The sequence below is a fragment of the Morus notabilis genome, unplaced genomic scaffold (assembly GCF_000414095.1).
Source record: "Morus notabilis unplaced genomic scaffold, ASM41409v2 Scaffold732, whole genome shotgun sequence".
NCBI lineage: Eukaryota > Viridiplantae > Streptophyta > Magnoliopsida > Rosales > Moraceae > Morus > Morus notabilis.
This window is the reverse complement of record NW_010362186.1, coordinates 202,479-273,587: the sequence shown is the minus strand read 5'-3', so window position 1 is coordinate 273,587 and position 71,109 is coordinate 202,479. Positions and strand designations below refer to the sequence as shown.

General features: G+C 35.4%; 6 protein-coding genes and 1 non-coding gene across 7 annotated transcripts; 2 read left to right on the top strand and 5 right to left on the bottom strand.

Annotated features, from left to right (window-relative positions):
- Positions 1–357: 357 nt before the first annotated feature.
- On the bottom strand, positions 358–5,157 carry LOC112092192 (expansin-B3-like). The gene is made up of 4 exons (XM_024167650.1): positions 4,747–5,157; positions 3,953–4,259; positions 2,250–2,379; positions 358–1,030 (listed from the first exon to the last, which is right to left on the bottom strand). The coding sequence occupies exons 1-4, from the start codon at positions 4,949–4,951 to the stop codon at positions 833–835; spliced, it is 840 nt and encodes a 279-aa protein (XP_024023418.1). The 5' UTR covers positions 4,952–5,157; the 3' UTR covers positions 358–832.
- An 11,645-nt stretch (positions 5,158–16,802) lies between these two features.
- Positions 16,803–31,492, bottom strand: LOC112092193 (tetraspanin-19). The gene is made up of 6 exons (XM_024167651.1): positions 31,283–31,492; positions 30,355–30,454; positions 29,593–29,673; positions 29,386–29,490; positions 18,666–18,854; positions 16,803–17,029 (listed from the first exon to the last, which is right to left on the bottom strand). Exons 1-6 carry the CDS (start codon positions 31,447–31,449, stop codon positions 17,018–17,020), a joined length of 654 nt encoding a protein of 217 aa, XP_024023419.1. The 5' UTR covers positions 31,450–31,492; the 3' UTR covers positions 16,803–17,017.
- Positions 31,493–32,094: 602 nt separating this feature from the next.
- On the top strand, positions 32,095–32,167 carry TRNAV-UAC. The gene has a single exon. It is a non-coding gene; the product is annotated as a tRNA-Val (tRNA).
- A 4,096-nt stretch (positions 32,168–36,263) lies between these two features.
- On the bottom strand, positions 36,264–36,995 carry LOC112092195 (putative ribosomal-protein-alanine acetyltransferase). The gene is made up of 2 exons (XM_024167660.1): positions 36,698–36,995; positions 36,264–36,493 (listed from the first exon to the last, which is right to left on the bottom strand). Exons 1-2 carry the CDS (start codon positions 36,939–36,941, stop codon positions 36,264–36,266), a joined length of 474 nt encoding a protein of 157 aa, XP_024023428.1. The 5' UTR covers positions 36,942–36,995.
- Positions 36,996–41,146: 4,151 nt separating this feature from the next.
- LOC21394830 lies at positions 41,147–44,286 on the top strand. Its single transcript, XM_024167659.1, has 4 exons — positions 41,147–41,427; positions 41,518–41,679; positions 42,043–42,261; positions 43,849–44,286. Exons 1-4 carry the CDS (start codon positions 41,221–41,223, stop codon positions 44,188–44,190), a joined length of 930 nt encoding a protein of 309 aa, XP_024023427.1. The 5' UTR covers positions 41,147–41,220; the 3' UTR covers positions 44,191–44,286.
- An 18,414-nt stretch (positions 44,287–62,700) lies between these two features.
- Positions 62,701–63,872, bottom strand: LOC112092198. Its single transcript, XM_024167663.1, has 2 exons — positions 63,334–63,872; positions 62,701–63,103 (listed from the first exon to the last, which is right to left on the bottom strand). Exons 1-2 carry the CDS (start codon positions 63,870–63,872, stop codon positions 62,701–62,703), a joined length of 942 nt encoding a protein of 313 aa, XP_024023431.1.
- Positions 63,873–66,396: 2,524 nt separating this feature from the next.
- LOC112092197 lies at positions 66,397–67,407 on the bottom strand. The gene is made up of 2 exons (XM_024167662.1): positions 66,809–67,407; positions 66,397–66,718 (listed from the first exon to the last, which is right to left on the bottom strand). Exons 1-2 carry the CDS (start codon positions 67,405–67,407, stop codon positions 66,397–66,399), a joined length of 921 nt encoding a protein of 306 aa, XP_024023430.1.
- Positions 67,408–71,109: the final 3,702 nt, after the last annotated feature.

The following is a 71,109-nucleotide window of genomic DNA, read 5'->3' as shown; positions in this document are numbered from 1 at the left end:
ATTATAATTATTAAATTATAATTAATTATAATCTCAATTAATTACAAATTATAATCCCATAAAGTATGACTTTAATCTCATAAAAATACTGTAGAATGTGGTTAATGAACATCCACATTAAATCTTAAATTTATTAAGATCCTTTCTTTTAGCTAAAATTATTTGTTTTAATAGCTTAAAAGGGGGAAAAAAAAATGATTCCTTGTCTTCAAAGTGCAACTTTTGATTCGTTGTGGTAACTGGTAAGTATAAATATATAAATATATATTTTTTAGAAATTATGTTGAAGTGCGACTTTTTAAAGCGAACTGAGTATAGAGCAGAAAACGGACCCAATTATCCAGTTCTTGTCTCCGAGTTAATTAAAATACTTGGGATCAACGGTCCACATTCATTAAAGACAGGGCCCACAAACTTACAAGTTACAAAGCAAACAAAAAGTCAACAACATACGCTCTCTCTCCTTTGGAGAGGGGCTACATATCTACTAACCAGTTTCCACACTGAATTATCAAAAAAAAAACCAGTTTCCACACTCTAACCCACAAGAAAAGATTAACAACAAACAAAAAAAAAAGAAAAAAAAAAAGAAAAGAAAAAGGGAAGAGCATCGGATGCTATGCTATTATTTGTTGTGCATTCCAACGGCTACTTTTCCCTAAAAAAAAAAAAAAAAAAAAAAAAAAAAAAAAAAAAAAAGAAAAGAAGAACAACCCGACAACGGCTACTTTTGGTGTCGTGGGAAACCAAACCAGGGAGAGCCTTTCAGGGCATACAAATGGGGGGAAAAAAGGAGTTGGCTTTCTTTTTTGTGAAAGTCGGGAATTTTAATTCAAGAGAAGAAGTTGAAGCGAGAAGTGTAAGTTCCTTTTGGAGACCAATTGCTGGGAATAACGTCTCTGGCAGAGAGAGTCCTTCCTGTTGAAAGTGTCTTTAACTTCACTGAAAATGGTCCTTTCAAGGGCCCCCCATTAAAGCACCAATTTGCTCCCCATAAATGGCTCATTTCTAGCCACTGGTTAGAACTTCCCTGCCAATATAAAATAAAACAGAAGTTATTTTAGTGCGCGTTTAGTTTGTGAATTTGTATCATGATTCGGATCATGATTCGTAGTTCGTTACAGTATTTTTTCTCATAAAAAAAATATACGTAAATTGAAAATAATTTTTAATTATGATTCTAAATTTATAAACTGAACGTTTACTTACTGATTTTTATTATTAAAAAAAACATTGGTGAATCACAAAGTATGGGTGAAAAAGAAAATCTATGGTTAGAACTTCCCTGCCAATATAAAATAAAACAGAAGTTATTTTAGTGTGCGTTTAGTTAATGAATTTGTGTCATGATTCGGATCATAATTCGTATTTTATTATAGTATTTTTTCTCATAAAAAAAATATACGTAAATTAAAAATAATTTTTAATTATAATTCTAAATCTATGAACTAAACGTCGACTTACTGATTTTTATTATTAAAAAAACATTGGTGAATCACAAAGTATGGGTGAAAAAGAAAATCTGGGAAAGGAAAAGAATAATATAAAAGTTTTGGACATGCTTGGAGTGAGACCTTTTAAGAGTGTGGGGCTGTGTGTCACATGCACCAAGTGAAGGGAATATAGGTGAATGGAAGAGGAAAAAGTGCAAGCAAAATAATAATAAATAAATAAATAAGTGTCATTGATGCACTTTGGCTCCATTAAGATTTGCACATGTTGATAAAATAAGTAGGAAAACAATGTATCAGAAACTGGGCCAAATAAAAGATATTTTTTCTACATAAAGACAGAAAAATCGTAATTGTCCGGGATATTAGGAAGTGACGAGAGTTCACAAAGGGTTAAAAATCGTAATTGATTACTGTACTTTCTCTCTAAGAACTTGTGTGGAATGGCCATAGCCTTTTGGTCACGTTTAGGGAATACTTTTTAAAAGAAAGAGAAACCCACCAACAACTCTAATGCGTAGCTTTTATTGATTCGGCATGACTACACACTATCATGATTTTAATGGAGCTTTACTTTCAAAAAACAAAAAAAAAAACAAAAAAGAGAAACAAAGTTAATCAAAAGAAACGCTAGTATCACTGTTTTGATTCATGAATTCTATTATTTTATTTTTTATTTATGTAATAATATATTATGTTAATTAAGTTTACGTGTCAGTAAATACCGAGAATAAATAAAAAAAATGATGATAGCATTGATAAAGTAAATTCACGCGGAAAAATTTTATAGGTACGTACTTCTCTTATATGCATTGCCCCAACGTCTCCATCTCCATCCTCAAACTCCACCAGAAGAGAAAGCCAATAATTTGTTGAGCCTTCATTGACATGGAAGGCAACGTTCTTTCCAGGATATTTACATGGTGTCCTGCAGACAAAGAGGATAAGAGAAATAAACATCTTTTGTGTCAAAATGGACCCACTAATTTTGGCCTGTCTTTTCTTAATTTATATCCATACATAATAACCATAGCAAGAAGAACCAAATCCCTTGCTTTCATTACTATAACTGGCATACGGATATACAAAATCTAGTATGATGTAAGTATGATGCAAGTATGATGTAAAACACACTAATTTGAGAAAGGAACATAAAATTGAATACTAGAATATTGTGATCTATGCAAGTACTCTAAGTAACATCAATACTATCAAGAATCAAAAGTTAAATTATGACCATTTATGTAACCTCAAGTACGTGATAGGGGCTTTGGCTCTTAATAACTTGACTCCAAAAACAAATGTGTATTGTCTGTTTTTTAAAAATAAATTCACATCATAATCAAAATAGTATATAGACCAACTAAAATCAAGTTATTTAAAGTTTAGCGGCAAAGGATTCGTTCAGTTCACTGATTCGAGTTTTTAATTTGAGTTGAGATGTGATTTTATGTGAGAGCTTTTTACTGTAGTAAAAAAGTTAGATGTGACTGTCTCTGAGAGCTTTTTACTGTAACAAAACTCAAATTCTAAACTTAAATCGGTGAAATGAATTGGGTCATATTAAAAATAGCTTAAAACCATAAAAATCACTGTTTCAACTTATTTATTAAATTGATCATCAGCAAAAAACACTCTAAGTAATATTTTTTAAATTTTGTTCTCAAATAAGAACTCTCAAGTACGTGAAAGAAAAAGGGTGATTTAGTCATTTCAACTATTATAAATTCGTCTATTGATGAACTAAAAAAACATATGCGAACGAAGACAAGGGAAACAAAGAAAAAGAAAAGAAATTTGGATATTATGTGACCAAAAAAAAAAAAAAGCGACAGTTAAAGCAAACAAAACAGATCGACTTCCTCAAATTAAAAAAAATTAAAAAAATAAAAAATTAGTGGATGGATCAGCTAAAGGAGATTAGAGAGAAATTAGGGAGCACATGACACAACCATATGTTATACCCATAGAAACTGAACTTTCTAAGTCTCCTTACTTTGGTTGGTTCGATTTATAACTCAAATTCATTTTTTTTAACTTAAATTTTTAATTGAAAAAGCTGAGGAGGTGTAAAAATTTAGGGTGTGTTTAGAATTTATTTTAAAATAATTTTATTTTTTATATAAAAATAGAAATGAAAACATTTTCAATTTTAGATAGAAATTATTTTAAAAAATACGTTTGGTAGTTTTATCAAGAGATTGTTTTCAGTATAAAAAAAATATATTAATGTCTCTTTCACTCTCTCTACTCAAAAGAAAAAAAAAACGGAAATAAAAAATAAAAAATGACTAAAAATTATTTTTTATTTCTCTCTTATTTTATACTAAATTAAAATTTTATTTTTATTTCTATTTTTTATTTTTTATCTTTAATTATGTTAAAAGTTATTTTTTTTTGTTTTTATTTTTTCTTTCTCAAAAATGTAAAAAACAGAAACAAAACCGACTACAAACACAACCTTGGGCTTTCACACAACATATATATCTACACATACATACCGGCGGTAAATAACGGGAAGCTCTCCTCGGTTCCTGAGCTGTCCTCCCTCCCCGGCCAGAGCCATGCGCCCGAATGCTGCACCACTGAGGTCGAAGTGGGTGCGGCCGTTTGCGCAGTAGCCGCCGGGGCACTCGTCCGTCACAACGATGGTCACCGCCCTCCGCGAGCAGATGTTGTTGTCCAGACACTTCACCTTGTAGCACGCCCCACAACCTTCCCCGTTCTTGAACAGCACTGGACTCACCGCCCCCACTCTCGCCCTCAGTGGCCTCACGTCCACCAACGACCCGTATCCGCACGCCCCACCTGTAGTAAACCACACTATTAGTAGTTAATTTTTTTCACCTTTTTGAACAAAAATTTGGTCAAAATTTAGTTGAGAAATATGTTTGCAAGTGTAAAAAAGAGGCTACTTTTTGAGAATGTGGTAAAAATAAAATAATTCCCATGGTCTTTCTATGGTTAACTGACGGATTAGGTGACAGGCACGAAGTGGCAGAAAATTGTAATGCTGAGATGGGTTTGAACATTTCGAGTCGTTTTCGTTAAAACTACAAGGGGAAGGTAAAATAAGGTAGGTAACGAAAAAAACAAAACAAAAAAACCAACTCAACCAAATAAGCGGCAAAAAATGGTAACAAAATACACAAAAAATGACTTTGTTTGCCATATTTAGACAATAATGGACCAAGAGATGAATGGAATTAAAATTGGTCAAAACAGAGTTGACCAAATGCAGTTGCCATGATTCTCGTTATTATGAGTAAATAGGTCAATTTGGGAGAGGCCGCACCGTCACTGCCGTCGCCTTCGGGGCTTCCGTACCAGGTGGCGGTGGCGGGTTTCCAATGCAGGTCCGTCAGGGTGTGCTGCGGCTGGGGTTGAGCGCCTTTAGCAGACACATCAACCACCAAACGACAGTGTACAACCAGCAAAACGGCATAACGAAACCAAGCTGGCCGTACAAACCCAGAAGAATCACTGCGGCGGTGCTGCATTGTTGCGTGTGTCTCCGGTGATCTGGCGGCGGAGCCACCACCAACAACAAGGAGGCTTTAGAATGTACAAGAGAAAAAACGACCTAAAGAAAGTTTTTTTTTTTTTTTTTTGTGTGTGGGTTTTTGTGTCTAAACAGAGGTTTGCCGACAGTTATTTAGCTCGGTAGGTAAGGCAACAGTGGTCTAAATTATACTCTTTTTTTCTTGTGGTGTTTTCTTGGTCTAAGGGGGCGTATGTAGTATATTATATATAGTGTATAATAAGGGAGGGGAAATTGATTATTAAATCATTTTGTACTTGAATTGACGGTTTGACCCTCGGTTGATGGTTTAATTACCCGAAACGTCACACCAGACTCGGTCCCACCGGCGGTTAAGGCGTTAAATCCGCGTGACCCTACTCGTCTGTTGAGGCATTGAAGGAGGAGGTTGTTTTGGTCATTTCCGCATGTTGGACCTTTCAACCGTTAAACTTGTTTCTTATAGGCCACGTGCAAGCCACAGAGAGTGTCGTCGTTTGCAACGGAAAATTGTTATTATTTTTTTTTTTAAGAAAGCAATGGAAAATGTAGAATTATTATTATTAGGGTTTTTGGCATAATTGTCTTCTGAATTTATTGTGATTTAATAAATTATTCTTTATATTTTTAGTTTTTACAAGTTGTCTTCTAAATTTATAAATTTATTATAATGTGTCTCATTTAATTAAATTTGTTTAAAATTTTTATTAAATTTAAAAGATTAAAAATTGAGATATTGAAAATTTGTGTTACATTTGAATTAGAATGTTAAAATTTATGACTGAACGTATTTTTTTGACACTAATTTAACACAATCATCTTTAAAATGAGATATATTGTAATAACTTTATAAATTAAAAAAATAACTTATTAAAATTAAAAAATTATAGGATAATTTATTAAATCACGGTAAATTTTGAGAAAAAATGCAATAAAAATCCTTATTATTATTGCCAAATAGGATATTAGTAGTTTCATTGTATAGTTCGACACAGACGACGCCGTTTAATTGTATAATCTGCGTTGTTTTTTATCGTAGCTGTTTAGCGGACTTTATTAATCAAAGGGAGTTATGTGAGTTAAGGATTATTATTTGCTTATTTATATTTTTTTTTCTCTACTTTTCTCGTTAAGCGTGTTTATTTCTTTCTTCATTTTTTTTAAAAAAATGCTTTATTTCTTTTCCTCTTACTTCTAATGAAACAAAAAGTTTTTTCTTAATTGGCGGAAGACATATTGGATAAAAGTCGTATAGAGGTGCTCATTTTCCGTTAAGTTTGACAAAAATAAAGGAAGTCGTGATAGTAAATAGAGAGGATGATTAATAAATCTCTAATGTGTTGATAGATTCATATTATGATTTGAATCATGATTCGTGATTTGTTACAGTATTTTTTTTTACAAAAAATACATGTAAATCGAGAATATTTTGAATAATGATTATGAATCTATGAACCAAATATCTACTAAAACTATTATAGGAGAGTATTCTAATTTTATTGTTCTAGCTAGGGATATTTTTCATTGGTTCATATTAATAGTTCCTTTTTCTTATCACCAAACTTGCACCCAAGAAAACAAAGTGTGGAAGTTTTAACTTTTGAAGACTACATAGTCAGAATTCTTTGAGAGAGTATTAGATATTGGTTTGACACTGATGAGCTTTTAGATTTTTTAAGATTTTGTTAGTTTTATTTTATTTTTTATTTTCATATGATTTTAATCCGAACAAATGTTATTAAACACGCTAAGAATACTCTACCATGAAAAAGCTTTATATACGTCTTGTAAAGAAAAGAAAGTTTATATATATATATATATATATATATTTGCTGGTAAATAGATTCGCTAGGGTTTGCATTTTATAACATGTCAATTCAATAAGGTGTAAGTTTTCAGAGAAAAAAAGGAGTAAGTTTGTGAATTTCCAATATAACAACAACAACAATGATAGCTAGTTTGAACAAACGTGCCCAATGTGAAACGCAGATATCACTTCGCTTAGAAATTCCCATCCTTCATCACATGGGAGCCTATCTTTTTTTCTCAAAAGAATTATAACACGCATCACGTAAATATACGTGCGCGTTTAAAACTCGTTTTAAAATAATTTTATTTTTTGTATTAAAATAAAAATGAAAATGTTTTCAATCTCAGACAAAAATCATTTTTAAAAATGCGTTTGGTAGTTTTATCACGAGATTATTTTCAGTATAAAAAAATTTATTAATGTATGTCTCTCTCTGCTCGAGAGAAGAGAAAATATAAATAAAAAATGAAAAACGAATAAAAGTCGTTTTTCATTTCTCTCATTTTATACTAAATTAAAAAATCATTTTCATTTCTATTTTTTATCTTTAATTGTGTCAAACGCTATTTTTCTCCCGTTTTTATTTTTTTTTTCTCAAAAAACGTGAAAAATAAAAATAAATCTAACTTTAAACACGACCTATAATTCCCAAAAACAAACATTTTTGGTCTTATATATATTTTCAGCAATAATGGAAGACTACATAGTCAGAATTCTTTGAGAGAGTATTAGATATTGGTTTGACACTGATGAGCTTTTAGATTTTTTAAGATTTTGTTAGTTTTATTTTATTTTTTATTTTCATATGATTTTAATCCGAACAAATGTTATTAAACACGCTAAGAATACTCTACCATGAAAAAGCTTTATATACGTCTTGTAAAGAAAAGAAAGTTTATATATATATATATATATATATATTTGCTGGTAAATAGATTCGCTAGGGTTTGCATTTTATAACATGTCAATTCAATAAGGTGTAAGTTTTCAGAGAAAAAAAGGAGTAAGTTTGTGAATTTCCAATATAACAACAACAACAATGATAGCTAGTTTGAACAAACGTGCCCAATGTGAAACGCAGATATCACTTCGCTTAGAAATTCCCATCCTTCATCACATGGGAGCCTATCTTTTTTTCTCAAAAGAATTATAACACGCATCACGTAAATATACGTGCGCGTTTAAAACTCGTTTTAAAATAATTTTATTTTTTGTATTAAAATAAAAATGAAAATGTTTTCAATCTCAGACAAAAATCATTTTTAAAAATGCGTTTGGTAGTTTTATCACGAGATTATTTTCAGTATAAAAAAATTTATTAATGTATGTCTCTCTCTGCTCGAGAGAAGAGAAAATATAAATAAAAAATGAAAAACGAATAAAAGTCGTTTTTCATTTCTCTCATTTTATACTAAATTAAAAAATCATTTTCATTTCTATTTTTTATCTTTAATTGTGTCAAACGCTATTTTTCTCCCGTTTTTATTTTTTTTTTCTCAAAAAACGTGAAAAATAAAAATAAATCTAACTTTAAACACGACCTATAATTCCCAAAAACAAACATTTTTGGTCTTATATATATTTTCAGCAATAATGAAGTTTAATTCAACGGCATATACACGAGGAGATTGCGGGTGGCAAAAGTTGTGAATTATTGGCAAGTGCGTGGTGGCCCAAATGGGGCCAGAAATTGTCTAAGGTCTGTATCTATCTTAGTCTTATCCATCCAAGGAAGCGGACCAACCAGATGATAGACCAAACGACAACAATATCATACAAATAAAACTACAAACAAGCTACATATGTAACACTCAAATATTGAAAACGGAAATAACTTAGAGGACGTTTTGTTTATGTATTTGTAATCATGATTCAGAATCATTCCTGTTTTACGTGCATTTTTTGTAAGAGAAAAACACTGTAGAGAATCATGATTCAGAATCATGAATCATGATTCAGAATCAAGGACGAATATAAGAAATAAACGTCCATTAATTATTGGTGTTACACATTAGAAAATCACGAAGTAACTTTTCCTTTATATTCCCACTGATGAATTTTGTTGCTTTGCCACTCAATCCCACCAATTTGGTTAATTAGTTGAAAGATACCAACATTTCAATTCTTAATCGATCACAAGATATCAATATTTTCTTAATATAATAAGATTTTGACGTGATTTTGACGTGATTTAATAATCACAAACTGATATTATCGTTAAGACTGGCGTATTGAAGAAACGCTCATTTTTAATACATGAACTCAGACAAGAAGTTTCTTGTTTGTTTATTTGTTTGTTCACACGGAATTAGTCGTGGATTCTACCGATGTGTCCATCAAACAAAGGTGCTGCTAATTACCTCATTAGAAGGAAAATGTGTACTAATTTCGGCCAAAGTGTCTTCAGCTCGTCATAAAACATGTGGAATGTGAAATACTTGCCAACAGGCACGTCATCTTTTTTGTTTTTTGTTTTTCTGTTTTTTTGTTTTTTTTATAAGTGTGGCAGGGGACATATTTATCTGCTGGTAAAAAAGAGTATATTTTACTTCGACCTTAATTAAATTCAGTTACTGAAACTTAATTTAGATTTGTTAATGTATACTCCATGCCTTAAGAAATTTAAGGAAAAACCTGATTGTTATATGCTACAAATTAGTAAAAAAAATATGTTGTAATCTACAATTCTGATCCTGATTTTCTTTGAAAAAAAAAAAGAGAAAATCATATTTTGAGGGGTTTTTTTTGTCACCTGAAAAATTGTAAATTCATTTGTGTATCTATTTAGGTCTCGTTCGTTTCGTTGATTCGAGTTTAGAATTCGAGTTGAGATATGATTTTATGTGAGAGTTTTTTACTGTAGTAAAAAAGTTAGATGTAACTGTTTGTGAGAGCTTTTTACTGTAGTAAAACTCGAATCAGCGAAACGAACAAATAATTTGGAGAAATATTATTGAATTGAGTAGAAACGTCGTCCTGTAAAAAACATCGAAATGACGTAAGCAAACAAAAAAAAACAAAAACAAAATAAACAATTCAAAAAACAACTAAAAATAATAAATAAAAAACAAAAGCTGAGTTAAATTGCATTCGCCAATTGATCAGACTCCATAGCAAATAATGGTGCAGTAAGATATAACCACGAGCACAACAATCGGTATATAAAAGAAAAAAAAAAAGAACTCGATGAGTAAGCAAATATAAACACAAAACGAAAAACAAAAAGTAAAAGAATAATCTTTATACAATAAATAGTAAAGAAAATTTAACTATACCTCTATGTAATTTTTTGAAATAGTGATTGAAAAATAGAAATTAAGGTTTTGCTATGTATTTTTAATATAGAAATAATTTATAATTAAACAATATGACATGTGGGGTGTGTGAAGAGAAAAAAAAAAATCTCTGTTATTAGTTTCCCTTTTATAATAAAATTTAATTATATTATTAGTCTATTGTCCTTTTTTGTTATTTTACTTAAGGTCTTTTTGTAATTAGAAATTTTTTAATTGAAAGAGGGTGTGGAGAGTACAAAGAGGTGTGTATAAAACCACTCTCACTAAAATTTTGTCCATCCTTGTTCCTACCACTACTACAAAGTGGAATTATATGTCAATTTGACGTTTTTTTTAAGTGACATTAAATCCATCCGGATTTGGCGCCCATTAATTTCCCTCCAAATTGGTTTTTTTAAATAATAATAATAAGAAAAAAAAAACAACAACAACAAGAACGGCAACACTCTGAAATCTTATATACCTTTTTTCAACTTCTGCCAAAATTTGAAAATCTCCCCAATGTTGGATGAAATACCTAAATTGTTAAAGTATAAAGTTATAAATTATTATTGATCCACCTCCTAGTAACTTAAGTTTTTAAAATAAATTGATAAATTAACATATTATCATAGCAGAAAGTCTTAGATTCAAAATTTAAATCCCCGTATAATCATCTTTTTCATCGGGTACCTGCCAAAAGTAAATAAATAAATAAATATGAAGAGGTTGATCACAAGAAATAAAAAATTTAGCATATGTACTTTTATTTTTTTATTTTTTCCTGTTTGTAACAGTTTGCCCACGTAAATTCAAATTGAATATTAATTCCATTAAAATGAGAATATAAAAACAAGCTAAGTAGCGAGAGCTGATATGAAAAACCTATGTACATGTGAGATGCACATGTACCCAAAAAAAAAGTCAATAAAAATGTGCCACGTGGCACAATAATGTTAATATGTTATTGATATATACATTTTGTTGTCCCATTCAAATTCTCTCTGCTATATATTATAGTCTTTGTTCTAGAAATGAATCGATGATCTTAATAGCCCAATCTCATTGACTCAATGAAATAATAATGCACATTCCATAATATTTAAATCAAGATATATATGCCACGAATTTGTTGCTAAAAAAAAAAAAAACTATGGATCAAATAATTAAACAGATTAATCTATCCGACTACAAAATTTTCCATCTGATGCTACTCTTTTACGTCAATAGCTAGGAATTAAAAACCAAATATTAAATATTTTCCCATTTTTTAGTTTGTTTTGCCCCACCTCTCCTCCAATATATTTAGAAAGGAAAGAGAATAAAGAAAAGGAACTATAAATTTTGAAATTGGAATAAAAAACGAAAGGGTTGTTCTTTTACAAAGAAATTCAGAAAAAATTTGAATTCGAATTACAACTTTATTCAAGTTCATGTTCTTTTATAAAATTTGAGTTTGAACTCGAATTTGGGGCTAAACTCGAGCTCAAGTTTCCCCTTCAACTCGAACTCAAGTTAATAAATATTATTTTTTATATTCTTAAAATTGCAATAACTTTTTCGTTTTAATTATGATTGAGATGATTTTTTTTCTATGCATTCACAACGAAAAGACGAATAAAACCCCACTCATATACCCTATTAAAATTATTCATCACCATTGAGTTTTTATTAAAATACTATATAAATATAAATTTAAGTTTTAACCCACTCAAACACAAATTCAAAAAGATTCTTAATTCAAATCATAACTCAAATGTGCACATCCAAACACAAACTCATGTTACAATTTCAACTCAAGTTATAACTCAAACTTAACTCAAAATCATCACTCAAGTCACCATAATTCATAAATATAAAAGAACAACCTCGAAGTAATTGTTTGTTTTTCAAACTAAAAGAAAAAGATTATTTCTTTCTAGTCCATTTCACAATAAATAAGTGGACGTTTGATTCATTAATTTAAAATCATGATTCAGAACTATTCTCGATTTACATGTATTTTTTATGAGAGAAAATATTATAAAAAATTACGAACCATGATTCAAATCATGATATGAATACACCAACAAAACGCTAAGATTGGCCCATAAATATTGTTAAGAATCACATGTACTACCAAAGTACGACATCATGTAAATTGTTGTTTTAGCTGTTTAATCATATAACACTTGACAGAGCACGTCATATAAAAACTGTTTATAAAAATAATTATGTTATATATTCTTGCTTTTCTAAAGTTCAAATATATATTAATAATAATTGCATGCAAACCAAAAAGATAACATATTATATTTTATATCTCTAAGCCCACGATTACCGGTTAATAACGATATTGGAAGTTATATGTAAACCTAATAAAATACGATTAATTACACATGCATTGAACAGACAAATAAAGGACAGTACTTAAGTGCTCTTAAAAGAAGAGTTGTTGTTTAACTTTATCTAAAAGTATTCTTTGACTATATCTTAAAAACATATGCCTCAAATCGTTTAAACAAATCACAAAAAATACTGTCACACCATTTAGATTATGGTATCTTCATGCTTTTGCCTTCATGATGGAGACGGACCAAATCGTAATTTTCTCACTTTCAAATGCGGAGGACATATATATATATATATATATTTATTAAGGGTCCGTTTAGTTCGTTGATTCGACTTTTTAATTCGAGTTGAGATGTGACTTTATGTAAGAGCTTTTTACTGTAGTAAAATAGTTAAATGTGACTATTTCTGAGAGCTTTTTACTGTGACAAAACTCGAATTCTAAACTCGAATCGGTAAAATTAACGGAACTTAAAAATTTTAGCATCAAATTGTTTGTATAATATTTAATGTATGGATGATAATGCGCACGATATAAGGCTTTTCCAAAAGACTTAATGCCTAGATATAAAGTAGACATTCTTGATTATGCTTGCCTATACTTGCGTGATTATTTGGTAGTTAAAGCAGTTGGCTAGGCCTCAAGCATATACTAGCCAGCTAGGTGAATCTGTACAGAAAATAATACAGATTGTCATTATTAATAAGAGATATATATCAACTTCTTGCACCAAATACTCTCAAGAATTAAGTCATGTTAAAAGAATTTTTTATGACAATTTGATGGATTCAATTAATGCAGTTGAGGCCAAAATTATTCTTATTTTTACCTCCAAAAAAAATTCTTATTATTTGAGCTAAAATTATATTAGGGTCAGTAACTTACACCAACTCTTATGCACCAAGTATATATATTCCTTACTAATATTATCATTTGACGGTGAGCAATTTGTGTTGTCGTTTTGTATTAACTACTTCAACTGACATGATAAGTCTTAATATAAATACGATTCATTTATTATTTATATCAAAATACAAAATTCTAATACGGCTTGTTTATTAGCAGGTTGACAGTTGACGACATAACATGAAAAACAAATTATAAACGATTAGATTGCCACGCATGACATTGTGCATAACTGTTAATGCAAGAATTTTTGTCATGGAACATAATACTAAAGGTTAAACATCAGCTATTGGCCAAGAGAAACCGGAAAAAAAAAAAAAAAAAAAAAGAAGTTAAAAGTAGCTGATATCGAGATTATTATAGATCAGGCAATGTATCAATGAACATGACATAGGTGTCGACAGAACTATGAGCATCCAACTGAACAAGAGCTTTTGGAAAGGCAAATCCCTGGAAGGAATCGAAGGATAAAAAAGCTAGCTCCACAGCTGGCTATCTTTACTTTCTTTCCAAACAAAACACGGAGAAAAAAAGAGTCATTACAGTGGAGCAAGCTATTTCGCTTTTATCGTTGGATTAATTTTAGAGTCATTACAGTGGAGCAAGCTATTTCGCTTTTATCGTTGGATTAATTTTTTAATGATTGGATCAGCAGTAAAAGTAATTATGTGCGACATACTGTAAATTTTTAATATAGAGCTATAGAGATCTGACTGTTAAAAAACTAACCAACAATTAAACTATTTGTTCCTATTGGTGGAGTAAAATAGCATGCTCTACCGTAAAAATTCCCGAGAAAGAAAGAGCGAAAGAATTTCCTCTGGTTTTGCTCTTTTACTCGTGTTAAGCAGATGTTGGAGTCATTTTACGGGTTGTGATGACCAAGCTATATAGTGCAGTGTTAATTAAGGTTAATTTCAGCACTGGATTAGTTGTTAGGCATGTGCAGCGTTGCGAGAGCGTATCTCCTTAAGGGTGAAGCAAATGGAGGCTAGTTTTTTTAAGCAAAAGCTAGCATATGCAATATTGAAGTTCATAATATGTGTCCAGACTCCACTTTATGTTTTTTATTTTTTTTGTTATTTATTTATTTATTTATTTATTTTGCGCTGAGATCTCAATAAAGTAGGGAAATAGGAAAAAGTGGAACACTGGGGCCCGTTCGGTTTGCTAATTCAAGTTTTTAATTCGAGTTGAGATGTGATGTTTTGTGAGAGCTTTTTACTGTAACAAAAAAGTTAGATGTGACTGTTTCTGAGAGCTTTTTACTGTAGCAAAACTCGAATCAGCGAAAAGAACGGGGCCTGAATATTCTCATTTATACATTTGGTTACAATCATAAGAGATAATGAATGGCACTTCCTTAATAACATTTGAAGGACATTTGCAGAATTAATCCATAGGTTTGAAACATTAACTGTAAAAATTTAAGTTACTATCCGATTGAGACATGATTATATATGTGAAATTTCTTAAGTTATTAGTAAGAAACTATATCAAGAAAAAAAGTTCATGAAGTAAAATGATAATGCTAATAGTTAATGAGTTAATTGCCTTTTATATTAAAGAAAAATTACATTAACTCCAAAGAATAATAACAATTCAAAGGAGCAATAAAATTTAACGAAATTAAAAAAACAAAAAAAAACCATGAGGATCTATTCCTTGGAAAGGAAGCTTCCTAACATCTTGTTTTTAAAACCCATAGAGAACTCCCAAACGAAGAAAAAGAGTGATCTGAGGAAGGGAACTGTCTCAAATCTCCATTAATTGCAAAACATGTAAAAAAAAAAAAGCACAAACACAATCCACTCTCTTCTTAGCATTTGAGCAGTTGATTCAAACCACCAACTAAGCTCATCCACCGCAATCCAATCGACCCGATCGACTGTGCTGATGAGGTCGTTGGCGGATATGCCAAGACTCCTAGTTTGAGCCTAAACCTTCGCCTCCGAAGCATTGCTGTTGCCTTGAAGAGGACGGAAGTGAGAAGAAAAGAAGAGAAGTTTTGTTTCGGGTTAATTTGGGAGTGACTGCTGTGTTTTTCTACTTTCAAGAGTGGTTATTTTCAAAAGGAAAAACAAAGATATGTAAGTTCAAAATGGAAGAAGATATGGTTGTGTTCAAATAGAGATGGAAGAAAGCACTACTTGTGTAACTCGTGAGTACCTGTTGAACTATGCAAATTTGAAGCCCAATTGTACACACCCGTCATTTCTAAAAGGGCTTTAAAATGTAGGTTGTGTTTGAAATTGAACTCGTTTTTATTTTGAGGGAAGGAGAAAAATATGCTAAGACTTGAGATGAATTAAAATTAATAGGCTAATAGTTTACATAAGTTAATAAATAGGCCAAATTACTGTTTTCGTCCATAACTTGTCTGATTATGAACCATAACTTAACAAGTTATTGTTCATAATTGTCCATAACTTGTCTGGCTATAAACCATAACTTGACAAGTTTGTTTATAACTTATCTGGTTATGAACCATAACTTGACAAGTTATGGCCTATTAATTTCTATAACTAAAAATTGACCTATATACTTTCTTAAGCTTTTCATATTGGTCTATTTTTTACTATTTCCCTTTTATTTTTCACGTCTTTTGAGAAAAAAAATAAAAATATTTTTAAAATAATGTTTGACATAATAAAGATAAAAAAACGGAAATGAAAACATTTTTAAAACGGTGTTTGGCACAATAAAGATAAAAAAACAGAAATGAAAATAATTTTTTAGTTTAGTATAAAATGACAGATAAATAAAAAATGACTTTTAGTCCGAGCTTGAGAGATATTAATGGGTTTTTTACACTGAAAAAAATTTCTTAATAAAACTACTAAACACATTTTCAAAAATGATTTATGTCTGAGATTGAAAATGTTTTCATTTTCATTTTCATACAAAAAATAAAATTATTTTGGAACGAGTTCCAAACGCGACCTAGTAACTTAATATTTGCAACTGTGTTCGGAGTTAATTTTGTTTTTGTTTCACATTTTTCGAAGAAAAAATGAAAACGGAAAAAATAACATTTGACACAATTAAAGATAAAAACAAAAATAAAAATAATTTTTTAATTTAGTGTAAAATATGAGAGAAATGAAAAACGACAGTCATTTTTTATTTTTTATTTCCGTTTTCTCCTCTCTCAAACACCAGAGAGACATTAATGGATTTTTTTAATACTAAAAATAATCTCTTAATAAAACTACCAAACGTATTTTCAAAAATGATTTCTATCTAAAATTGAAAACATTTTCATTTTTATTTTCATACAAAAAACAAGATCATTTTGAAACGAGTTCTAAATACACTCAAAATGTCTATTGTTCTCATTTCTAATAGGGCTTTAAAATGTAGTATTTTAATATTTGCAACTTCATGATTGATTCTGAAAAACAATATGTCCATTGTTCTCATTCCTTTTTTTTTTCTTTTTTTCTTTTTTAAACACATTAGAAGATAGATCCACCGAATTATTTCCAAAGCAAAATACGCCAACAAATGAAACAAAATAATTACATGATATGAAAGAATGGTTTTAACATTTGATGGGGTGACAGTATGTACGCGTTTTCATCATTCATCCAACCCTCCTTTGTGGTCTTCCCAGTCAACTTCTGACATCCAACTCTTGATTTGAAGACATTTCTAGCAACTTTGTCCCTAAGCTTCCTGTCCTTGCATTCACATGTTGGCTCCTGAGTAGTTCAAATCCATTTACCTGTTTGTCTGATTTGAAACAGTTGGAATATTAGAAGTCAAACTAAAGGGATAATATAAAGGCCGTTTAGTTTGTTGATTTGAGTTTTAATTCGAGTTGAGATGTGATTTTATGTGAGTTTTTTACTGCAGTAAAAAAGTTAGATGTGACTGTTTCTAAGAGCTTTTTATCGTAGCAAAACTCGAATCGGTGAAATGAACAGAGCTTATATTGCATGAGAATCCAGCAAAGATAGGTTTAAAATTGAACTTGGCAAGAAAAAGAGGTATATCCGGAATACGATTCTGCAACTTGTGATATTATAAATGATCCCATCGATATTATGGAGAATACTAGAGGTGTTGAGAAAGACTGACTGACTAAACTAAGAATGAGATTATACTGTTACGCTCACTACGATTGAACTGGGTAACAAAAAAAGCAGTCATAGGGGCCAAGAGAAGACTAGACAAATCAATGAAGTTATGGTTTTGGTAAGATTGAACTGGGTAACAAAATAAGAGGTCATGAAGTAACAGGGAAAGACTATAAGGCTATGTTTGGTACGAGGAAAGGAATATAAGGAAGGTATTTACCTAGGTGAGGAAAATTGAGAAAACTAGGAAAACCTTTCTCTTATTGTGTTTGATTTGGATTCCCTCTAATCCTTCCTTACTGGGAGAGACTAAAACTGGGATTCTTGAAGTATTTGAAATACCTCACCCAATTGATTCCCTCCTCTTTCTCTCATACCTAACAACTATGAATCGCAAAATCCTTCCACGAATCCCATCACCCCTCATTCCTCCCATTTGTACCTCCTAACTCTAAAGAGAACGATAACAAGTCTATGCTACATAGAATGGGATAAAAAATAGGAAGGGTGAAAGGGTAAAATAAAAGCCCAGGTGTGGAAAATAGAGAGGATGAGAACCTTTTATAGTATCATATTTGGTACAAGAGAACAAAAGGAGAAAGACATAATATTTATTTACAATTATACCCAAGCATAATACGATACTACGCAAGAATAGTCATTAGTTTTATGTAAAAAGCTCGAGATTTGTTTTTATCCATCCTTCAATCTCTCCAAATTGGACAAAGAATTTCGGCAGTTTCTTTCCCTCTTCAATTTTGCCCAACAACCCAACATTCCGTCCTTACCACAAATTCTCTAATTTTAGACCATCTCTAATGCAAATACTTATGCCAATGCTACATTAAACATTTAGCACAAAAAGTATAACAATGTCATGTTTGATATATTATTCTAATTTGTGCTCCAATGCACAATGCTCTTTTAAATGCAACATCTACTTTTTATCATAAATTTTTAAGCTTTAAAACTTGTAGAAAGAAAAATCAATTTTGAATAATTGAAAAATGAGAATGTTTGTGACTATTAAATGAAAAAACCAACACTTCAACCAATAAACATCAAATGCCAAAATTTGGCACTAAGTGTAGCATAAGCCAAATTTGACATTAAGTGTTGCATTGAATTGGAGAATGATTTTTTCTTACTCATATGCCAATTCTGGAATTGTCACAGAAATTTGTCATTGCATAGTAGACGCTCTTACCCTGTGTTCTAAGTAGTAAATGAATGATATTAAAGGGATAATATTCGTGGCCTTGAGATGTAACTGAATTATATATTTATACCTTGTCATTGATCCTGATATTCCATGCATCAGGCTTGGACCCATAAACATGATCTTCAGCAAGATATGGAGGTGGCTGAACAGCGTTTTGCAAAAGTGGAGCCCTTTCAGGAGGGTAATCATCGTCACTGTCGTAATATTGATGCGGCCCAAGAGCCTTCAGTATCATTGCTAACAAGAAGGCTAGTCCCTGCAAATTATAGGCAAGTGAACGCAGGTTAATTGAACTGCCTTACTTTATTAATTGAATGAAAGTACACTTAAATAGACTAGGGTTTGAATACCGAGTCTATTATCTTCTCCTAGGTTAAAGGTAGAAAGATTTCTACCAACTAATCTACTTCATTTGAATTTCTAACTAATAACTCCTAATCTATATAATCGAAAAATAACAAACTAAATAAAAAGCTATTTGACTTATTCAAACTCTCTCTAAAAAGATCTTATCTGCTAACACTCCCCCTCAAGCTTGGCTGTAGATATCAATGAGCCTAAGCTTGCCTACAAAGTACTCGAACGTTGGTCTAGGAAGTCCTTTGGTGAGTATATCCGCAACCTGTTGGCCTGTAGGAATGTACTCAATGCCGATAATTCCCTTCTCTAGTTTTTCAGTAATAAAGTGTCTATCCACCTCCACATGTTTAGTTCTATCATGATGGACTCGATTGTGTGCTATGCTGATTGTAGCCTTGTTGTCACAGTAGAGCTGCATAGGAAACTCACAATTGATCTTCAACTCTTCTAGCAACTGTTTCAACCAAATTACTTCGCAGATACCATGAGCCATGGCTCTGTATTCAGCTTCAGCACTGCTTCTTGCTACTACGGACTGCTTTTTACTGCGCCAAGTCACCAAATTCCCCCAGAGGCGTGTGCAATATCCAGATGTTGATTTCCTATCTTTGACAGATCCGGCCCAATCTGCATCAGTGAAGATTTCCACCCTTATGTTTTCTTCTTTTCCAAAAAATAATCCTCTTCCCAGAGTCTTTTTGAGGTATCTCAATATTCGATAAATAGCTTCAAAGTGTCCTTGGCACAGTGAATGCATTTGTTGGCTTACCAAGCTAACTGCAAAGGCGATGTCTGGTCGTGTATGCGAGAGGTATATTAGTTTTCCCACTAGTTGTTGATATCTTTCTCTATCAGCCATCTCTCCATCAATCGTTTTTGCCTTGCCTCCTTGTTCAATTGGGGTCTCTATTAGTTTGCACCCCAACATACCCGTTTCTTGCAATAGGTCTAGTGTATACTTTCTTTGTGATATGGAGATTCCACTCTTGCTTCTTGCGACTTCCATTCCTAAGAAATATCTCAGTGTCCCGAGATCTTTAACTTCAAACTCAATAGCCATCAATCTTTTAATTTTCTCCATTTCTTCAAAGTTGTCCCCAGTAAGTATTATATCATCTATGATTCTATGTATACTATTAGGACTAATTTTTCCATCTGATGAGTCAAACAACGTGTGATCAGTTTGTCCCTGTGAATATCTGTGGCTTTTTATCACCTTTGAAAATCTGTCGAACCATGCGCTCAGAGACTCTTTTAGTCCATATAGAGATTTTTTCAACTTGCACACCATCTTGTTTCTCTTACCCTCTTCAAACCCCGGTGGTAGGCTCATATACTCTTCTTCCTCCAATTCACCATTTAAGAAAGCATTCTTCACGTTGAGTTGAAACAAAGGCCAATCCAGATTTGCCGCTAGTGATAAGAGGACCCTTATTGTGTTAAACTTTGCAATAGGAGCAAATGTCTCAGTGTAATCGACTCCATAGGTTTGTGTGAAACCTTTTGCAACGAGCCGTGATTTGTATCTTTCGATTGATCCATCCGGCTTGAATTTGACAGTGAATACCCATTTGCATCCGACCACACTCTTGCCTTGTGGTAGTTCAACCACACTCCACGTGTTATTCTTCTTGAGCGCTTGCATTTTTCAAGTACTACATTTTTCCATTTAGGAACAGCTAGAGCTTCTTCTATTGACCTGGGAATATTGACACTAGATAGCTTTGTGGTGAAGGCACAGAAAAATGGAGACAGATTATCATACGACACAAATTTGGAAATGGGATGTTGTGTACATGATCTAACACCTTTCCTATGGGCAATTGGTATATCTAGTGTTTCGAAAGTGGCTTCGAAATTACCCGGAGCTAAGGAAGTAGTTCCTGGCACTGGTTTGGATTCTGGGCAGTGCATGGTGTTCATGAGGGGCCTGTTTCCTTGAGAATGGTTTTTTCGAGAGTAAACACGTAGCACTTGTTGATTTGGCACACTGAGGTCTCTTCCTATTCCTGTTTCACGAACCGGTACTTCTTGTGTTTGCTGTGGCATATTTTCAAGTGGTGGTATGATGTCGGAAAAGGTGAGCTCAGATGTGGTGGGTGTAGTTGCAACTGTTTCAGTCTCAGGCAATGAGGTCACAGACATAGGTAGAGTTTCGGATATAGGTAGGGCAATGGTGTCCCAATCCCACACATGAGCTTCTTAACCATGATTCTCCCCCTGAAGCGAAGTGGGGGAATAATATGGCATGTCTTCAAAGAATGTGACATCACGGGAGATAAACATTTTCTTTCCAAAAGGGCAGTAACACCGGTACCCTTTTTGGGTTGGAGAATAGCCGAGAAAGATAGTCTTTATGGCTCGAGGGTCAAGTTTGGTTCGGTGTTGAGGATGAATATGGACAAAGGTAGTGCAGCCAAACGTCTTGAGCGGAAGGTTATTTATGGTTTTAAGGTGTGGATAGGTTTTTGTGAGCTGGGACAATGGGGAATGAAATTTTAAGGTGCGGCTAGGTAGGCGATTTATGAGAAACGCAACAATTAAAATGGCATCTCCCCATAGGTATTTGGGGACGTTCACTGTAAACATGAGCGCACGAGCCACTTCCAATAAGTGCCTATTTTTCCTTTCCGAGACTCCGTTTTGCTGCGGGGTATCAACACGTGAACTTTGATGAATGATCCCTTGTTGTAGCAAGTACTCCCCCAAGATAGATTGAAAGTATTCTCTCCCGTTGTCTGTTCTCAAGACACATACCTTTTTCAGAAACTGAGTTTGGATCATGTTATTAAAATTTTGGAACACTTGGCAGGTTTCTGACTTTTCTCAAAGAAGGTATACCCAAGTTGTTCGTGTGTGATCATCAATAAATGTCACAAACCATTTTTTTCCATTTGTTGTGGTAACTCTTGATGGTCCCCAGATATCACTATGAATTAAAACAAATGGGCTAGAGGGTATATAAGGTTTAAGAGAAAACGGTACCCGAGTGTGTTTTGCATATTGGCAAATGTCACAATGAAAAGAAACAATACTTTTATTCTTGAATAAGGGTGGTAACAAATGTTTCAGATATAAAAAATTTGGGTGGCCAAGTCTATGATGCCACAACATTATTTCCCTATTACTAGAAACATAAACGGATGAAACTCCAGATGCAAATGCTTGTTGACTCTCATTCTCTATGTCCTCGAGGTAGTAAAGCCCTTTATGAACTCTAGCACTGCCAATCGTCATCTCCGATAATAGGTCCTAAAAATAACATGTAGAAGGGTGAAAAATAGCAGCACAGTTATTACCACGAGTGAGTTTACTTATGGACAACAAATTGCATCTTAAGGTAGGAACATGAAGAACCGACCCAAGTGTTAAGTCTTTGGATACTTTGATTGAACCTATTCCAGCAACAGAAGACAAGGATCCATCTGCAATTTTCACTTTAGCAGAACTATGACTAGGGGTATAAGAGAGAAAAAAATTCAGAGACACCTGTCATGTGGTCGGAGGCACCAGAATCAATGATCCATGGCTCCTTAGAGTGAAGGGTAGACTTTAAGGATGAGTGAAAGTTACCAATTTGGGCTACAGAACAGGATCCGAGAGTTGGAGTTGACGAGGATGAGGCTGGTAACTAGTTGAAGAGGCGATAGAGTTGCTCAATCTGTTCTTTGCTAAACGGAAGCGGTTTCTGGTTTTCTGTTGCTGCTTCTTTGTCTTGGTTTGAGTGAGTTTGAAGCGCTCATCCTTCATTCTGTCTTCGGGGAACCCAATTTGCGGGTTTACCATGAATTTTCCAGCATATGTCACGAGTATGTCCTTGTTGGTTACAATGGTCACACCACATTCGTTCTCCTCGCCGTGGGGTTCTAGACTCACTGTTGTTCCTTGCTAGTTGTGAAGTATTTCTGGTTGCCAGAGCCGAGCCTTCTGTTGATGCTACACCGGATGATTCTTCTTCTGACAACATGACTTTCCGGCGATTTTCTTCTCTACGAACCTCGGCAAAGGCTTCTTCGGTTGTTGGGAATGGCACTCTGCTTAAAACATGGCCCCTGACTTCGTCAAGATCCTGATTCAATCCAGCCAAGAAATCGAATGCCCGTTCTTTTTCAAGGGTCTGTCTCTGCTTTACATTGCACGTTGGACACACTGAATCTTCTTCAAGGAAAAGGTCTAGTTCCTGCTAGGGGTGTAAGAATTGAACCCGAACAACCCGTCTGACCCAACCCGATCCGACCCGAAAATGTTGGGTTAAATTTTTTTTTTTTAAATTTCGGATTTAAATAGGCCCAACCCGCAATTTGTGGGTTAGGCCGCAGGCCGGGCAATTGTTCACCCGAGTTGCCCCGACCCGCCCGTGTAAGTAAAGTAAGTAACCCTAGATCCCTAACCCAATCTTCTAGTTTTCTGTTTTCCTTCCTCCCACCCACCCAGTCGCCACTCGCCGCCAGTCCCAACCTTCGCACGCACCGCTGACCGCACGCAGCATCCCCTGCCGTGAGTCCACTCCGGTTTCACTTCAAGCCTCCCTCGCTCGCCTCCCAAGCCTGAGTCGCCTCGATCTCGCCTCCGCCTGAGTCTCAAATCCTTCCTCACTTCAAGCCTCCCTCGCCTCTCCCAAGCGCCTTGATCTCGATTCTCGCCTCCGTCGATCTCGCCTCCCTCACCCCCTCAGTGTTTTTTTTCACCGTAAGTGTTTTTTTTTCTTGATTGATGTGTGTTATCACCGGATTATCACCGATTTTCCCCTTTTTGGTAACTTTGATTTTGTAGTGGTGGCAATGTCGCATATTTGTTTGCCCTGTGGTGTGGGTTTTGGGTTTGATCAAATTTGGGTTAATGTCCTTCTGTTTGGTTTGGACGACTCAAATGTGGTTGAGAAGGTTTAGTTTTGTTGTCGTTTTTAGCATGAGAAAGAAATAAAAGCAAAAAAACTTTGAATGTTCTGGATGGAAAATACACAGAGTGTAATTTCATATTGAAATAGCTTGAAGCAAATCTTACTCTCTATTACCCTCTATTACCCAGTTGCTTTGCTGCTTCTGTATCTTACCAAATATTAAATTTCGGATTGAAATAGCTTGAAGCACTGCCCTGAATTGATGGCTGCATTTTGAATTTTGACGCAGGAGGAGCTGCTGCCTCTTGTTCAATCTAGCAATCTTACTCTCTCGTTTTCTTCTGAAAGTTCAATTGAGGAGGAACTGCTGCCTCTTGGTAAGTTCGTAGCCTTGATGTTTCAATGCAGATGTTAAAATTTTTATTTCTACAACTGTGTTTTAATGGTAGATTCCGACTCTGTTTATAAACTTTGAATGTTATACCAAGGTCAGATGCTTGGCTATTATATCCATTTGAATGTTTAAACTTTGAATGTTCTTCTGAAACTTTGAATGTTATAATGCTTGGCTATTATATCCATTTAAATCAACTCCGGTGTCAATAAATTCATAACTCTGTTGATGATCAGATTGATAACTTGGTATTTGGTAGGGAAATTGTAGTCATTTTAATCAACTCCATTTTCAATAATTACTCTTAGACATTGTAATTGATAATTGTAATATTTTTCTCCATGTCATTGATAATTAATGTATTTATAGGCAAAAACTGGGGTTGTTTTGAATTTTTCTGCAGCAGAGCCTTATAGTGGCAGGGCTTCCACGTTATTGCTCTACACGCTACAACTATAAAAGGTACAATTTCAACCAAATAGTCTTGAAGAGTGAGTTTTTGTTTTTGTTTTTTTAAATAAGAAAACAAAATTAGAATGCTATTTTACGTAGGATATGTAAAATATATTTCAACAGGTAGGATTCTGTTTTGAACTATAAGATTTATTAGCTATGAATACTCTTTTTTTTTTTTTTTTATATGGGATAGTCTAAACCCAATATTTAAAAACATGCGAATAAAAAACTCCAACTAGTGAAGATGGACTAATTAAGAAGATAAAAGGATGGTAGACCAAGCACATTATGAGACTAAAACATGCTACTATCAAATTCTTGGGCGATAGGCAACTACTAAATCATTAAAGCATAAAAATCAAATCAAACAGTTTCATCATTAACCTGTTTTATCTATTTATAACAGTTTGTCTCGTAGTAATTTCTACGCTTAGTCTCAATCATATGTTATTTGTTTTTTAAGTTAATTTGCGTGCTAGATGGAAAAATTTATCATCCACCCGACAAAAACTTCTGAAAGCACTTGCAAGTCCTCTGCTGAAACAGAAAGTGTCTCTATGCCTAAAGAGCCCATTACCTTGCCCACTCCCACACCCAGCCCTACCCCTACACCTAATTTGGGCACTAGAATTGAAAACGAAAAAGAGGAGGGAGACAGTAAAAAGAGGAAGAAGTCACAAAAAAAGTCTCCTATTTGGGATCATTTCAAAATCATAGAGGGTGGGGATCCAAATGAGCCTAGGTGTAAGTGTATTTATTGTGGGGCAACATATGCGTGTGATAGTAGGAGACATGGCACTAGTAGTATGAAAGTTCACATAGAAAAGCAATGCAAGAAATACCCATATAAGAACCAAGACAAAAGGTAAAAAACTATGAGTTTCCAAACAAACACTAAAACTGACAGTAGTCTTGTTGCTATAGGCTTTAACAAGGAGCATTGTAGAAAAGCGTTAGCAAAAATGGTGATTGTAGATGAGCTTTCATTTAGGTTTGTTGAAGGTGAAGGATTTAAGAATTTTTGTCAAGTGACGCAGCCTAGGTTCTCTATCCCCTCCCGTGTTACGATTACTAAGGACATTTACCAACTTTTTTTAGAAGAGAGGAAGAAACTAAGGGCTGAATTTAGTAAGGGCAGTCAAAGGATTTGCCTAACAACTGATTGTTTGACATCCTTGCAAAATATTAATTATTTGTGTCTAACTGCACACTACGTTGATAGTGAGTGGACTTTGCAAAAAATGATTATAAACTTTTGTCAAATTTCAAGTCACAAGGGAGAGAGTGTTGGTAAAATCATTGAGTCATGTTTGCATGCTTGGGGTATTGAGAGAATCTTCACCATGACTGTTGATAATGCCTCCTCAAATGACTCCATGATTACCTACTTGAGAAGGAAGATTAAGGGGTGGAAAGGGGTTATTTTAGGTGGGGAATTTCTACATGTTAGGTGTTGTGCCCATATAGTGAACTTGATTGTCAATGAAGGTTTAAAAGACCTACATAATTCCATAGCTGCCATTCGTAACGCTGTGAGGTATGTGAGGTCTTCTCCGGCTAGGTTGCTGAAATTCAAGTCATGTGTGGAGCGAGAGAAAATTGAATACAAAGGTCTCGTATGCTTAGATGTCCCTACTAGATGGAACTCCACCTATATGATGTTAGATGCAGCCATTAAGTTTCAAAAAGCTTTTGAAAGATATGAAGAGGATGATGGCAAGTTTGTGTCTTATTTTCAGGAAGATGAGGGGGGAAACAGAAGATTGGCCCGCCACTTGATGATGATTGGGAGAATATTAAGGTGTTTGTGAAATTTTTGAAGACTTTTTATGATATAACTTTGATATTTAGTGACACTTTGAATGTCACTTCAAATTCTTACTTTCGTGAGCTTTGTCAGATCCAAAACCAGCTATCTGAATTAAGCAAACAAGAGGATTCAATGCTTTCATCCATGGCTGTGAGTATGAAAAAGAAGTATAACAAGTATTGGGAGAATGTTGAGAATATAAATTGTCTTCTCTTTGTGGCTGTTGTACTTGATCCTAGGTACAAAATGGATTATTTGACATATTGTTTCTCTATAGTGTATGATTCTTGCACTTATGAAACATTAGCAAAGAATGTGAATGATACTATGTACCGGCTGCATGAGGTTTAAAGTGGGGACAAAGGTGAATCTGTGGCTAATGAAAGTAGTGGGGAGGCGGCAACAACAAGTACAACGGAGGTAAAAACAAAAGTAGAAAAAAAATGGTGTTTGTAGAGCTCCTTTGTTAGGAAAATGAAGGAGAAGAATGTGAATGAGTACAAAAATGATGTGGACAGATACTTGACAGACCCTATGGAGGATCCAACTCGGTCAAATTTTGATGTTTTAGATTGGTGGAAGAATAATGCAACTAATTACAAGGTTCTCTCACTAGTTGTAAGAGACATTCTTGCCATTCATGTTTCAACGGTAGCCTCAGAATTTGCTTTTAGTACTGGAGGCCGCATCCTCGATCCCTTTAGGAGTTCATTGAGCCCCAAGATGGTGGAGGCATTGATTTGTACACAAAATTAGTTGCGTAGTCGTGAGCACATTAACCTTATTGACGTGGAAGAATTTAATGAATATGAAGATATTGAGTCAGGTAATCTTTTTACGTTTTACTTTTTTTTTTTTTAATTTTATTTCATCTCCTTGTTGTTTATTTTGCTGTTCTAAACTTGAGTCTGATGATTTTTTTTTGTTATGTTTTCTTCTCAAGATTTGTCAAATTTTGTTGCAACACATGAGAGGCAAGTTGGGGATGACGATGCTATTATTTTGGATTAAACAGTTTGGAGTGGACTAACTTTTATTTCATATCCTATTTTGTGACTATCTTTATATGGACTGTTTATCTTTATATGGATTGTTTATTCTGGATTAAACTGTTTATTTTATATGGACTATTTTGCTTCTCAAGATTTTATTTCATCTCCTTGTTGTTTATGCTTTTGGACTGTTAAAAGAGGTATGAAGTCATATATTAAAATTGATTTTCACCAACCCGAGTATAACCCAAGTAACCCAACCCTATCCGAGGCCACCCGAAAGGTTGCAGGTTTGTACACTTAAGAGAGTGTCGCGGCCCAAAATTTTCTCAACCCGCACTGATCGGGTCAGCTCAATTTTTCGGCTCAACCCGACCCTACCCGGTCGATTTACACCCCTAGTTCCTGACAATTGTCTTGCAGATCAGTGAAATACTGGGTAACCGATTTGGTTCCATGTTTCATCTCCTTCAGTTTCGGGCGAATTTCAAAAACTTGTGAGGCATTGCCGAGATCAGAATATGTTCTTTTTGCAGTATCTCATACATCTTTAGCAGTCGGAAGGAAGAGATATCGGCGGCTGATCATGGGCTCCATGGAGTTAAATAAGTCATGCGTGTACAATCGAGTTTTCGGCAAACCACTTTTTGTATGTAGAATCGGTCGGTGCTGGAGCTTTAGCTTCACCAGTTATGTATTCGAATTTTCTCCCGCCACAGATCACAATCTTTACTGACTGAGACCATTGAAGATAATTTTTTCCATTGAGTTTGTGAGCCGTAATCTGGAGCGAGTTATTGTCTCCACCATGAAAACGCCGTGACGGACTGATCGGCGTGAGTTTTGTCGGGGTTTTCTGATTTGGAATCATCTCCACGTGAAGATCCCATCATGGCTGTTTTTGCCATTGAAATATTCAGAGTTCAAGGCTCTGATACCATGAACGCAGGTTAATTGAACTGCCTTATTTTATTAATTGAATGAAAGTACACTTAAATAGACTAGGGTTTGAATACCGAGTCTATTATCTTCTCCTAGGTTTACGGTAGAAAGATTTCTACCAACTAATCTACTTCATTTGAATTTAAACTCTAACTGATAACTCCTAATCTATATAATCGGAAAATAAAAAACTAAATAAAAAGTTATTTGACTTATTCAAACTCCCTCTAAAAAGATCTTATTTGCTAACAGCAAGGAATGACCAAAACTATGCGAAAAGAAGAGTAGGAAAAGAGAAGGTTCACTTATAAAATCCCCCAAAAAAAAAAACAGAGAAAAAGTGAGGAAATCCTACGCTATTTATATATAACATATATAAAACGCATCCATGAAAGTACTTGGCATTGTATAATAGTTTGAGGGCACGCTTAGCAAACCATAAGGTAATGGGTTCGGAAAGGTACTGGATTTGGAAAGGACAGTTAAGGAATAAGAATGTGGGTCATTATTCATATCTCTGAGAAGGCAGAAGAAGATGTTATCCAATTCTCTTTCTATTGTTTACTACACTTAGGGATACAATCTTAGTAGTACAATTACTGAAGTATCCTTTTATATAATTAAATGATAATTGGGTATAATTTTTTATTTGCAAAACTTATGTAACTGTATATAAGTGAATTTAGCATTCATTCCCATTAACCGGGAATCAATATCAATTATAGTAAGTGTTAGGATTGATATTTTCTTTCCTCGTTCCCTGTTTATTTGGGAGGGAGGAGCCACCGCACTCTTCCTTTTTCCCTTTCCCTTTCATGTGAAGTAAACATATCCTATACATTGACGTCTACTGTTACAAACTGCAAGTTACTCCATATGTAATCATAGATTGAAGTTACTTATTTGATCAAACATACAACATATAAATTAGCAAAATGCCCACCACTGTTTTCTCATATGCCATATGACATCCAAAAAGTAGAAAGAAGATACCTGTACAGTTACAATTGACAAGCCTATCAATTTGCAGATGTGGAAGTTTGACCTAAAAAAATCTTTGAACTGATCAAAACTCCCCGATGGATCTTCTGGAAAGTCCTGGTTCACGTTGAATTGAATCAGCATAACCAAATGAATGGTTTGCATATTTAGTAAGTCATTAACTCAATAAATGAATGAATAAATATATTTAAACGTTACCTCCTCCCAGTCACGGTTTAGAAATACATCTGCAGTCACTGCAGCTTCCAGCATGAGGAGCAAAAAAACGAAAAACATATACTGAACCAAGTTAAGGTCAACGATTAACTCACCGCCTTTCACCGTCTACTCTCACAGGAGACTTATTCAGACTATTATAATCAAAAAACAAAAATGCAAACACAATTCTCTAAGAATCTCAGTGATATAAAGAAAACAAAAGAGATCTGGAACCAGAAATCCACAAAAGCTCAATTGCCTAAAGAAGAAAACCATAGCTTTGCCAAAATTTAGCGAGTACCCATAACATAACTTGATGATCACAATGCTTCTGGAGGATATGTATTACCTCGTAAACGTCTAAAAAAATGTTAAAACTGACAACATATAAGATTCTTCTCAAATACTTCCACAGAGACATCAAACCTACAATTCCGATATTGAACTATTATGGACCAGCACAGAAAATACTATAATTGTGAGTATACATCTATAATAACCATATGCAGCAAGAGATGTACATAAGACAGAAGATCTTTGGTAAAAAAAGCAACTGAAAGGAACAGTTAAATAGAATAAGAAGGATTCCACTTCAAATTGAATGAAGAAATAAATAAACTAGAATCTTATATATAATATTCCTTCAAAATATATCAATTGCTCAAGGGGGGAAAAAATAAGCTTAGGGGAAAACAGTAATCCATCTCTTTGAACCTGGTTTTACCCGAAAGGGAACAGAATAACTGTAAAAGCAATGGATACCAAATAAAGGCAACAGCCATTTATGGTGTCTGCGGCAATATGGCCTGAGCATGTTATCACACACAGAGTGATCCCAAGACCAAGAAAGGTGTAAATGAACCTGCAATTTACGATCAAAAATAATAAATTCAATCGGCATATAAATGAATGTTGCAAGCAAACAAAATTAAAGCCAAAAGAACCATAAAAGGGTTTTGAATGCAAGAACATGTTAACAAACTATAACAATAAGCATTCATAATACCTTTCAAAAAAAGAAATAAATAAATAAGCATTCATAATACTAAGGTAAGCTTCATAGCTCTAACCTAGGGAAGGAGTTATTTTAAAGAAACTTAATCAATCTTTTGTTAAAATTTTGTATATTTCTAACATTGATTTGGACCTATTTAAAAGGCACAAATCTTTCTCAATTGCATAGAAAAAGAAAGTGTACATAGCTGGTGGTATTTCTTTATTCCTATTTAAATATTGCCACATGAAGAGAATATTTGAGTTTATAATTTCTTTTTGTTGCTCTATAATTTGTGTCTCATTTTGAAGATCAATTTAGCAATGGTACCAACATTTTTACCTTTCCTCCGCTCATTCATACTATATGATTATTTTAGATTTATTTTTTTCTCCACCTTCTGAATTAGTTCAAATTTCATATTAATTTATGCCCCTAAACTAAATTTCTGACTCCCTGACTAGAACCTATCCTTAAAACATATACTAAAACATCCATTTTAATTCCCAGGAAACATCTTTGCTTGAACTCTTCACGTCTTAAAGCCAAATATATTTATTACTACAAATACCCACAATTCGAAATTCAACGCTCACTGTTATCCGTAATTCATTTGAAATTAAAAATAATTATGAACAAAAAGAGGAAGAAGAAGATAATTGCGAAAAATAGAATATAAATTAAGGGGGGCGTTACCATGGAGGTGGATAATCAGAATCCCCAAAGGGAAACTCGTCCATCTGCCTCTGCCAAACCCTAATCAGCCACACGGCGTACAAAACCATGGCTAATCCCACCATCCCAATTACAGAATTTACCAACTTCAGTATCGATTGTACGCAGCTCCTTACCATCCTCCCCATTTTTTTTTTTTTTTTGGTTTCCAGAAACACAAACACAATCCACCAAGAAATTTTTTTTTTTTTTTTAAAAGAAGCAAAGAAAATAATTTTTGAAAAAATAATAGTAAAACACCCTCTTCACTGATATTACAAAGAGACTCGGCTCAAATTAAATAATAAAACCTTTTTTTTTTTTTTTGTTCTAGAAGCAAAGAAGTTCGGTTTTGATTCTTTTTTTTTTTCCAAGCCAACAAAGTCTTGCCGGAAGGAATTGAAAATGTTTTTTTGTTAAAAATAAAAGGATGTGTTTGAAATTTATTTTAAAATAATTATATTTTTTATATAAAAATAAATTTAATAATTTTATTAAAAAATTATTTTTAGTATAAAAAAATTTATTAACATCTTTTTTTATATTTAAAAGAGGAAAAAACAGAAATAATAAATAATAAATAATTAAAAATTATTTTTTATTTCTCTTTTATTTTATACTAAATTAAAAAATTATTTTTATTTTATTTTTTATCTTTAATTGTGTCAAACGTCGTTTTTATTCCGTATTTATTTTTTTTCTCGATAATCGTAAAAAACAAATACAAAATTAACTCCGAACAGGACCAAAGTGCTTTCTAGTAATTAGACTATGGTCCAAAAGCTGTCACGTAAGATGCTGTGGTGTAGTGGTTATCACGTCAGTCTTACACACTGAAGGTCCCCAGTTCGATCCTGGGCAGCATCAACTCTTTTTTTTTCTTTTTGGCTTGCAATTTTTCCCCCTTCTCAAGTACTTTCGAGTATGAATAAAAAGAACATTCTTATTGCTAAACTGTCCTTTTTATTAAGAATTATTATTATTAATGTCTCTTAAATTTTAGAATTATTTTTAATTTACTCTTTAAATTTTAAGCACTTTTATTTTATCCTATAAAGTTTAAATTATTCTCACTTAACTCATTTTGTTGTAATTTCGTTAAAATCATATGAAAAAAAGGAGGTTAAGTGTTGCCATGTGGTTCTTATTTATTTATTTCTAACAAAAATTTAAACAAAAATATCACGTAATTGCATTACTCTTTTTTTCTATAAGTTTTTAACATAAATTACAGAAATGAGTTAAGTGGCATCAATTCAAAGTTCAAATGATAAAATGAGAGTTTTTAAAGTTCAGAGAGTAAATTATAAATGACTTTAAAATTTAAGAGCACCAGTATAATAATCTTTTTATTAATTATATTAAATAGAAACTAATAACTTTAAACATATTTCCTCAAGACGTTTTAATTTATTTTGATTGTTTCATTTTTAAATGTTTTAAAGTATTTTTAGAAGTTTTTAAAAAAATTACTAGTTTTTTGTTAATTAATGAGAATGGTAAAATGAAACATATATGTTCATTTGCACAACTCAAGTCATGACTTAAGTTGTGTATATGAGAGAAAAATATTTTAACAAAAAAATTGAATTTAAATTTTTATAAGAGAAAACACTGTAACAATACGACTTGAGTGAAGCCATAATGACTTAGTCATTATGTCTCAAAAATCAATGTCAATGTACTAAAAAATATTTATTTAATGGTGAAAGTACAGTCTTAATATTATTAAAAATATAGGATATCGGCGAGATGTTTCACTTAGAGTTAAATTTATCAAAAGTCCCTGATCTTTTTTCTCTTTCTATAATTAGTCTCCATACTTAAAAGTATACCAACTTAAACATTAAACTTTTTGAATGTCTCAAATTTAGTCTCTCAGTTAATATTCTGTTAAATTTTGAACGGAAAAAGTTAACATATTAGTATTTAAATTTTCTCAGCATCAACCTTTTTTTTCCTTTTGGCTTGCAACTTTTTTCTCAAGTACTTTCGAATATGAATGAAAAGAACATTCTTACTGCAAAACTTTCCTTTTTATTAAGGATTATTATCACTAGTGTCCTCTAAATTTTAGGGTTATTTTTAGTTTACTTTCTAAACATTAAAAACTCTCATTTTACCCTATGAACTTTGAATTATTTTCAGTTAACCCCTTCTATTGCCATTTATGTTAAAATCGGGTGGAAAAAAATGAGGTTAATTGTTGTCATGTGGTTCTTATTTATTTATTTCTTACAAAAATTTAAACAAAAATATTACACGATTGCATTACTCTTTTTTTCTATCAGTTTTTAACAAAAATTACAATAGAAAGGAGTTAAATGGGAACAATTCAAAGTTCAGGGAGCAAAGTGGGAGTTTTTAAAATTTAGGGGGTAAATTGTGAATGACTTTAAAATTTAGAGACACCAGTGATAATAATCTTTTTATTAATTATATTAAATAAAAACTAATAACTTTAAACATATTTCCTCAAGACATTTTAATTTATTTTGATTGTTTCATTTTTAAATGTTTTAAAGTATTTTTAGATTTTTAAAAAAAAATTACTAGTTTTTTGTTAATTAATGAGAATGGTAATATAAAACATATATGTTGCACAACTCAACTGATGATTTGAGTTGTGTATGTGAGAGAAAAACACTTTAACAAAAAAGTTGAATTTAAATTTTTGTGAGTGAAAACATTATAGTAATATGACTTGAGTCAAGCTATAATGACTTGAGTCATTATGTCTCAAAAATCAATGTCAATGTACTAAAAAAATATTTATTTAATAGTGAAAGTACAGTCTTAATATTATTAAAAATATAAGATATCAACGAGATGTTTTACTATTGAGTTTAATCTATCAAAAGTCATTGGTCTTTTTTCTCTTTCTATAATTAGTCCCTATACTTAAAAGTGTACCGATTTAAACCTTAAACTTTTTGAATGTCTCAAATTTAGTCTCTCAGTTAATATTCCGTTAAATTTTGAATGGAAAAAGTTAATATATTGGTATTTAAATTATAAACAAATGAGTAAAGGGTTGTTCGTTTTGCAACAAAACTCAGAAAAATTTTGAACTCGAGTTACAACTTTATTCAAGTACATGTTCTTGTAAAATTTGAGCTTGAACTCGAGTTTGAACTCGAGTTTGGGGCTAAACTTGAGCTCAAATTTTTTCTTCAACTCGAGTTCATAAACTCAAACTCAAGTTAATGAACATTATTTTTTATATTCTTATCATTAATAAACCAAATTAAATGAAATTGTTGATAATCATATTTACATCCCAAATTAGAAAAAGAAAAAAAAGAACTAAACAATCTATCCAAATTACACCTCACGTCTCAATAAAAACTTCTCTCTTCCGTACTTTTCTAAATTTTCTTGTCCCAACATTGCTATGCTATCAAAGTTAATCGATTTAAAAGATTAGTGTTTTATGATCTTTTGGGTCTACAAACCATAGCGGTATTTTCAACGGTGGTCTACAATATTTGGTTTTCTTACGGGCTTTTGACCTAAGTAGATAGCAAAGAGCTGATTGATGAATTAGTACTATTAAACCTGCATTGATGACAATATTAGCTTTGCCTATAATTAAAGTTAAAATGCGTGCACTAAAATAGTCTTCGTTTTTTTCTTTTAAATACTAATCATTTGAGAATTGAGATTATGAGAAGTAAGCGAGATATAATTTGCATAGGTTGTTTCGTGTTTTTTGTTTTGGAGGCAAATTTAATTGTGGATAAGTTCATTCAGTTTTCTTTATTATTGATGAAATGCACCTTTTTTGCAAGAATTGGTAAGCAGGGCTATTTATTCATTTATTTATAACTTAAATACCAATATTTTAACTTATCCAACCAAAATTTAACCGAATATTAATTGAGGGATTAAATTTATGACATTCAAAACGTTTAAGGTTTAAATTGGTACACTTTTAAGTACATGGATGAATAATAAAAAGAGAAAAAAAATTAAAGACCTTTGATGAATTTAACTTTTTACTATAACATAAGGTATTAAAATGATTTTATCCGTAACTAAGTTTCCGTTTAGTTTGTTAGTTCAAATTGTGTTAATTTAAACAGAAAAATTTAAACAATATAATTTAAAAAGTTAATTTAAATTAGTGTTTAAATACACAAAAAACTTTTAATCTAAATAAGAAATAAAATTTAAATTAGTATTTGAATGTGAGAAAGTGCACGTGTATTTGTTTTGTTTGGAGAGAAAGTGGGGCCAACGCCAATTAGGGTGAGAAGTGAGAACGACCTTTGCAGCAAAGTGGCCTGAAAAGTGGGGCCCACGCCAAATAAAGTCAGAATGGTGGGAATGGAAAACTGTAGGAGAATAATGGTCTAAAAAGTGGAATTGGGGGGCAGTTGAATTCGGAGTTGAAGCATTTCAACCCATTCAATTTTTAATTAACGTCCTTATCAAATGTGTATTCGAATTGTAGTTTGAGCTGAATTGAGTTGTCCCACCAAAGGGGGCTAACATTAATATGAGCAAGAACTTTCACTTGATTATTACTATTTTTACTCATCTCGGAAGTTATTGTCAACGGAAATTGATTTAGGTCCCGTTCATTTTGCTGATTTGAGTTTTGCTACGGTAAAAAACTCTTAGAAATAATTACATCTAACTTTTTTACTACAGTAAAAAACACTCACATAAAATCACATCTCAACTCGAATTAAAAACTCGAATTAGCGAACTAAACAGACCCTTAAAGTGCACCAAAATAGTTCGTTATTCTAGAAATAGTCTAGTCGGAGTAAGACTTGAACTCTGTTCATTTTATTAATTTGAGTTTAGAATTTGAGTTTTACTACAGTAAAAAATTCTTAAAAACAGTAATATTTATCTTTTTTGCTACAGTAAAAAACTCTCACATGAAATCATATCTTAACTCGAATTAAAAATTTGAATTAGCGAACTAAACGAGCCTTTGATCTCTAGTGCACTATTCTGCACTAAAATCCAAGTACATTCTGTAGGCATTTCGATCAGATGAATAATAACCCTCTATGAGGTTGTCAACCTTAAAACCAAGTTTCTTGTATAGATTCATAGCAGGAGTCCTTAGCGGATCAACATGAAGCGATACGCATTGGACATTTCTGGTTCTGCATTTCTCGATCGCCGCTTTAAGCAATGCCTCTCCATATCCTTGCCTCCTCAAGTTCTCCTTCACTGCAAAATAAAAGAGAAAAAAAAACACAACAAACGACAACATAGAAGAATCAATATGAAGTCAATAAGAGACATGGAAACATGAACTTGTCTCTTTTGGGAATTGTATCGAACAGTTTGTGGGCATGCGTGAAATCTCGTACCCATTGACTAATTGAGTTTAGTTCTGAAAAAATTAAGAATAAAATGGTTGTGAATTTAAACCTGCGAGCTTTGCGATGGAACCGCAAAGAGAAGAAGGCCATGAGTACATGACATAGCCTGCAACTTCTCCATCTACGACGACGTAAAGCAATCCGCTGTTCTTTTTTCTGAGCTCTTCATCAAAGGATCTAGCAAGCGATTCGTGTTTCGGAAAGATCTTTCTCTCAAGCTTTACTATGCCTTCCACTATATTGGACCAGTTGGGAAAGTTTCTTTGAAGCTCCACAATCGCTCCTGTGGCCATAGACGAGTAAATTTCCTTTGTTATTGTTGAACTTTCTTCGTCTGTCGGCCAAACTCGTCTGGTGAACTTTTCTCCTAAATTTTTTTTTCTCTAATTTTTATACCTCAAAATGTGAAGGGTTTTTAGCACAATTGCTCCTTAATCTCATCCTGATTTAACAAATTGCCCTCTAAACTCTTAATTTTAACAATCAATCCTCTAAATTTGTAAAATTATTGTAATGCACTATTTTATTAAATTTGTTCAACTTTTTTTTAGATTTAGGGGATCAAAGTTCATAAATTAAAAAATTTGTATTACATTTGAATTGAGATGTTAGAACATGTTTTTTCGACGTTAATTTAACACAATCATCGTCAAAATGAAGCACATTTCAATAATTTTACAAATTGAGAGTACAACTTGCCAAAATTAAAAATTTAAAAAGCAAATTACTAAACTATACAAATTTAGAGGACAAATGTATAAAATACCTAAATATGAGACTATATTACTATGAAAATAATCATGACTTGTATTTTAGATTGTGTCATACTAGGACATGTTTACTTTGCATCAAAGGGAAAGAGAAAGTAATGATTGATTCTCTTTCTCATCTAATAAGTGTTTACTTACAAAACTAGTAATGGAGAACTGAGCCCCACACAATATGAGTAACGAGTAAAGAGAATACCAATTCTTGCACTCCCTTAATATTGATTCTTTGTCAACGAGAACGAATGTTAAATTTATTTATCTACCTTTAATGAATTACTATGGCCTCGTTCATTTCACCGATTCGAGTTTTCAGTTTTAGGTTTATACAGTAAAAAGCTCTCAGAAAATGTCACATCAACTTTTTCTGTTACAGTGAAAAGCTCTCAGAAAATGTTACATCTCAGCTTGAATTAAAAACTCAAATCCGCAAAGTGAACGAGGCCTATACAATCAATGGTTAGTTAATTATGTAAAAGGACATTTTAGTAATTACCTTCATAATATTACTATTCCTAATTTTAGTAAACATAAAAAAGAGAGTGTAAGCATGTCCCATTACACCATCTAATAGTTAAATAAACGCATGAAAAAGAATGAATGACCCTTAATCCTATTACTTTACTTTTCTTTCTAATTCCATTACCTTTCTAATTACATTCCTTTACGGTTTAATAAACGCGGCCTTATATCTTCAGATTTTGAATGTATATTTGATCATCACCTTGTTCTTAATTAATTAATTAATTTTGATTAATAAAAAAGATCTAAATACCCTTAAAAAAGAATAAGAATAATAAAGATATAAGAAAATTACAAAATATGTTTGTTTTATGATCTTAATATGTTTAAATCCTTAAATATTTATTTAGAAACTAATTTTTGTCTATTTATTCTCATTTATATCCAAGAAATACACGAGGGATAAATTTTAAATTTAGTTTTTAAATTTAGGATTAATCGTATAATTGGTCATTAAATTTTACAGTAAATCTCACTTTAATCTAATTTTTAAAGCGTCTAAGAACTCATTTCTAATCTATCAACCTATTATTCTATTAATTTTAGTCATTTTCATCAAAATTTAAGAATTAATTATGAGATTAGCCCTTAGATTTAAGAATAATAACATAAGGAATACCAATTATAATCTCAGCATTTTATACCAACTTTGAATTGTCCATATTTTCAATGGCAAATACAACCTCTTATTATATAATAATTACATATAGGAATGACAACTCAGAAATTGATATAAAAGTTAAATTATACAAATACTAGCACCAGCAAAATGCACATTTTAATTAGACGTATTTAAGCAGTAAAATTTTTGAGAAAAAATTATATCAAACGTGTATAAAATTAGTAAAAGAAAAATGCTTTAATAAATAATTTTAGAAATATAAAATTTAAAGGGAAAGAGTTTAAAAAAAATACGAGAAAGTAAGACAGAGAGGACAAAATAAATAAATAAATAAACACAAAAGGATAAAATAACTTAACCCTCAGATGAATAATGAAAAAGAGAATTCACAGTGCTATAGATCTAAAGAGAGAGATAAAATATATAGATAATGTATAATAGATTTACATATTTCCATGTTTTTTCTTCTCTAAGCAATATATATTGTCAAAAGTAAAATCTTATAATTAAATTTGTAACGAGGTCAATATCGCTTCCAGACATTAACTTGAATAACGAGTTAATTTATCAAGTCAATATAAAAGTAGAATGAGAACTTAAAAGTTTAATAAAAAAATAAAGAAATGGACATACGAGTTTATAGTGATTCACAATTTTCATTTTAATTTATAAAAAGTACAATTATAATGTAGAATAAAAAAGGGATAAAGAGAGAAGGTGGAATTTGCAAAGAATTTAGAAAGAGAAATGGAGTGAATGAACAATATTTAAAATGAATATGGGATGGTAAATTCGTGGTATCAATCCCTATTTTTGATTTAGCAAAAAAAAAAAAAAAAAGAAACCTCCATTTTTGAGTCTCTTAAGTCGCTTGATTCTCAGCTTGATCTGCTGTTGACTGGTGAAATGGATTTCTCATTTTTTGGATACAACTGACTTTTCGTATTGCTTATTTCTTTATTTGATTTGGGCAAGCTGCACCTCTGAGTTTGGTCCCATTCCTGGTTTTATTTCTCAATTTAAGTATTTTGATTTATGAGTTTAAAATTATAATTTATATTTATAATTTGTAAAATTTAAATTTTTTATAAAAAAATATTATAATAAAATTAAAAACTATAATTTTAAATTAAATAAAACTTTTAAAACAAACGTTGTCAGGGTCCGTTTAGTTCTCTGATTTGAGTTTTTAATTTTAGTTGAGATATAATTTTATATAAGAATTTTTTATTGTAGCAAAAAAAAAAAAATTAAATGTGATTGTTTATGAGAGTTTTTTACTGTAGTAAAACTCGAATTCTAAACTCGAATAAGCAAAATGAACGAGTCTTAATTGATTTGTCTCGGTGGATTTCAAGGATTCTTCTTTCCTAAATTATCTTTGTGGGTCCCATGGGTCTTCATGCATTCAGCTCTCCAGTTGTCTCTGGTTCTCAAGTTGCTCGCTGGTCGCCTTTTTATTTTTTTTATCTGATTGCTCGTTGGTCGCTTGCTTCCTCCAGTCATTTTTTGAGGATGATCGGGCACGTATGTTGCGAGTGATGAAGTACAAAATTTGACTCAATATATATGCCCTAAATTATTTATTTAGAAGTGTCTACATATATGCTCTTATTCATATACTTTCGCATAAAATTAGTTGAAAAATTAATAAGATGATAATTAATACATGAATAATTTTATTTACACACCATTTTTAACTCTCCACACGGTCTTTAAATTAAAGTTTTTTATTACAGAATGAACTCACATAAAATGATAAAAAGGGACCAATTTCTTATCATAAACGAAATTTATTGTGTAATTGAATTTTATTATAAAAAATTAATGATTAAGCTTTTGTCACGCCCTTTTTTTTGGTTCTTTGTTTTGTTTTTGTTGTTTTATTTTACAGTTCTCATTTTGTTTTCTAGTTTATCTTTTTCTTTTTTTCCTCATACATCAATTGATATCGTAAATTCTTTCTATCGGTGTTTTTGTTTTTTTATTTATTTACTTTTAAATTGTTTTGCTATCTATTTCTTTGGAAATTTTTCTTGATTAATCAGCATATCAGTAAAGTCAGTTTCTGATTATTTAATATAATTAAAATTATATTAAATTAAAAAATATATAATATATAATTTTTAATTTTTAATATATATTTAATAATTAAAAAATAAAAAAATTATCAACAGTTTATTTTTTCAATCATAATAAAGAAATTTTAAAAAGATTGTACGCATATAAAAAGAGAATATTAAAGTAAAGAATTGAAATGAAATGAAATGATTGGTGTGAAAAGAAAATTGAAATGATTAGGAATTAATAGTGATGGGATATAATTAGGGGTCATTTTATAATAACACGATGTGCAAAAATATAAGTTTAATCATTTTGGAATTATATAAAAACTTTTTTTTATGACGTGATTATATAATTTAAGTGAATCGTTTAGTTTATTAATTTAAAATTATAATTTAAAATTATAATTATAAAAAATATAAATTATTATTCAAAATTAAAGATAAATACAAAAAATAAACATCATCTAAATTAAGAAAGAAAAAGAGCTAAGAGGAGAAATGGATAAACAAGAAAACAGGAAAAATAGCGGAATACGTAGACGTTATTTTAGTACAGCCGCTAAATTTGAGTGTTAGCGGTTGGAATTTAGCAGAGATGATAAAGGTGCTTAAGCAATCAGCCTGTCCTACGCCCTCTAATAAATTAATTCGATGCCAATTTTCAGAACCACTCAAATTGAATTCCATTTTGTCTTCAAGTTTTCTCCTCCATTTATCCAATACCAGTTCCAATCTTAGCTCCAGTGCTTCTCTCAAGTGCTTTTGCACCAAAGATGAGAATACCCATCAAGTTTCTTCTCAGGTAACTTTGATTTGTTCGTTAATAATTGCCTGTCAAAGTGTTAAAAAGACATAATATGGAAATGGGTTGTTTGTAATTCTTGGACTACAGAGCTTTTCGGCACTTGCAGAAGATAACATTCCATGGGACAGTGGAGATGTCTGGACCACTACGGCATTTTATATGTTTAGTTTGCACATTCCTTTGAGTTTTGGATGGATGTCCGTGGCTGCTCAAATATTGCAACAACCTAATCTTGATCCACAAACTGAGGTATTTCTGTCACTAATTTTTATTTAAAGTGCCTATTTGTAATATTTGTTTCTTGAAACAATTGGGGGATGTTTGAAGACAAGGAGGAAAAATGCTCAATCGCTCATGGTAGGAATATAGGTCTTGCAACTTGGAATTGAAGCGAATTGAACCTTTTTGCATTCCACCACATGTCAAACAGATTATTATTATCATATACTTTTTTTTCCCAATATATATAACTAAGTGTACCTTGTTAGATGGAATATTCATCCATTGGTCACAACCTAGCCTGAATTATCAATCATAAAAAAGCTAGTAATGAATAATGATCGACATGTTATTTGATGGGTCACTTGTGCTTTCCTTTTGCCTCTTTTGCAGGCAATAGCACTGCTTATAGCTCAGATTATAGAGGTTGTTGCAAGTTTTCTTCTACTACAGTTCACCGCTAAGCCGCCATATAAATTTACGAATTTCTTCGGAGGTTACAAGTCATCTGCAGAAAGGAACTATTTATTGGCATCAGCTATAGGATTTGGGTTTCTTCTTGCACTGGTTTTCTTCACATCTGTACTTGTGGACGGAGTCATAGAACCCAAGGTTCGTGTCATGTTTTCCTCTTTCGAAGCTCTACTTTTGTTATTCTCGTCTATTGTCGAATGCACTGAACAGATAGATATCTTTAAGGATGAGTATGTCGTCGCTTCTCGATTCCTGGAAATTTTTTGCTTTCATTATTTGAACGTGTGACCAACTTTCAAGCTGCATTGATGCATTCTCACTTTTAGTTTGCAGAATTGTGGATATTGCTAAGAGTGGAGAACTCTTGGGGACTGGCTAAGTTAATTTTAAATTAATAGTCTAGAATCTAGCAAGTATACTTGAGGATATCAAACTGAGGACTTGTTTAGTTTGCTGATTCGAGTTGAGATGTGACTTTACGTGAGAGCTTTTTACTGTAGCCAAAAAAAAAAAAAAAAAAAAATAGATGTGACTGTTTTTTAGAGCTTTTTACTGTAACAAAACTCGAATTTTAAACTTGAATATATGAAATGAACGAGGCTTAATTTCATGCATGATACAGACATGAGCTACGAAAGCCCTGGCAATAGATGAGATGGGTTTTAGATCATAGAAAGGAAGTTGTACCCTTTCAATAGAGCTGAGTTGAAAATGTCAGCTAATGATTACATTCTTCTCCCCTTTTCTGAAGCCGGCACTGCGTAAAAGATACTTAGTTCTTGTTGGATTTAAACTAGACTTGGACTTGTTAGAAGAGAGATGTGGAGAAGGAATCAAGGCTTCATAGTAATGTGCTTATTTATTTATTTTCTTAATTTGCTAAAGTAATAATGCTTACAATGAAGCATATAAGCCTGGGTTAAAAATTGGGAAAACTTCCCTTGTTAATCTAGCGTTAGATTGAAACTAGTTTCTGAATCATATAAGTCTCCGAGATACTTACTCACATGCACACAGCATTATGCATATGATGCCATTGAACATTTACAAAGAAGTCTTTTATATTTTGCTTCTTCTCCTGCTTTTTTAGGTGTTCCAATGTGTTTATTTTGATTTTTAGTATTCTTCTAAATCGTTTTTGCGACAGATAATTCACGATTCTCTGGGACTTGTCTGGGACTCGTGGAAATTGTTTGTTTAAATGTGGTTGAAAAGTTTGGGAAACTTTTCAATTTTTGTATTTTATTTCAAACCAAGTGGTTTTACCTAATTAAGTCTCTACTAAGTAATCCTTTATGAGGCTTCTTATCTTTTTACATTTTTCTATGTTTCTTTTTTTCTTCTTTTCCTTTTGCTCTTTCAAGTAAGAGATAAAAGTTCCCTTAAAAATATTAACTGTTTTGACTTTTTATGGGGTGTTCAGATGCTCCTTCATAGTAGAAAAAAATAAGTTGGAAAATTTTCGAAATAATTATGCATTGGCACTCTGAGTTTCCTTGTCAATGTTGGTTACTGGTATCTCCTTATTGTGTCAGATATTTCCCTTCATCTTAAACATTATGCATATGATCCCCCAAATAAGGGAGTGTGTTTCTTCTCCAGTTACATGAGATTTTCTTTTTCATATATATATATTTGGTTTTCACCATTCTTCAAAAGTAGTTATGTCAGGACATATTTGGTTCAGAACTCTCATATTTAAACAAAATATTTTTGTGCTTGCAGATGGTAAACAACCCTGTACTGAAAGAAATACTTGTGAGCAGCAACATTTCAAAAGCCGCTTGTGTCCTTGTATACTGCGTCGTTACTCCCTTGCTGGAAGAAAATGTCTACAGAGGATTCTTATTGAGGTCACTTTCGTCGACGATGAAATGGCAGCAAGCGGTTCTCGTAAGCTCGGCGATTTTCAGTGCGGCTCACCTTTCCGGGGAGAATTTTTTACAACTATTCATCATTGGTTGTATCCTTGGATGCTCTTACTGTTGGACTGGAAACCTATGTTCTTCTTTTCTCATTCACTCCCTCTACAATGCTTTGACATTAGCAATAACTCTCTTATCTTAATCTTTCCTGTGTATTCTAACTCACAATGATGTTCGTGACAAAATAAGACGTACATATTGGTTTCAACTTTCAAAAGATCTATAACTTACAATTACTCTAGAGGAAATGTCATCTGATATTATAGTTACATGTAACATTTGCTATATGTTCAAGTATGTTGAACAATTTGTGTGCATCTCACTATGTTAAAAGAATTTTTTTTTTGGGCACAAGTGATACCGTATAAGCAAACCAACTTAATTTGTCCTTTTAAATCTTTAACTGTATGTGTATTTTTAAAATCTTTAACTATATTTTACTAACTGATTTGACAAAATTTCGCTCTAAAAACAATCATACATCTATATGTTCCCACTTAAAAAAAAAACCGTAAGAAGTTGCCTTGTTAGCTGGGCCAGCCAGAGATGAACAAAAGGATGTAAGATTGTTCAGCTCTTCGGGGGCATGTGCACACTTTCATGTTGCTTGAAGTAAAACTAGAAATCACTTGTTTCTTTTCCTTATTTAGGATTCTCCTTACGAAGAAAACAATAATTTGTTTTCACGTTTATCCTGCAAGGACCTTCTCTGATATGTCAATATATTGATAAAATATGTTTTTTTATCCATCAGATATGTATAAAATTACGTAAAAATCAAAAGCGCGCAGAGCTAATAGTTGGAAAAACCTGGTCTACCAGTATGCTAACGTATCAGAGAATCTCCCTAAAAGTAAAGCAAAAAAAAAAAAAAAAAACCAGTTTTCATTTAGTTAAGGCGTTAATTGATGAAGTTTCGACATAGGCCAGAGTGATTTGAAAGGCACACAATTATGCTGTAGAGGGAAACAAAATTAGGGGAAATTCTATTGGTTTTTAGCACAATTGCCTCAAAAACTTATCATAGTTTAGTAAATTGTCCTTTAAACTTTTAATTTTGACAATCAATCTCCTGAACTTGTAAAAATGTTACAATATGCCCCATTTTACTAAATTTACTCAAATTTTTTTATTAGATTTAAAGGATTAAAAGTTGAAAAACTAAAAGATTTATATCACATTTGAATTGGGATATTGAAATTTTCGTTGAACGTGTTTTTTCAACACTAATTTAATCCAATCATTGTCAAAATGAGACATATTGCAACAAATTTACAAATTGATGAGACAACTTATTAAAATTTAAAGTTTATGGGGTAAATTGCTAAAACCATATAAATTCAGGGAGAAAATGTGTTAAATACCCAAATTCTATTGTAGGGCACATGTGCCGGTACAAAATATAAACCTTAGATGAAAAATCAATGGCTCAAGATTATGTTGCCAATAAAAACAAAAATAGAGACAACTATATATATTTGATGACACCTTAGGCGTATTTGGAATTCGTTTTAAAATGATTTTATTTTTTGTATGAAAATGAAAACGTTTTCAATCTCAGACATAAATCATTTTTAAAAATGCGTTTGGTAGTTTTATCAAGAGATTATTTTCAGTATAAAAAACACATTAATGTCTCTCTCTTTGCTCGAGAGAGGGGAAAACGAAAACAAAAAATGAAAATTCATTTTTCATTTCTCTCTTATTTTACACTAAACCAAAAAATCATTTTCATTTTCGTTTTTTGTCTTTGTTGCGCCAAATGTCATTTTGGAAACGTTTTCATTTTTTCTTTCTTGCAAAAACGTGAAAAATAAAAACGAGATCAATTCCAAACATAGCCCTTGTCTTTCAAGTCTTAATAAAAAAAGTCCTACATATTAAATGTGTGACGACCCTGCTGAGTTGGCCGTCACTGTAACTAATTTTAACATATAATTTCTAAAACTCCCAAAATTTGAGAGACTTTTTTTAAAAAAAATACTCCCTAGAATGCTGCAGCATTTTTTTAAAATGTTGTATGAATGCTGTAGCATTTTATTTTTAAAATGCTATATATAATGCTGTAATATTTTCCTTATAAATAATGTAGTATTTTCTTTAAAATGTTGTATAGAATGCTGTGTTAAACCCACAAGTGGGCCAACACATGAATCTTAAGGTTAAGAAGTGAAAAAGAATTGAAAATAAGGAAGGATGTGCAGAATGCTGTGTTAAACCCACAAGTGGGCCAACACATGAATCTTAAGATTAAGAAGTGAAAAAGAATTGAAAAACATCAATTCTAGGGTTTTAGAAATAATCCGAACGAAAAACGGATGAAAGAGAGGTCCGGAAGGTCGAACCGAGAAAATTAGGGTTTCGACTGATTTAAGTGGACTGAATCAAAGTTTGTTGACCAAGAGTCGATCAAAACGTCAGTCTCGAAAAGTTAGTCAAGAATGGTCAAAGTTGACTAAGTTGACCAACTGTCTGAGAAACGCAGATAAAATGCGTACTGGACAAGAAATTAAGCTGGACCAAAATATGATAATTATTAAATGATAAATGGTTGAGATTTAAAGTAACTTTTTAGATGAAGGGCTGAGATCATGCCACTTGCTTAGTGAGGTGGTCGGCCAAGCTTGTACAAGAAGCCGAGAAATGATATATTTTGGTGAAATTTTACAAAAAGGTCCCTCAAAAGTGCTAAAATTGCATTTTAGTCCTCCCACTTTATTAAGTCCGGTTTTTAAGAGATAAAAATATCCCTGATTACGCCCAAACGTGTGCAAAACAAGCGGTCAATTGTAGCACAATTAGGACGGTCGATCCCACGAGGAAGTGACAAATTAAATAAGAAACGATTAGCAAATAATAAACTTTAGGAGATAAATAATAAAGTAAAAATAAAAGAGAATGTAATTTGTGTTGACAAGTTTAAGCGTAAGAAAAATGTATGAGAAAATTATATAATTAAAACCGGTAAGGCGTCGAGATTCCCATATATGCTTCGTGCACCCGAATGGATTTTGATCTTTGAGATTACTCAATTGAAAGTTTCACATCCCAAACTAACAATCATTAAATATATATTTGAAGAATATGTGAATTAAAATGTATTCGAGTAAGTAAAATTCTTACGTTTAGTATTAGGAAAATTATCTTATGAGAAATCTAAAAGCGACAATATACCGTTGGCAATATTACAGTAAAAGACTACTCACAAAACAATACTTACCAATATATAGTATCATGCAACAATCACATAAAAAGAGCTTGACTAGATTTATATAAAAGTTGACAATAAAATATATCAATATGAGAAATTAGAAGAAGATAGAAGAAGATTAATCACTCAAATATATAAACTTTGAAGAACAAATGGCGTATCAAAATCCACTCAAGATCACTTCACATATAGGTTTCTCCCTAACCTCACCAAAGAACTCTAGCCTAACTTGCACATAATTCCCATAAAATTCTAAAAAGAAAGTATGAGAATAAGAACAAGAAAATAAGAAAAAATGTGTCTAAACTTAAACGAAAAATCAACAACCTAACACACTTAACAAAGGCTCTATTTATAGAGCTTTTAGGACATGTAAAAAACCACTCAGCAAGAAAAACATAAAGGACATTTTTGTCAAATTAAATTGGATTTACAAGGCTTTATGCTGAGATTGAATGCTGGAATTATCCCAACGGAACCAAAACAGATAGCTGGCTGAAGAATCCCAATGGGTGGAACACGTGTCGCGCGAGGAGGGACTGAGAGGAGTAAATTGCCGACCACTGCATCAATGTCGACACGTGGCGCTCTGTGATTCGCGGAGAGGATGAAATGACCGACAGCAGGGACCCACTCGGAACACATGGCAGGAGCTGGTTGGAGAACGGCTGCACGGTGGATGGCTAGGCTTGCTGATGGGCTTCATTTTCTTTTTTTCTTTTAGGTTTGGCCCAAATGTCTTATTGCCCTACAAACCAAATTAAATTAAATTAAAATCAAACACTTCCACAAAATATTAATTCCCTGAAAATATTTAATTAAAACTTAATTTATTTAGCAATTATGAACAATTTTAGTGCAAATTTGTGCACTTATCAATCCCCAAATGTTCATTTTTCACGTCAAGAACCGTGGGTGTTCATCCAAGAGAGAGAAGAAGAAAAAAAATTACCAAAAGTAAAGAAAAGCAAGTTTTAAGCGGGAATCGATCGAACTACCGATGATTGGTGATTTCGGAGTTTGTTCTTCATTCTTCTAAGGTGAGATTTCAGTTTTCCTCTCCTTTTCCTTACCTTGGCCGAATGGTTTGGATGTGGTAGAGATTATGAAGAAAGTTTGCTAAGTTGATGATTTAATTTCAAATGATAAAGGAATTGAAAGCTTAGTGAATTAAAGGTCAAGTTTTGATTGTTAGATTATGTTTCTAGCGACTTTTGGATATGAAAATCCTTGTGAGAAATTGGATGGAACTCTAGAGTATGGTTCCTAAGATGACTAAATTGTATGAGAAATATTGTTAGTTATGTTAAAAGATGAAGTAACGGATAAAACGAGCTAAGGATAGCTCGGGAAACACAGAAAATAAGGCGAAATTCCGCCGAAATTTAGTTTGAGAATTTGAGGTTAAACCTAGTTTTAGTTCTAGAATTTGAGGCTAAACTTGATTTTAGTTCTAAATAGAAGCTTTAAACTATTTTCTTAGAAAAAAAACACTACATAACTGTTAAAACAGTTTTGGTGTTAAACAGAGGAGTTCGTTGAAGAACTCAAAGTATAATCTCAAGAAAGTATGTCAATTTCAGACTTTGCTAATAAAAGTAAGGTAATCAGGATTCAATAAACCTAATTTTTAAATTAGAAACAAGGTTTTACAATCCTTAAGATAGAAAAAGAGAAAACGAGACATAAATAGAGAAATTAAACTTTCTTTCAAACTTGCTAAAATAGAATAGCAAGTGATAGTTAATCTCACACTCTTGGTGGGTGTTTATTCTCAGAAATAAGCAAGAAAGAAAGAGAACATGCTTTTTTTGGCGAATAGAGGAGTCCACTTCCTAAAGCTGGTAAGTAGGAATCTCGCCTACAGTATAAATAGATTTTAATAAGATATTTTATACAGGACAAGATAGAGAACTTATGTAACCTTTTCCTTAAGATCAGGATCATGGATCAACCATTAGATTAGGCGGCTAGAGAACAATCGGAGGTCAATTTGACCACACAGATAGCCGAAATGAGACAACAGTTACAAGCGCAGCAGTAAGAGATGAATACTCTGTGTGAACAGCTAGCACAACAGGCTCTGATACCAACAGTGACGGCCAACTCAGCGGAATCGTTACAAAATGTTCATATGTTTCACAAATATTTTTCAAATGCTATTATTTTTAACTATTTTTTTGAGAGAATATAACAAGAACAACTCTCAAAATAACCATGGAAATTTTTTCAAGAGAAAAAGGAAAGGGGAACACTGGTGAGACCCACCATGCAGTGCGCATGGGATGATGAGTAGCAACCCAAGGCCATCCTAAGTTACCCCCTCACAACCCGCCTTGGCGATTGTCATACGCGACTTGCCTAGATATGGGATCGCCCCCTCCCCCACCCCTCATGCACTCTTTTTTCATCTACTTCTTTTTAGTATGGATTTTGTAATTATAAATAATTTTAAGGGAAAACTCGTATTTTTGTGAAATATAATTGTCATGTTTATAATTATTTATAATCCATAGTGGCAGAAAGCATATATAGTAACTCTTGTTAAGATTCAAATAATCTTTGAATGTATGTCGTCGTGTTTGGTTTGCGGGTTTGAATTATAGCGATTTGAATTGCGATTCGAACTCATATTTGGATACTTATATTAGAAATAAAATCTTAATTGTGTTTGGATCTAGTGTTGAAAATTGTCATGAGAATTTTACAGCAAATCTTATAAAACTTTATCATAAATGACATTTTAATAGGTAATATGGATGGTGATATGTTTTTCTCTTCGTTATGAACACTTGAAAAAAAAAAAAAAAAAGCCTCATCTCAATTGGAGTTAAAATGAAGAAATTATAAAATTTTTTAGTTTGAAGTTGAAAAGAGAAAGAACAAAAAGTAATTGTGTTTTAATTGGTTACAACAATCCAGATTATTGAATTTAGGGAAGTGGTTAGTTCCAAAATCAGCAATCTAAATGTGGTGAATTTGGATTTTTAGGCACAATTTGAATTGAATTATTTGGTTTAAAACCTTAAACCCAACAGAGGAGGTCCACAAAATCATCATTCTTGTTAGGAATTCTTTGGCTCCGTTTGTTTTGAGGGTTTTTCTTGATTCAAACCATGATTTTTAGTTCTAGTTTTTTCTCACAAAAAATTTAATGCTCTGGTTGTTTTGAAGGTTTTGGATCATGATTCTTAGTTCGTTACAGTGTTTTTCTCTCACAAAAAATTTAAATTTTAAAAATCAGAATTATGAGCCATGATTTTAAACCCATGAACTAAACGTTACTTAAATTTTAAAAATTAGAATCATAAATTATGATTTGAACCAATAAATCAAATAGACCTTAATGCTTATGCTCCCCTTATTATCTTTCCCTCATTTTTATCTGTCACCCACATACGAAAATGCCTTGAAATTTTAACAGCAAGGCCATAAGGCCCACCTCTTTTGAAAATTTTTTCATATTGATAAATAAATAAACCAAAAAGCTTGTGGTTCCTATGTCTTAGGGCGGTTTAGAATAATTTGTGCCTGTACTTTTAAGTAATATAAGAAAATAAATGAGTTGAGGCTTTTTAATTAATATTTAAATAGTGTTTAAAAAAATATTTTTATATCTAAAAAGAGATTTTAAATTTATTTGGGTAAAATAAAATTAAAAACACTTATTGTTATCAAAAGTATTGCAATAAAAGAATATGAATGAGATATTTAATTTATTATTCAGAAATTACAGATTAAAAATTACTTTTCATAAACTCAAGAGATGATTTGTTTTAAAAGTGTTTAAAAAAAGTGAAAAACACTTTAAAGTTATCTATCTAAAGAGGTTCAAAAGCAAATCTCAGCATTTGCATAAGCAAACTGAAGTCGCAGAAGTAAGAACTTTAGGATCCGTTTAGTTTTTTTATTTGAGTTTTTAATACGAGTTGAGATGTGATTTTATGTGAGAATTTTTTACTGTAACAAAAAAGTTAGATATAACTGTTTATGAGAGTTTTTTACTGTAACAAAACTCAAATTCTAAACTCGAATAAGTGAAATGAATTGAGGCTTAAATTTTTTTTTATTTGATTTCTTTCTTCGTAAAAAAGAAAGAAAAAAAAAAACCTACAGATCAAAAATTGACCAGCGAGTGTTAATCCCACATTCTCACGTTACTGCAAAACAAAAGATTGATTTAAATTAATTTCAAGCCACAAAAATTACGAATCTAAAGCAACGTGCAACGTAAACTCACAGGGACTATCTTCATCTTCTTCCTCCAACGGCGGCGGCAGCGTTGGCGGCAACGGTGGTGGCAGCGGTTCAAAATTGTCAGGCAACCCTTGAGGGTCGAGATGTGCATCCCAGAAGTTTCCTCCCGGAATAGAGCCTTTTAACTCTTTTTATTACTTTTTATTCTTTATTTTCTTATTTTTTTTGTTCTTAACTTTTTTTCTTTATTTTCTTATTTTTTTTTATTCCTAACTTTTTTTTTTCTTAAAGTTTTTCTTTTATAGGACTTACTAGTGGATTATCGTGCAACCGCACGGATAAAGAATTTGGTTCAGATATTTGTCTTTAATTATTAACATAACGCATCATAAATAATTGAAATAAAGATAAAATATGTAAAGCTTATTTTTGACATTCAAAATCTCACTTTTGTATGGAACGAAATATAATATTACACTATCGAAAAACTATCATACATGAATCTTTTTTTTTTTTTTTTCCTGTTTAAGAATACAATCCTGAGTAAATGCGCCAAATCTAATACAATTAATCGAAATACAACAAAATTTTGTATGATTTAATGAATACATAACACGATAATTGTTCTATAAACTCAAAAAACATTAATTATTATTTACATTACAACAATAATATAAGATACATGTGTTTCCGTCAATACATAGTGAAAGACGATCTTCACTTTCTTCAATTGAATAACGAAGAAGAAACAACCAAAATAAATAAATTAGAAAAATAAACGAATAAACATATAAATATAACAAAACATAATACAAATACAATGAAGGAAATGAAATGGAAAACTATTTGTAATCTTTTATGAATAAACAGACATAATACATATATAAATAAATAATGCATATAAAAAATAGGTTTATGTATTGATCTTTTATTGCTAGCAAGATATATAAAAAATAACTGAAATATGATTCAGCAATGTTATTGGCTGCCAATAAAATTACTACATGATTTAAGTAAAACATTAAAAGAATAAAAACATTACTGATTAAGAAAATAGAAATGGTAGGAGAAAAAAAACAAAGAAATAAGATTAGATTTAGATAAAAAAAAGTAACGGAAAAAAAAACAAATAATGCTAATAAATTTAAAGATTTGGAAAAAAAAAATCAAAGATAAAGAATAAGAGCAGAAGGACGACAACATAAAAGCATAAGGAAGGACGAAAATGCTAAATCCCTGAAAATCACAAAGAGAAACCTAAAGGGAAAAAATATGGCACCCTGTAAAGGTTCAGAAAAATATGGCATACTCAAATAATTTAGGCAACATCAAAAGGTTCAAGTATTGATCTTCTATTACAAACAACATATATCACAAAAAATTGAGATATTAAATAGAAATGTTTTTGATGCCAACTAAATTATTAAAGGATTTACACTAAATATCAAAAAAGAAAAACAATAATGAAATGAAAAGAACAGAAAGAACAGCAGATAGAAAACAAAAATACTAAAAATAAGAGTAGAAAAAAGAATCCCTAATAATCTGGGCAACATCAATTAACCAAACTATTAAAAAAAATTATCCACGGCAACATTAGAAGAACAATACATCATCATTACCAAAAAAACAATAACACCCTAAGGAAAAATAACATGTTGAAAGAATAGAATAACAAATAACATAAACATTAATACCTTATTATAATCAGAAAAATAAAACAAAAAAACATTTAACACGTCTATTAATAAAATGAATCATAATATCCGTATGTAAAAAAAAATTCTATATATAACGAAGAACAGTTACAAACAAACAACAATAATAAAAAATGAATTGAATGAAACAAAATTGTTAGGAAAAACCATACAATAAGTATAATTAACAAACGACATAAAAACTAACCCCTATGGTATCATATGAAAACAATAACATTCATATAAAGTAGTTACATCCGAATAGTAAGAATATAAGCAATAATAACATAACTGTAAACAAACGAAAAACGAAGTTGAAAAACGAACAAATTAAGATAAAAAAATCCTAATAGTATAATAAATAAATGCTTTAAAACAATATAGAAACTGTGACGACCCTCTTTAGTGACCGTCACTGTAGTTGAATTTTAACTTGTACTTACTGAAATTTTCTTAAAATTTGCGGAACATTTTTTTTTTTTAAAGTCTTATAGTAAACATATACTATGAATTGCTTTCTTGATCAAAATATTCAAACCTTAATATATATGTTTCTCAAAGCATATAAATATATCTATACGTATATACTTACTCCGTAAGTCTTGCTTACTAACAGCCATAATCCACAAAACCATTTAACATATAGTTTTAAAATCATAATTAGCACAACTACTTGTAACGTAAAACTGATTGCGGAAATATTTGCGAGCGGTATCCATTTCCCGATCTCCACATCGTTCGTCCATTCGCCGTCAGTCCATCATGTATTATACGCAGGTTGCTTACCTACAATATAAATATTCTATGATGAGCTTTCGCTCAGCAAGCAGGAACTATCTCTCGCAAAATAACTGTAAGTTCACATGAATAAATATGCATGAGCTGATTATGCTTAATTATGATGTCTTATCATGGTCTTATTATCTTATCTTATCTTTCTTACTGATGGGCCCGAGTGCTCATACCACTTGCCCGCAATCATCAGGACGTAAGGGTTTGCAAGGTCCCCAACGACACTGTGATTATAAACTGAACTGAATGCCTCCCTCTCAGAGGACTTAATTATTTTTTTTCTTCTCCCTTACGGAGCCTGAGTTACCTCCCTCTCAGAGGCTAGTACGGCACTCAACTGAGTTTCTTCTTATAAGTTCCTCTTGACTTATTAAGGAGTATGCAATATGACATAACATAGCATACTATAACATGGAATGTACTCAAACACATATAATTCATGTGCATTGCTTAAGTGTATGCAGCATGACATAGCATAGCATACATAACATTAAATGTACTCAAACACATATAATTCATGAGTACTGTTTATTTTAAAATCTATTTATACTGTAGGCGAGATTCCTACTTACCTGATTTACAGAGTTGGAATTCACTTTTCGCCAAACAGCCTAGTCTCTTACTTGCTTACTTTTGAAAATGAACATCCATTAAGAGTGTGAGATTAACTGTCGTTTGCTATTCTATTTTAGCAACTTATGAAGAAAAATCTAACCCTTTCCTTAAGGCATGTATTCCTCTCATTTACTAAAGGATAATAAGGATCAATTTATTAAATCTTCAAAATCTTATTTTCTTTAATTGCCATTAACATCTACTTGCCTAGATTGAAAATCAATTACTCAATCTAATAATTTATCCTCCATAATCTACCTAATTGGACTTGTTATGACATTAAGGCCCAATTCAGCCTTGAACTTCTTCACGGCGTTCTAACTCTTAGACCGTTGAAATTTAAACTCAAACGGGGTCTCTTGAATGAATGCGGGCATTGGACCCACATCAAATCTTCAAAATTCTAAGGACTTATCGTATTGAGCTCGTTGGCGCCCGTCGGGATGATTTGCTCGATAAACCATTAAGTTCTTTAAAAGAAAGTATTTTTCTTGAAAACTTTCTTTACGAATACTTTAGTTAAAATGAGGTTTAACACCATAGTATTTTACTGAAATCACATATCGGGTTCTTTGATAACTTTTTGTTAAAAACCAACACTGTGTTAGTTTTATTTTGTTAAAACTGTGCAGTTTCTGAAATCTGTGTTTTACTGCATCTTAGAGTTGGATTTTAAATTTTGTTCTTCGCGAAAATTCTTCGCCTCGTCGAGATCTAAAATTATTATTTTTGGAGAAAGTTAAAATTCAGCCTCTAAAGGCATTGTTTGGCTGAAAATAATGGCTGCTGTTTTTTTTAAACTGTGCTGGACAGCCTGTCTGTTTTTGCAAAATGGCTTCAAAATTACTTTTAGAGTTAAAGTTGAGTTTTGTCATAGTCATAGAAAAACGTTCAAAACATTGAGAACTATTAGTTCAAGTTTAAAAATATTGAAAAATCTCGCTCTAAGGTCCTCATTTTCGCGTTCAAAGTAACCGAAAATTTTTTCATCCAACCCAAAATAAGCAACTTAAACCAAACATAAGCATACCACATAATACTAATCAAACTAACCTCAAAACACACAAAACTAACATAAAACTCACACGCCCTTATTACAACTTGTCTTCTCAAGAACCACAAATTACATCTATAAATTCAAGCTTAGAGTTGGTTAGAAAAATAATGGAGAAGAGTTTAAGAAATTACCTTTGAAGAACTCTCTCTTGAAAACCTTTGAACTCCTCTTCTACTCCTCCAACTCAAGCTAAGATTTATGGTGAGATGTATGAAAACTTTTGAGTGTATGTGGACTAAAGGAAGGGTCGGTTTTGGTGAGGGAGGGTGGAGAAAATTTTAGGGGCTTGGAATTGGGGTGAATCTGGTTTTGGGGTGGAGAGAAAGAGAAAAGAGAAAATGAGACCTAGCTTATGATGGTTCCTTTTATAGACATGTTGGTAATTATTTTTTTTACACCATCAATTCCATTAATTCAACTAAATTTTGGGTTCAAATCCCTTAAGCATGGCCGGTCTTGGTGGAGAAAAGAGAGAGTAAGTATGCCATGATTTCTCCTTTAATTACTACTATCACATCACACCTTATCATGAAATCCTCTAGCACACTCAACTAGCCAAGTTTTTGCTATTTCCCTATGCATGGCCGGCCAAGTGAAGAAAGAGAGGGAAAAATGTAACCTACCTTTTGTACTTTTGGTCATTTTCTTAAATTTTCCCTTAAAACTGTTCAAAATTATATTGTCTGTAATTTTCTTATGTATATATACTAGATACTAATTCGTACTGTGCTTGGAGATCTTTAAAATTAAGATTTTGAAACTGTATCTGTACTAAAAATTCTTCTGCCTTAAAGTATGGTGATAATTTAATCAATCAAATTTACTTAATCGTAAAACATGAACTTAACATGAAATCTGCGATAAAATTTAAAAATACATAATATATACCTCAAAACATAACATAATATATATTTTTTTAAAAAAATTCTTAACTTAAATACATAAATTGTATTATTTAAATTTCAAAATTTCCTCGGTCATTACAGAAACATAAGTAAAAACTAATAAATATATACCTCAGTTGAAGAAGAACAATGAACAGACTAGATCGAGTAGAACAACAAAATGTCCAAAATAGAAAGTGTAAGAGGGAGAAGAGAAGCCCAGAAATTTCAGTTAGGCCGAAAAGACGAAGAATAAAAACATCAACAAAGGAAGAAGACGCATAGAAAACAAATAAAAAAACCAAAAAAAAAACTTCGAGACCCAATAGATCCAGAATTTTTCAGGCCAGTAAAAATCCCTCACCAAAAAAAGAGACAGAGACGGAGCATAAAAGCTTCAGGAAAAAAAAACCCAAAAAAAACCCCAGAAAAAAAACTTCGAGATCCAATAGACCCAGAATTTTTCAGACCAATAAGAATCCCTCACTGAGAAAAGATACGGAGATGAAGCATACCAGTTTTAAGAAAAAAAAAGGAACAAAATGTGAGAGAAGAATGCCAAGCCAAATAATCTGTTGACGGTGTTTTTCTGACAACTCGTAGTTACCTCCTCGGAAATGCTCACGGTTGCACTAACCACAGAATCAAATAATAAGCAGTAAAATAATGTAGAAGGGACAAGGATTTTATAGTGGTTCGGCAATAATTTTGTGCCTAATCCACTTGTGCATGCACTATTTTTTCAGATGTTTACAAGTTTTCTCTGTAATACCAATGGTGTCTAACCCTTTTCTGGGTTTCATTCGTTCTATTTATAGGCCTCTACACGGATTACATATTCCCGGCTCCCAAGGAGGAAGCCATCTTCTGTTCTCGATCCTCGCGAGGGTAGGTGAGTTTTCATGATGACTTTTCCTGGAAATACGGCTGATCCTCTCAACCTGCCGCCTAACTTCCTAACTTCTGCAGTAGCAGTCGGATCAGTACTTCCCTCCTCGGGTTGACATTACTTCTGGCTAAAAGGACCGACAATGTTCCCTCGACGCAGCGGTCTCAGCAAGTGGAGCCCTCGCCCGGTGCCTCTCCTCTTGCGCGATCTTTCGACGCATAAGGCATGTTTGCTACGCCTTACCGTTGATGCCAATAGCCGGTCTTCCGCGGGAGTCCTCGGCGTCGGTCGTTCGAAGGAGTGGTCGATGTCTCGACCATGGTGTAATAATTACCCCCTAGACTGGAATGTCGCGGTGTGACTTTCCTGGCTGTACAGTGTCGAGGACGCCGCGTGGAAAGGGACCTTTCTGTGGTTTAGGACTGCTGCTCGCGAGTATTGTGACCATTGCGGCTGGTTTCTCAGGCAGTGGAGCAGTCACATCGACTGTACGAACCGTCACATCCTCATTTCCCTAACGCCACGTGGGACGGGGGGATAAATCATCACCGTCGGATCAAGCCCTTTCCTGTTGCTCTCTCCCCAGCCGTTCGATCATGCCTTCTCGGATCCACCGTCGGATGGGACTGATTCAAATTCTACGGTCGAGATCTGGAGCCCTTTGGACTCTTCGAAGACCCCTTGGCTTCCTCTCTTGTGGGTATATATACCCTCTTACCTTTGCATTTCTGACTTCCGAGTTTTCAAGATGCCGTTACTCTGCTAGATTTTCCCCTGAGCCGTTTCCTCCGCGCATCTTCCGTGTTTGAACCGTCCATCGTTCTCAGATTCGAGCATCCTCTGACTCCGGTAAGTCCTTATTCCCCCTATTTTTCCCCGTGGGTCCGGTCGCCTCGTCGGCGACCGTTGCGTTGAAATGTGTTGTAGATAAAAAAAAGAATGGGGGAAAAACGTCCTTGCCTGGTGCCGCCGGCCTTACGTCGACGGCGGGGCTGGCAATGTCTGGCCTCCTGGTCGCTGTTGAGGCCCTCAGACTTGGCTCTGAGCCTCCGCGGCTTGCAGTGTAGTCTGTTTCTCTTACCTCGCGCTTTGGACCTCTCGACCGCTAGGAGCTAACTCTCTCTTTACCTTTCATTTTTAGAACATGTCGTCGAAGCAGGTTAGAGGTCGAGAGGTTTCCGAGCATAGGGTCAGGGAAGACCCCTTGGACGTCGCTACCTCCAGTACGTCTTTGGGCGGAAGCGGGGATTCCCTACTTCGCCAAGTCGAGGAGTACGATGACGTGTCTGCCTCGTCTTCCCAACAAGACGTACTCGTTCTTCTTGACGACGAGGGTGTTGACCCGCAGGCCGGCTCTCCCGGGCGCTAAGGGTATGGGGCTGCACCCACGAGTACGCTTTCAGGGCTGGCCACAGACCTCGACCCGTCTAAGATCAGGCCCCACGCCGCTAGGAAGGCGTTCATCGACGCAGAGATCGACCCTATTCACTTCTACGTGATCATTCCGACCCCCCACGACAGGGCGCACAATCCTCCCCCCGGTCATATGACCGTGTACACCCGGGTACTCACCTTTGGGCTAACTTTGCCCTTTCACCCTTTCGTGAAGGCTCTCTGCGGCCTTCACAGGATCTCGCCCGCACAATTGTCACCCAATTGTTGGGTGACAATAAACTCCATGATAATATTGTGGAGGAAAATTTTGAGCCTCGACCTCAGCGTCGAGGAATTTTTGTATTGCTGCTCCCTTCGGGCTTCCCCTGGGCAGAGGGGATTCTTTTACATAGCTTCCCACGCTAAGTCCAAACCTCCTGTCCCACCTGTGGTCATCGGGAAGACCACCAGTGCCCACGGGTGGAAACCCCAATTCTTCTTCCTGGGGGGTAATTTTAACTCTCACACCCTCGACGGTGATCGACCAGTGGGGACACAGACAGTATTTAGCAAATACTGTAGGTTTCTCCACCTTTTTCCTTTCTCGCAGGTTTTTATGCAGCTGTCGAGCCTTCTGACAATGTTTCAATCTCGCAGGTGAAGAAGTCGACCGTTCGACGCTCCCAGCATCCGCGCTTGATTGCGTCGAGAAGATACTGTCGCTTTCCCCTGACCGTCGGCGTGCCTCTGTTCTCAACACAAAAGAGAACCAACAGCTGTACGGCCTCATCGTCGATCTTCCCGCCCCACATCGACCCGTTGCCCCTCCCGCCGATCTCCTCTAGGGCTGTTCATGGGTTGGGTTGGTGCGGGGTAGGACTTTTTTTTCCCCGCCCCAAAGGGTGCGGGTTGCACATATTTGGCCCCAACGATGTTAGAAAACTTTCACAACCCAACGATGTTCGGGTTGGGTTGGGGCGGTGCGGGGTGGGTTGGGTGGTCGGTTTCAACATTCAAAAAATCAAAGACTTAAAGTTCAATATAATATTCAAACTTCATCATTAAATAGAAATAGCAACCATCCTTATCAGTTTGGCGAGAGAGCACCGGAGAAAGTGGGCAAGACGGCGGCCGAGAGGACTGAGCAATGAGGAGAGAGTTATGAGGGGGTTCACGGGAGGGGAAGAAGAGGGAAAACTGAAAAGGAAGAGGCAATATGAGGGGGTTCATGGGAGGGGAGTCCGAGAATGAGATTGTGAACCCTAATGTTAGCGAGCCTAGGGGAGAACTTGGGCAGTTCGGCTTGGGCCGAAAGCTTGGGGGTATGTTGTGCGGGTTGGGTTGGGGATTGCGGGTTGTTATGGGCTAAACCCGCAATCCGCCCCAAACACTTCGGGCCAGAGGTATAATGAGCCGCAAATTTAAAAATAATGATGCGGGTTGCTTTTTTCGGCTTGGGTTGGGGCGGGGTGGGTTGGGTTTGCGGGTTGTTCGGGTTTATGAACAGCCCTAATCTCCTCAGCGGTAAGTCAGGTTTTTCTCCTGACCTTTTTTTCTTTAGCGAAGTCCGGGGGACGTAGTCGAGGTGTTCCTGAGCTGACTTTTCATTTTTCGCGTAGCCGTGCCATCCGAGATGAAGTACAGCATCCTCGTCAAGCCGAAGAAGAACGCAACCGGTACGGGATCGAGTGGGACGTCGAGTCAGCACACGACCGAGGCTGCTATCTTGCCGGGCGCCGCCAGGACCCCTAGGAAGGGGGTATTCGTGGTTGAACTCCCTCCATCGAAGAGGCAAAAGGTGACCGAGTCGCGGGCGCCTCCTGTAGTCGCGGGGGCTTCCGGGAAAGCTCGGCGCCTCGATAAGAACAAAGGTGCCGAGGTCACGGCGAATCTGGCGATCCCGCCCCCTCCCCCTGAGCCTATTCTGCTCCCGGGGTCGAAGATTGATGACCCCTTGTTCATTGTGTCCGACGTTGTCGACCTTGACCTCACTCACGCTTTGCTCCTCCCACCTCGCTTCAGCCTTCCTCTGCAGGCCATATACACATTCTTTCACGAGGACACTTGGGATGTTTTCGCCGGGGAGAGCATCCTGGACCGGCAGCGCCTGACTGTGAAGCGTCAAATCTCGGTAAGCCTCGACCTCGACTCCTATCACTACTGCTTGTATGCGGTAGTCTTTCTTTTTGTTTGGGTTTCTCCGTCTTGACCATATTCCCTTTCCTTTGGAATTTAGGCCCTTGAGTTTGCTCTTCAGAATTACGTAGAGCTGGAGGCCATCCTCAAGGGGGAGAAGACGCCGGCGGCGGCCGTCGAGAAGGAGATCACCGCCCTTCGTACAGTTCGAGATGAGCTATCGACAGACTTGGAGGTCGAGAAGGCTAAGGTACGGTCCCTCGAGGATAGCATTTCCACCAAAAAATCCAGTAGCTACAAGGAAGGCTTTCAGGAGGGAAGCTCCAAGGGGATCGAGACATACCTCTCGTCTCGGGAGTTCCAGGAGCGCCAAAAAGAGGCCACTTCAAGAGCCATCTCAGACTTCTTGTCCTCCGAGGACTTCCACCGCATGGTCGACACCAGGCTTGATGCCTTCAAGGAGTCCCAGGAGCTCAAGGACATGATCGAGGGCCACATGCAACAATTCAAATCCTCGACAGACTTCGAGGAGCTCGTCAACCAGAGGCTCGAGGCCTACCAGGCCTCCGCCGAGTTTGAAGAGTTTCAGATGTCCCTGATGTAGTCTGCGGGGGAACAAATCCTCGACCGCTTCCGCCAGAAACGTCCAGACGTTGACTTATCCTTTTTGGACGAGTTCGACAGTGACGACGTGGAGGTGGTCGAGCCGCTGTAGGGGGCCGAGCCGCCGCAGGAGGCCGAGGGTGTCAACCGAGTGCGTAGTGGTGAGGAGCAGGCTGCGGACGACGACGGCGAGTAAGGAGGAAACTCTAGCCGGGGCCTTCTGTTTATATTTTTTGCTGCAACCCCCTCTTCTTCTCTTCTCTTTTTTTTAGGGCCGTGTGGCCCAAACTAAATTTGATAATTTGTAACGACTATAAGGTCGAGACCAATTTTTACTTTTTATATATGCTTTTCATATAATATTCGTGCTTTTACTCACTGTTTGTGTGGATGTTGCGTATGTGTATATTCTCTTTGATTTTTTTCCAAGTGCAGGCTCGACTGCCTCTTGTGAGTAAGGAGCGTTGTGCTTTTTGTTGGGGGGCCTCATTGTTGGGCCTTAGTACCCCCTTGTCGAGGCTGAGTTTGAGACGTCAGCTTTGGCACGTCACTGTAGACTCTTCGACGTAGATAGTGGGATGTGAGGAGCGTAGAAAAACTCACAGTCGCTTAAAGCACGGTTGGGCCAGAGCCCTACCGTCTTTGCAAGTTCGTGGGGGGCTCACATCGCCCCCTTGCCAAGCATAAGGCTTGGGCTTGTCTTCCACGCATCGCCGTCGTTATAGCGACGACTTTAGTCGACGTATCGACAATTGTAGAAGATCATACCCGTATGGTAAGAATTAGTCGACGTATCGACGTATATTTATTAGCGTATGGGTTACAAGATGGCTTTTCAGCCTGGCAGAACGGAGAAATGAAAGAATACACAAGTAGGACATTTAGCCTGGCCTATTAGGTCGACGCTTCTCGTGGTCACTGGTAGTAAACCTTTAACTGGTCCGCATTCCATGTGTGCTTGATGCTTCGACCGTCGAGCTTCGCCAGTCGATATGACCCGTTTATGACAACCTCTTTTATTTTGTAGGGCCCTTCCCAGGTCGGACCCAAGGCTCCGGAGTTCTTGGGTTTCGTGTTGGGGGTTACCACCCGCAAAACTAGGTCCCCGACCTCGAAGCGCTTCGGCTTGACCTTCTTGTTATAATACCTGGCCGTTCTTGCCTGGTATGCGGCGAGCCTTAACTGTGCATTTGTGCGTCATTCTTCTAAGAGGTCGAGCTCCAAGTTCACCAGTTTGGCGTTCCTATCCTCCTCGTACCAGGTTACCCGGTCGGTCGGGATGGACACCTCTATTGGTAGGACTACTTCGAACCTATAGGCCATTGAGAATGGGGTTTCTCCCGTGGTAGTTCTACTAGTCGTTCGGTAGGCCCACAGCACTTTTGGCAACTCGTCGGCCCACTTCCCTTTGTAGGCATCGAGGCGTCGTTTGAGCGTGACTGTGATTATCTTGTTGACAGCCTTGACCTGCCCGTTAGACTGGGGGTACACGACAGAGGAAAAATTATTGTGGATCCCCAGCGACTTGCAAAACTGGCTGGTGTTGTCGTTGTTGAACTGCTTCCCGTTGTCGGACACGAGGGAGTGCGGGACACCGAACCTGCACACAATGTTGTTCCATATGAAGTTTGTGCATTTCGCCTCCGAGATGGCCGTCAATGGCTCAGCTTCGACCCACTTCGTGAAGTAATCGACGGCGACTATAGCGAACTTGTACCCCTCTGGGGTTTTGTGCAGGGGCCAATGAGGTCAATCCCCCACTTTGCGAAGGGCCAGGGGGATAGTATGGACGTTAGGTCCTCTGAGTGCAGTCGAGGGGTCGGGGCGTACCTCTGGCAGCTTTCACACCTTTTCGCGTACTCGGCCGCATCTTTTTTGAGACTGGGCCAGCAATACCCTTGCCGTAATATTTTGTAGGCTAGGGACTGCCCTCCCGCGTGATTCCCGCAAACCCCATCGTGCACCTCCGAAAACACTATCTTTGCCTCTTCTGCGCTGAGGCACCTGAGTAAGGGCGTCAAATACCATCTGCGGTAGAGGAGGTTATCGTGCATCGTGTATCTTACTGCATGGTACTTCATCTTTTGGGCCTGCCGCCTGTCCTCAGGAAGCTCGCCGCTGACCATGTACCTGATGATTGGATCCATCCAGCTAGGTTGGAGGTCCACTGGTGCGACTTCGGGCCGCTTCTCTGTGGACGGGGTTTTCAGGACCTCTAAAGGTACTAGGTTCAAAAGATCGGTGTCTCTCGACGGCGCCAGCCTGGCGAGTGCATCGGCGTTGCTATTCTTTGCCCTCGGTACCTGTTGTATGTCATAGGTGGTGAACTTTCCCAGGGCTTCCCTAACCTTCTTCAGGTACGCAGCCATCTTCTCGTCCCTGGTCTAGTACTGGCCCTTCACTTGATTCACAATGAGTTGTGAATCACTGAAGATGTCAAGTGCTCCGCCAACCGGAGTCCAGCGAATAGTGCCTCGTACTCCGCTTCGTTAGTGGACGCGGGGAATTCGAACCTGACGGCCGAGGTGACCTTGTGTCATTCCAGTGTGTGTAACACAGTCCCGCCCCGCTGCCATTGTCGTTGGAGCTTCCGTCGACGTAGAGCTTCCATCGTGGTGGCTCGTAGGCTTCTTCGACCTCGGTTGGTAGCCCTGTGAACTCTGCCATGAAGTCAGCTAGGGCTTGGCCCTTGATAGCGGTCCGTGGTTTGTAATCGATATCGAACTGGCTGAGCTCTATGGACCATTTAAGGAGTCGACCGGAGGCGTCGGACTTTTGTAGCACCTGCCTGAGGGGATGATTGGTCAAGACCTGGATGCTATGGGCCTGGAAGTAGTGCCGTAACTTCATCGCTGTTACAACTAGCGTGAGGGCGAGCTTTTCCATCTGGGGATACCTCGTCTCCGCGTCGAGGAGGCGCTTGCTAGTGTAATACACCGGCAGCTGCACATTCTTCTCTTCACAGATTAACACTGAACTAACGGCGTGCTCCGAGACCGCCAGGTGAAGGCTCAACACCTCCCCGGTCACGGGTTTGGACAACATAGGGGGTTTGCCGAGGTGTTCCTTCAGTTGTTGGAACGCCTGTTCGCACTCTTCCGTCCATAGAAACGGCTTGCTTCCCCTCAGGGTGTCAAAGAACGGTACGTACTTATCTGTGGATTTGGAGATGCACCTATTAAGTGCGGCCACACAGCCTGTCAGCTTCTGGACCTCCTTAGGCTTCCTTGGCGATGCCATGTCGAGGAGGGCCTGAATCTTTTACGGATTGGCCTCGATTCCTCGACTGCTCACCATGAAACCCAAAAACTTCTCTGAAGCGACGCCGAAGGCACACTTCCGAGGGTTCAGCTTCATTTTGTACGCTCTGAGAACACCGAACATTCTTCCCAGGTCCCCCTCATGGTCTTCGGTCTGCCTGCTCTTTACCAGTATATCATCGACGTAGACCTCCATAGTCTTTCCTATCTGCCCCGCGATCATCTTGTTGACGAGGCATTGGTAGGTCGCTCCAGCATTCTTGAGACCGAAGGGCATCACTCGGTAACAGTAGAGCCCTTTGTCGGTGACAAACGCCGTGTGCTCTTCGTCGCGGTCGAGCATTGGTATCTGGTTGTACCCATAGTAGGCGTCTATGAAGCTCAGTAGCTCGTGTCCTGCCGTGGCGTCGACCAACTGATCGATTCGGGGTAGTGAGAAGCTGTCCTTAGGACATGCTTTATTCAAGTCACTGAAGTCGACACACGTTCGCCACTCCCCGTTCGGCTTCCTTACCATGACAGGATTTGACACCCATTCTGGGTATAAGACTTCTCGGATGAAGTTGTTCCTCATGAGCTTGTCTACCTCTACCCGCAGGGCTTCGGACCTCTCGGCGTTCATTGGTCGACGCTTCTGTCTCTTTGGTGGAAACTTGTCATCGATGTTCAGCCGGTGACACATGACGCCGGGGCTTATCCCTTCCATGTCCTCGTGGGTCCAGGCGAACACGTCGAGGCTTCCTTTGAGAAACTCGACCAATTTTTCCCGGTCCTGTGCCCTCAACTCCAAGCCTATCCTCAGTGTTCTCGTTGGGTAGCTTTCATCGATGGGGACCTCAATTAGTTCCTCGACTGGTCCTGCTCCGAGCTCTTCTACTGGGAACCTTGGATCCAAGTTGAGTCCCTTTCCCCTGGTCTCGACCATTCGCAGCTCTCTCCGTACCTGAGTCGGCTCGGCGTAGTGGCAGACGGTTTCCGAGTACGTGAGTCTTGACTCGTACTGGTTGCCTCTGACCTTGCCGATCTCGTTTGGCGCGGGGAACTTCATCACCTGATGGTAGATGGACGTTACCGCCAGCAGGGCCCTCAAGGGCGCGCGTCCGATGACCGCGTTGTATTGGTTGCCTCCCTTCACCACTAGGAACTTTGACATAACGGTCGAGGTGTGTGGTCGGTCACCGATGGTCATTGGCAGCTCGATGGCCCCTTCCGGGATGACGCTGTCTCCCATGAACCCGTACAGTGGCTGGGCACCATTCTGCAGCCTTGAGCGGGGAATTCCCATCTTCTTGAGGCAGTCCGCATACAAGATGTCCACAGAACTACCATTGTCGACTAGGATACGGCAAACCGTGTGGTTACCGATCACGGCCTCGACTACCAAGGCGTCGCTCTGGGGGAAATGTACCCCCCTCGCGTCGGCTTCCGAGAAAGTGATCTCGGTGTCCTCATATCGCGCGGCCTTAGCCTCGCGTCCTAAGACGTTCATGATCCTCTGGCTGAACTTCTCCTTCGCCTCTCGGGCGTACTCCTTCTGTGTGCGTCGAGAGGTACCGCCGAGGTATGGTCCCCCGAAGATCGTTCTTATGACGCCAACCGGTTCGGGCGGGTTATCGCGCCTCTGCTCGTCCCGTCAGTCGTCGTTGCGCCTGTTGTTGTTCCTGCGGTCGGCTCGGTATTTGTCTCGCCTCCCTTCCCGGATCAGCCTCTCGACCTCATCCCTAAGGTCGTAGCACTCGGCCGTGGTGTGACCACTCTCGCCGTGGAAACGGCAGTATTTGTTCTGGTTTCTCCGCGCCGGGTCAGACTTTAGGGGTGGAGGTCGACGCAGGACCTGGAGATGGCTGATCTCGTGGTAGATGTTCTCGATCCCCATATTCAGGGGAGTGTAGGCGTCGTACCATTGCGGCTTGGGCCGCTTGGTCTCCCCCTGGCTCGTCGAGGCGTTACTGCCCCTGTTGCTCGGAGCCGGGTTGTACCTTGGCTCGGCTTGCACCTGAGGAGGGCCTCGGTGCTTCTTGCCGTTGTTCTGACTGCTAGCCTACCTTACCTCCTCCTTGGCAGGGGTTGTCGCTTTGCTCTTTAAGGCCTTCTTGGCCTCCTCGGCGTTTATGAACCCCTGCGCCCTTGTCAGGAATTCCTGATAGGTGTGGGGCGGTCTTCGGTCGAGGTCTGTGCTGTAGGGGATGCCATTCTTCATGCTGGACAGCGCCCCCATCAGGGCCACTTCATTAGAGATTCCCTCAGTGGCGGCGACCTGTTCCCCGAACCGGGCTATCCAGTCCTTCAGGGACTCGTTAGGTCCTTGGTATACCCTCGACAGGTTCTGTTTTGGTGGGATGTATTTCTTGACACCTATGAACTGAGCCAAAAAGGCGTTCTTCAAATCATCCCAGCTGGTGATGCAATTTGGTTTGAGGGACCTAAACCATCTCCTCGCGGAATCAGAAAGGTGATTCCTGAATGCCCGGCACATCACCTCCTTAGGGTATCCATGCAGGACCATGTGCCCTGTGTACACCTCCAAGTGATCGTCCGGGTCACTCCTCCCGTCGTATAACGGAATGGGAGGTGACTTGTACTTGTCGGGAAGTGGGACCTGGATGATGTTTTCCGTGAACAGGTGGTCGTGAGACGTATACATCTTGGCGTCGACGTTAACTGCCTCGGCCACCTTTCCCACAACCTATTCGAAGTTGTTCAGTCGACTCCCCATCTGCTTTTCCAGCCTGGCAATCTTCTCGGCCAGAGCTTTATTTTCAGCTGGGAGCTCATCTTCCCTCGTCAGCTGCACGGCCTTTCCACGTCGGGCGTCGAGCTTTGCCCTCAGGTCCCCGCCATGCACCGACGTGGATCCCACGGGGACGACGTTCCTCCTAGGTGGATCCTGTTGCGGTCGAGGGAGTGCATCTCTGTTGTCCACAGCTGGCGCCGCAGCCTTCTCCCGCGCTCTCCTTCGTGCCGCGCGTTGCCTGCTCCCTACAGACCTATTCGACTTTGACGGGCGTGGATCACCCGCTCGACTGTCAACGACTTCCTCGGCGTCACCGCGTCGGTCGCCAATCACTTGGCCCGCGATGGCGGCGTTCACCGGGTTCATCGGCGCATCCTCAAGCCCTTGTTCCCGCCCAGCCAGGGCCGTAGCCATTCTTTCCACGGCAGTGGCCAGCGTTTCGACCTGCTTTTGGAGCTGGTTGATACGGTCTGGGGGAGTCGCGGCCGCCGGTGGAAGTGGATCCGTTGAGGTCCCTGCGGTGGTGGTATTCCGGACACGCTTGCCGGGAGGCATGATGACAGTTTCTTTTGGTTCAAAGCTGGGTTAAATTTCTGGGCTTCGAGGCCCTCCTTCTAGCGCCAATTGTTGACGGTGTTTTTCCGACAACTTGTAGTTACCTCCCCGGAAACGCTCACGGTTGCACTAACCACATAATCAAATAATAAGCAGTAAAATAATGTAGAAAGGACAAGGATTTTATAATGGTTTGGCAATAATTTTGTGCCTAATCCACTTGTGCATGCACTATTTTTTCAGATGTTTACAAGTTTTCTCTGTAATACCAATGGTGTCTAACCCTTTTCTGTGTTTTGTTCGTTCTATTTATAGGCCTCTACACGGATTACATATTCCCGGCTCCCAAGGAGGAAGCCATCTTCTGTTCTCGATCCTCGCGAGGGTAGGTGAGTTTTCATGATGACTTTTCCTGGAAATACGGCTGATCCTCTCAACCTGCCGCCTGACTTCATGACTTCTGCAATAGCAGTCGGATCAGTACTTCCCTCCTCGGGTTGACATGACTTCTGGCTAAAAGAACCGACAATGTTCCCTCGACGCAGCGGTCTCAGCACGTGGAGCCCTCGCCCAACGCCTCTCCTCTTGCGCGATCTCTCGACGCATAAGGCACATTTGCTACGCCTTACCGTCGATGCCAATAGCCGGTCCTCCACGGGAGTCCTCAGCGTCGGTCGTTCGAAGAAGTAGTCGATGTCTCAACTATGGTGTAACATAATCAAAGAAAGTGTAAGCGGGAGAAGAAAAGCCTAGGAAAACACCAAATCAAAAGAAAACAGCAGAACGTAGAAGATTCTGTTTCCAAAGAAAAGATGAAAATGCCCAAACAGAAACCAAAAAAGGAATAAGCAACAATGACAAAACAGTAAAAAAAAAAAAAAAAAACAAAAAAAGAAAAAAAAAAAAAAAAAAAAAAAAAAAAAAAAAAAAAAAAAAAGAACAAAGACGGAATTTCTTCAAAACAGAAGGACAAAAAGAATCAGGTGCTGTTCCTCCTTTAATAGTATTATAATTTATTATGAGTTAAATATGAACAAAATAAAATGTCTTTTTAATATATATATTTTTTCAAATTGAGGGTACACTCGCGTGTTTACAATTAATTAAAAGATAAAGAATTATGAGTTTATTTAGTGTCCGTTTAGTTCATAAATTAGTATTATGAGATTAAAATTATTTTTAATTTACGTGTATTTTTTATAAGAAAAAATATTATAGCGAATCATGAATTATAATTCGAATCAGAGAATGAATTCTCCAACTAAATAGGCTCTTAATTTTTAATTTAAATTTTTAATTTGAATTAATATGTAATTTTATGTGAAAATTTTTTATTTTAATAAAAAATTAAAATATAATTATTTTTGAGAACTTTTTACCATAATAAAACTTGAATTCTAAACTAAAATTGGTGAAATAAACTAGTACTTCCCTTCCCGAATGCCACGCAATACTGATCCGCAATCAACGTGGGAGTAGCTGTCACGCGAATTGATCAATATCACCCATCATCATATCCCCAATTTCTAACCCCTTTGATCGCCACGTGTCGTAATGGTGCGTTGGATCCCACGAGGCTTTCGCTTTTGACAACTTGACCTGTCCCAGCCCTCACAAAATCAACAGAATCAATCCACCACCGCCTTCATTGTGCCTATTTCTAGCAGATTCTTAGAAACCAAACAGTCCTTAAAACCCCTCCAAAACTAAAACCAAACCCTTCTGTTTTCTCTCTCCGCCAAGAAAAAGAAAAAGAAAAAGAAAAATCCCCAGCTTCCTTTAAAGTTATGGCGGGGTTTGAGCAGCAAGTGAAGGTGAGAGCGCAGGGGCTCAAGATCTTGTTCAAGAAGGGAATTAGGATCGTCGGAAACTCCTGCAAGAAAGGCTGGTACAAGGTCAAGCACATCAGGCGCTGATTAATCTTTATTTTAGATGATTATGATCCTCTCGTCGAAGATTTTGGTCCAGTTTTCCTTTATTATCGCATAGTTTGGTTTTGATTCATGTAAAAAAGAAAAGAAAGAATCTGTGTTTATCTTTCTTGTTTATTGTTTGGGCTGATCTGGAATATTTGCATCTTTTGACTTCTGGAAGTTTGTTTTTTGTATTTTTTTTTTCAAATTCGTTTTTTTGGAGTATTGGTATGATTATAATGGGTCCGATTTGAATAGATTTTCGTTTGATATCTTTTTATCTCTTGTTTTTTTTTTTTTTTTCTCTTGATTCTAGTCATATGAATTTAAAAACTTATTCGCTTCTAGTAATATTTCTGTTATATGTTACGGGTGTTTTGAACTGTTTAGAACAATTAAGGGGCATTTTGAAAAGACTATATAATTTGAGGAGTATTTATGAAAATAATCTTTTAAGAAATAAATAAGGTCAAAGATATTGAAAAAGGAAAGCTAGTGGCTTACGTAAATTACAGACAGCTCATACATAGGTGTCGTTCTTAAATTTAAATTTTTTATTATAATAAAAAAATTAAATGTAATTTTTATGAGAATTTTTAATAATAATAAAATTAAAATTAAAAATTTATATTGATAAAATAAATAAAATAATAATATTTTTAATAATTATTAATCAAATTATTGAAAAAATTACCTACTTTATTTTTAATAATGACGCGGCGGTTATATGACTTGCTATAGCAGGTTAACTAACCTGATAGTTTTAAGCATTAATTTAAAATATTTTTTACAAATACGAAAATAAAAACCTTTTTTGTTACCCGATTTCTTTTTTTCAATTATAATCATCAGTAAAAGTCAAAATCTTTATTACGTACTTTTTTTTTTTTTTTTTCAATTAAACACGATTTAAGTGTGAGAGGGTAAAGAAATGATCAGATCATCATTCAACTTTGGGCTCGAGGTAGAAACACATGAATTATGGCTGTTTTTTTAGAATGTGATTTGAGTGTAATTTTTAAGTTGAATTTGAATTATAATTTGAGTTAAAGTTATAAATTGAATAAAGTTGAATAAAGTTAGAGTTTAAAATAATGTAAATTTAAATAAAGTTGTAACTTGAGTTATAACTTTTTTTGTGTTT

What these genes read in the sequence shown, in the direction of transcription:
- LOC21394830 (XM_024167659.1), top strand. Translation starts at nt 41,221, where the DNA reads ATGATAAAGGTGCTTAAGCAATCAGCCTGTCCTACGCCCTCTAATAAA. An exon ending in CCCATCAAGTTTCTTCTCAG is followed by an intron (nt 41,428 to 41,517) that starts GTAACTTTGATT and finishes CTTGGACTACAG; the next exon opens with AGCTTTTCGGCACTTGCAGA. An exon ending in ATCTTGATCCACAAACTGAG is followed by an intron (nt 41,680 to 42,042) that starts GTATTTCTGTCA and finishes CCTCTTTTGCAG; the next exon opens with GCAATAGCACTGCTTATAGC.
- LOC112092195 (XM_024167660.1), bottom strand. Translation starts at nt 36,941, where the DNA reads ATGGCCACAGGAGCGATTGTGGAGCTTCAAAGAAACTTTCCCAACTGG. An exon ending in TTCCATCGCAAAGCTCGCAG is followed by an intron (nt 36,494 to 36,697) that starts GTTTAAATTCAC and finishes TTTATTTTGCAG; the next exon opens with TGAAGGAGAACTTGAGGAGG.
- LOC112092198 (XM_024167663.1), bottom strand. Translation starts at nt 63,872, where the DNA reads ATGGCTGCGTACCTGAAGAAGGTTAGGGAAGCCCTGGGAAAGTTCACC. An exon ending in AGGTGTGAAAGCTGCCAGAG is followed by an intron (nt 63,104 to 63,333) that starts GTACGCCCCGAC and finishes CATTGTGTGCAG; the next exon opens with GTTCGGTGTCCCGCACTCCC.
- LOC112092193 (XM_024167651.1), bottom strand. Translation starts at nt 31,449, where the DNA reads ATGGGGAGGATGGTAAGGAGCTGCGTACAATCGATACTGAAGTTGGTA. An exon ending in TCTGATTATCCACCTCCATG is followed by an intron (nt 30,455 to 31,282) that starts GTAACGCCCCCC and finishes CGTAAATTGCAG; the next exon opens with GTTCATTTACACCTTTCTTG. An exon ending in TGTCAATTGTAACTGTACAG is followed by an intron (nt 18,855 to 29,385) that starts GTATCTTCTTTC and finishes TATAATTTGCAG; the next exon opens with GGACTAGCCTTCTTGTTAGC.
- LOC112092192 (XM_024167650.1), bottom strand. Translation starts at nt 4,951, where the DNA reads ATGCAGCACCGCCGCAGTGATTCTTCTGGGTTTGTACGGCCAGCTTGG. An exon ending in CGAAGGCGACGGCAGTGACG is followed by an intron (nt 4,260 to 4,746) that starts GTGCGGCCTCTC and finishes GGTTTACTACAG; the next exon opens with GTGGGGCGTGCGGATACGGG. An exon ending in GGGCAATGCATATAAGAGAA is followed by an intron (nt 1,031 to 2,249) that starts GTACGTACCTAT and finishes TTATATTGGCAG; the next exon opens with GGAAGTTCTAACCAGTGGCT.
- LOC112092197 (XM_024167662.1), bottom strand. Translation starts at nt 67,407, where the DNA reads ATGTATACGTCTCACGACCACCTGTTCACGGAAAACATCATCCAGGTC. An exon ending in CCTGCCAAGGAGGAGGTAAG is followed by an intron (nt 66,719 to 66,808) that starts GTAGGCTAGCAG and finishes TCCGAGCAACAG; the next exon opens with GGGCAGTAACGCCTCGACGA.